This window comes from Nicotiana tabacum, chromosome 1 (assembly GCF_000715075.1).
Source record: "Nicotiana tabacum cultivar K326 chromosome 1, ASM71507v2, whole genome shotgun sequence".
Lineage (NCBI taxonomy): Eukaryota > Viridiplantae > Streptophyta > Magnoliopsida > Solanales > Solanaceae > Nicotiana > Nicotiana tabacum.
The window spans coordinates 205,148,180-205,220,268 of NC_134080.1; the positions used below are offsets into that span (position 1 = coordinate 205,148,180).

Below are 72,089 nucleotides of genomic sequence, written 5' to 3' on the forward strand. Positions count from 1 at the left end.
ACTACGAACCAGTTTCTAAAAGATAGACTGTTGTGGTCCTAGTTGAGTTGTAACCTTGTTATTGTACTTATTGTATCTCCTAAACTGCTTACCTAGAAGCGTTTTGATTAGGAATCCTCTTGAAAATCCGTAAACTCCTTGAGTTTATGTCGTGACTAGATTTAGTCATAAAGAAAAGTCTTTGTAATTGTAGAGTTACAAAGTGGCTTGTGGTGAGAGCATCACAAGTTAGAAAAGGCCTTTGTAACTAGGATAGTCACAAAGTGGCTTGTGGTAAGAGTACCACAAGTTAGTTGAGTAAATCCTTTGCAATAGGAAGTATTGTAAAGTGGCTTGTAATAGGTAGATTACAAGTTAGTGAAGTTAAAAGCCTACATGTGTAGGTCGTGGTTTTTGATCCCCTTGTGTGGGATTTTTCCACGTAAAAATCCTCTGCCTTATTTACATACTGTTTTATTAGCATTCTCAGCAGAATCTTGTAGAGGACCAGGTACTCTACGGTTTGGTGGACCCATAAAAACTAACAATTCGTATTAGAGCGGGTTCCTTCTATCAGGCTAACACCTAGGAAGGATCCTCATGGCGGCTCCACCAAATTCTGAAGAAGGTCAATCCATATACCGACCCCCAAATTTTATGGACAATGCTATTGGTGGTGGAAAGCTAGAATGCACGATTTCATCATGGCTAAGGATTGTGAGCTATGGGATATCATTTACGATGGTCCTTATGTTCCAATCAAGGTACTAGATGAATTTCCATATTCAATGGCAAAAACCAGCAAAGAATATACTGAAGTAGACAAGAAAGCTGTGGAGAAGAATTTTCGTGCCAAGAAAATTCTGGTATATGGAATGGGATCTAAAGAGTACGATAGAATCTCTACTTGTGACACTGCAAAGGAAATATGGGAAGCTTTGCAAACAACTCATGAAGGAACTACACAAGTAAAACAGTCTGAAGATAAATCTAATACTGGTGATAGTTCCATGATGGCAGTTGAAGGCGAGGAGATTGGATATGACTCAACTTGTGCTTTGATGGCTCAATCAGATGATAATAAAGACAATGGCAACAAAGAGGTAAATTTCAGGGATGTTTAGAGAAATTTGAAATCCTATTCTCCAAAAAAACTCATATGCTTAGTTGATGTTTTAATCACTGCCTTTTGTAGTCTTGCGGAGGATAGGGATTCTTTTATCTTAGAATTAGAAGAATCTTAACATACTAGAAAAGACTTAGTGGCTGTAGTTACTGACCATAAGAAAACAATTGAAATCCTTAGAAAAGAAAAGAGTGATCTATTGGCAAAAATTGCAGACCAAAAGGAAACAGTAGTTAAACCATAGACTAAGTCAAAACTTGAAAGTTCTGAAAGACGAAAGGAGATAGCAAGTGAGGAATACATTAGGCTTGAAAATGAGGTGAAAGCTATGAGAATTGGGATATGTGCTAAAACTGAGAAAAACAAGCTTTTTCAAACCAATCTAGAAAGAGTATTGAATGGTCTTGAAAAGTCTCTAAAGTGGACCTGGTCCTCAGAAGCTACCACTGCCTTGTTTACTAATGATTGTAAAAATGGGCAGGGAGCAGGGTTCAAAAGGGAGAAAACTCCTCACAACCCTCACAGTAAGTACGTCACTGTCTCTGATAACTGGCCTCGTACCCAATATGGGAACACTGGGCGCTTCAAGGAAGGTGTCCAAGCCAAGAATCAATCAGTTCAGAAAGACAAAGTGGCTGCTGAAATTGTGACCACAAAAGAGGGACCGGTTTCCACTCACAAAAAACACACATTACCTGCATGGACTAAGAGAGCTCTTATTCATCCTCTTGCTTACTACAAGGGACCCAAACTTGTTTGGGTTCCTAAAACTAACTCCTAATCTCTTGTGCAAGGAAAAGGGAAGGGAAGCGGTCAACAATGGTTCATGGATAATGGGTGTTCGAAACACATGACTGGTAACACCACAAACTTTCTTTCACTAAAGGCCCTGCAATGAAGGAGTGTATCCTAGGAAAAATGGGATACATTCTTGGAGTTGGAAAAGTTGGGAAGTCACTCACTCATTCTATTAAAGATGTGTACTATGTCAATGGGATTAAGTACAGTCTCATGAGTGTTTCTCAAATCTGTGATAAAGGAAACAAGGTGGAATTCTTGTCCAAAATATGTACAGTTACTGATCTTGTGATTGGTGAAATAGTACTGGTGGCCAAAAGATACAAGAACATCTATGTTGCTGATTTCAAATCTTTACAGAGTGGTGATATGAGTTTTTTGAAAGCTGTTGACGATGATGCTGAACTATGGCACAGAAGACTGGGCCATGCAAGCTTTTCTCTTCTGAACAAACTAATTCAGAAGGACCTGGTCCATAGTCTGCCTATGTCACAATTCAAGATACAAAAAGTCTGTGATGCCTGTGCTAGAGAAAATATGTGAATTCCTCTTTTAAGTCTAAAAGAGATGTGAGCACCTCAAAGCCGCTTCAGCTTCTGCATATGGATCTGTGTGGACCTATGAGGGTGCAAAGCAGAGGAGGAAAAAGATACATTTTCGTAATTGTGGAGGACTATTCCAGATTCACATGTACTTTGTTTCTCAGAACAAAAGATGAAACTGTTGAAGTATTTGTGGCATTTGTGAAGAAAATCAAGGTGAAGATGGAGTCTAGAGTTATATACATTAGATCAGATCATGGGACAGAATTTGACAATGTCAAATTTGATGAATTCTGTAATGAAAATGGAATCACTCACAACTTCTCAGCTCCTAGAACTCCCCAGCAAAATGGAGTAGTAGAAAGGAAGAACCGAACTCTGGAAGAAATGGCAAGAACAATGTTGATTGACAGTGGAATTGCAAAGAACTTCTGGGCTGAAGCTGTCAACACTGCCTGCTACTTAGTGAACAAGTGCATGATTAGATCACTTCTGAACAAGATCCTGTATGAATTGTTGAATGGAAGAAAACCCAAGCTGACTCACCTAAGAACATTTGGATGCAAATGCTATGTTCTCAACAATGGAAAGGATCAGCTTGGTAAGTTCGATGCCAAGAGTGACGAAGGAATATTTCTTAGTTACTCTTCTCAAAGCAAGGCCTACAAGATATATAACAATCGGACTCAATGTGTTGAGGAAAGTATCCATGTTATTTTTGATGAGCTCATCCATCATTTGAGAAGAGTGATGAGGAAGATCAAGATGGAGAACCTTTACTTGTTCCTGGTGAAGTCATTAACATGACAAATGGAAAGGCAGATATGACGAGTCAAGTAAATGAGCCAAATGAAGACAACGCTGCCTCATCATCAACAGAACCAAGCACTTCAATTACAACCACTGAAGCTGAAAAAAGAGTGGTTGATGCAGTTCAGGGAACTCCACTCGCACCTGAGAGAAGGATAGAGGAAAATCAGCCAAACATACCTTCCTCTTCTCAGAATGAACCTCAGGCGTCCAACTGGAGACATCAAAGCTCTCACCCTATAGACAACATAATCACTCCTCTCGATTTCAGAGTTCAAACCAGGTCAAGAGCCAGAAATTCACTTGCCTTCTCAGCCTTTCTCTCCCAGATAGAACCCAAAAACATCAAGGAAGCCTTAAAAGATGCAGATTAGATTACAACCATGCAAGCGGGCTGTATCAGTTTGAGAGAAACAGTGTGTGTCACCTGGTACCCAGACCCCCAAATCAAACCATTATAGGAACCAGATGAGTATTCAGAAACAATCTCGACGAACATGGAATTACCACAAGGAACAAGGTCAGGCTAGTGGTCCAAGGCTACAATCAGGAGGAAGGGATTGACTATGATGAAACGTTTGCTCCAGTGGTTCGCATGGAAGCTATAAGAATTCTAATCGCTTTTGCATCTCATATGGAATTCACCTTGTTCCAAATGGATGTCAAGAGTGCATTTTTGAATGGACTCCTTAAGGAAGAAGTCTATGTGAAGCAACCCCTAGGGTTTGAATGTCATGAGCACCCTGAATATGTGTTCAAACTGGACTAAGCTCTGTACGAGATAAAGCAGGCTCCTCGAGCTTGGTAGGAAAGACTATCAAAATTCCTCTTAGAAAATGGTTTTAAGAGAGAGAAAATTGACAATACTCTTTTCTTAAAGAAATGAGGAAGGAACCTGCTCATTATTCAGGTTTATGTTGATGATATCATTTTTGGAGCAATAACTGACTCTCTTTGTGAAGAATTTGCAAAACTTATGGGAAGCAAATTTGAAATGAGCATGATGGGGGAATTAAACTTCTTCTTGGGTTTTCAAGTAAAATAGTCCCCAAATGTACTTCCATTTGTCAACAAAATACATCAGGGAACTCTTGAAGAGGTTTGACATGGAAGCATCAAAGGTGATAGACACTCCCATTGCAACTGCCACTCGACTGGACATAGATGAAACTGGATCTCCTGTGAACCAAACAATGTATAGAGGCATTATTGGGTCTCTCATTTATCTCACTACAAGTCGACCTGATATTGTTTTTAGCGTGGGGCTGTGTGCAAGGTTTCAATCAAATCCCAAGGAATCTCACTTGAAGGCTACCAAAAGAATACTGAGATATTTCAAAGGAACATAGGACCTGGTGCTGTATTATCCATCAGGTGACATTTTTAATCTGATTGGGTATGCTGATGCAGACTATGCAGGTTATCTTGTGGACAGAAAAAACATCTCTGGAATGGCTCACTTCTTAGGTTCATGTCTTATTTCTTGGGGAACAAGGAAGTATAATTCAGTGGCTTTGTCAACAGCTGAAGCTGAATATGTAGCAGCAACATTCTGTTGTGCTCAACTTCTATAGATCAAGCAGTAACTGGAGGATTTTGGGGTACTCATTGAGAGTGTGCCCCTACTATGTGACAACACCAGTGCACTCAACATGGCCAAGAATCCAATTCAACATAAAAGGACAAAATATATTGATGTGAGGCATCATTTTCTGAGAGATAACGTGGAGAAAGGGTTGATATGTATGAAGTTCTACAGCACAGAAGATCAAATTGCAGACATTTTCACCAAGGCACTAAGTAGGGAACAGTTTGAAAGAAACAGAGTAAAACTAGGACTATTAAGGCCAAATTAAGAACCTGATTCCTCTTTGGCTGGCTCTTATCCTTAAAGAAATAACTGGCTCAAAGTGTTTTCTGGTAATGTCTAACTTACTTCAATAGCGTTGTAGGTAAACACACATGATGAGCATAGAGGAGATAGAGGCAGTGCGTGAATGATAAAAGATGATTTATTCTTTTAAAAAAATGTCAAGAACCAGGTTCTTGTACCAACAGGTTAGTAGTTCTATGCATTCTTTTAATACACGTCTTAAAAAGGGTACAAAATACAGTTTCCATGTCATAAACTTTTCAGATCCTACTGTCACGTCCCTTCAATTCAAAACGTTCCATCTTCCTCTAAAACATCGCACTTCTCCACGCCCAACTGCCATTTCAGAACTGGTACCTATTCCTTTCCCTTTATAATTATCCTCTCCTTTTAAAAACCCTCTCTTTTGCTCTTCTTAACCATAAGTCCCACTCTAGAATCACAAAAAAGGAGAGAAGGATCGTCACACCACTTCTTCCAATGGCTGAGAAAACTTTTAATCTCTCTACCTCAGTTGTAACTACCACATACCTATCTATGGAACCTCTCGCTTTCACTGAGCCTCCATCACCCTCTATCACTCCTACTGCCGCAGTCACACCTTCTCTAGTTTCCCAATCTTTTCCCAACTCAGAAACCCTTGAAACTGTTGTTCCATTTTCTCCATCCTCTATTATTCCCACCAGTCAAACCCTAAGTGGAGAACAAGGTCAAAATACTCAGTTCACAAAGGATTCTGCCCTCGTTGCCATCGAATCCATGGTTGTGGAAGCACCGGTTGAAGAAGTGAAAGATGTCATAACTGTGTTTGTAGTATCCGCTGATGAGGTATTGCATGAAATTACTTCCCAAAAAAATGAGACACACAGTGTGGAGGAAGAATGGGCCACTGTGGCTGTTGAATGGGATGCTGTAGCATACACTACTAGGGCACCACATGAGGAACCCGATCCCTCTCCGGAGGACCCAGGTCAGGGCTCTCATCCCCAGGACAGTGTTGTTCCTGTATTCGATGTTGTGCCCGTGGAAATTCAAGAAAACCTAGACAATGTGGCTCTTGATGCGTTCATTAGTAAGCGAAGGGTTGTGTCCACTCCTGAGTTTGAAATCAAACAACCTACTACCAGGCTTCAAGTCAAAGTGGCTTACGACTCTGCTCTCCAAAAGAGCAAGAAGAGTAGTAAGAAGAAAAGAAGAAAGTTGGTGAAGAATGGTATACCTGTAAGTGATGAGCCTATCCCTATAGTCGAGGTGGAAGAGGGAACTCCAAAGGAACCTGGTTCACTTGTTAGGTGGTCCTCGAAAAAGGCAGAGCCTGTTTCAATAGAGAAAGGGTCAACATCTAAGTCTAAGATGAATGAGGTAGTGAGTGAGTTTTCCATGTCTAATAAGGATGTACTAGTCAAATCCAAAAAGGCAAAGTCAGTGGAGAAAAGTTTAGGAAATGCAAGTATGAATCTGTTGAAGAACCTAGTCCTGTGAAAAAAATGAGAAGTGAAGTCAGCCTTGACTCTGAGCGCCTGAGGCATCAAAAAGTTCTGCTGGGTCATACGTTTGACCCAATAATCTCTGAGATTGCCGAAATGCGCCAAATTCTGGAAATGGTCGAGTTTCAACAATGGGTGCATCTATTTCACATTGATGTACCTAAGGTGTATGATGAGGAGGTACAAAGTTTCTTTGCTAGTCTCTTTCCAGTTGATACTAACCATGTTTGTGCTTTGGTCAATAGGGTGGACATCGTCTTTGATGTAAAATTGCTTGGAGAGATTTTAAAAGTTCCTATAGTTGGGGTGTCGAGTGTACGAGATGTTTGTCGGTATAAATTCAAAAATGCAGTGGTGAAAGACAATCCTAATCAGAAAGGGGACCAGATCCATAAGAAAACACTACTCCCGGTTTACCAACTGCTGTTTGAATTAGTTAACAAAGTCCTGTTGCCTCGAGCTGAAAGGAGGTCAGTGACTTCTAAGTCCGACCAATTCCTAATAGAGCAACTGGACGGTTTCAATCTTGTGAGTCTGCCTGCTATTATGATAGAACACATGCAAAAGGTTGCCACCTTCAAGGACGGTAATCGTGGCATTCCCTATGGATTCTTGCTTACCCCAGTGTTCAAATTCTTTAAAGTTCCACTAGGAATAGGTAAATGCAGACTCGAAAGTAGACCTTCTCACATACAACTTTGGAAGAGTGCGAGTGTGTGGATAAGTATAGGGGGTAGGAAGTACATCAACCGTGTCTCAACTTATCAATGCCCAGAACAATGCAGCTAAGGAAATTCGTCGGTTGAAGGCTAGGAATGTTATCCTGGAAGGTCAGCAAGCCCGAGGGGTTCCCATGTCGAATGATGAAGTGACTCATTTGACTTAGGAGAATGCTGATCTCTGGGCGCAAGTTGAGAACCTGAAGGCAGAACTGTTCAATGAGCAAAAGTCGGGAAACACCCGAATAGACCTCGTTCTCCAGACACTTGCTGCAGCTACCAAGTCGTTTACTCCTAGTGCCCCTTAAGAACCCCTTCAGTGACCAGTTTTCTGGATATGTTTCGTCTGTTTTTGTTTCTTTGTTGATGTTTGGTAGATGTTTTTTTGTTTCTTTTTTTTATGGTTGGGATGTACTACTACTGCTCCTGTGTTTTTATATTAAATCCTCTTTTTATTAAGTCCAGTACTCTCTCTCTGTGTTCTATTCTCTATCATGATTGTGTGCACATATGTGGCATGAGATAGCTTAACTGGACTTCTTTGTGCTGTTGTTCTTTTTAATGATGCCAAAAGGGGGAAAATAGGACTCAGGGGGAACACATTGGGGGACTGGTTCTTAAGTTCTTACTGCTCTAATCATGTAAACTTTTGTTACGATAAGGCATAGTCTCAGGGGGAACTCTCTATGTTCCCTGATACTTTGAACTGGTACTGCTCTAATTCCACATTATAAATGCTAAGTTTTTCATCATCAAAAAGAGGGAAATTGATAGATCTTAAATACTCTTGACTTATGTTTTGATGATCTAACAAACTTACTGTTAAGAACCAGATAGAGAACCTGACCTACTTGGACTGCTGCAAGCTTTAACGGATTCCAACTAAAGGTGAACTGCTACAGCTTCAGGAGCTAGAAACCAACACAAAGACCTGATGCTCTTGTGGTTTCCTCATAGCAGTACAAACTCAGTTGAACACAACTGGAAATGAAGTGACTGATGGCACTGGTTCTGCCGCACTGCACTGCACTGTCCGCCCACTCATTCTCTAACCAAACAAAGTACTCACATCATTTCAAGTGATGTGATCAAGATGTACCCACAATGAGCTTTATACAAAACATCACTAGAAGGTTTCTGTTTCTCATTCAAGCCTCTTGCAACAACAGAGAAATCAATCCTCACGAGCTTGAAGAACAAGATTGAACGCAACTACAGACCAGTTCCTAAAAGATAGACTGGTGTCCTTTTGAAAATCCGTAAACTCCTTGAGTTTATATTGTGACTAGATTTAGTCATAAGGAAAAGTCTTTGTAATTGTAGAGTTATAAAGTGGCTTGTGGTGAGAGCATCACAAGTTAGAAAAAGCCTTTGTAACTAGGATAGTCACAAAGTGGCTTGTGGTAAGAGCACCACAAGTTAGTTGAGTAAATCCTTTGCAGTAGGAAATATTGTAAAGTGGCTTGTAATATGTAGATTACAAGTTAGTGAAGTTAAAATCCTACATGTGTAGGTCGTGGTTTTTTGATCCCCTTATGTGGGATTTTTCCACGTAAAAATCCTCTGCCTTATTTACATACTGTTTTATTAGCATTCTCAGCAGAATCTTGTAGAGGAACAGGTACTCTATGGTTTGGTGGACTCATACAAACTAACAAAAACATATGCCTTTGCTCATAAAGCAAAGACAAAGATCGGACTGTTGAAATCGGGAGCAGTACTGATATATCCCATCCACGTCAAAACAAAAGAAACAAACACAACTACCAAGTCATTAGAACAAAATTAGAAAATCTAGAAACTGGTCACTAAAAGGGTTGCTTAGGGGGCACTAGGAGTAGAGGGCTTGGAAGCTGCAGCAAGGGTTTGGAGAACTAGTTCTATCCGGGCATTCACCGACTTTTGCTCGTTGAGCAGTCTGCTTTCGGGTTATCCACTTGTGCCTTGAGATCAACATTTTCTTTTGTCAAACGAACTACTTCCTCATTTGACTTTGTGGCCCCTTGGTCCTGCTGACCTTTCAGGATAGCGTTCCTTGCCTTCAACCTTCGAATCTCCTCAGTTGCACTATTTTAAGCATTGATGAGCTGAGAGATTGTTGATGTACTGCCCAACCTCCATTCTTCTCGATGCACTCACATTCTTCCAATGTTGTTTAAGAGAAGGTTTGCTTCTTGGTCCCTACTTTGTCTTGTCCTAGTGGCACTTTGAAGAACTTAAACACGTGCTTAAGAAGAAACCCATACGGAAGGCCATGATTGCCATCCTTGAAAGTTGTTACCTTCTACATATGTTCAATCATGATGGCAGCAAGCTCACAGGTGTAAATCCATCTAGTTGCTCCATTAGATACAAGTCAGACCTGGAAGTCATGGACCTCCTATCAGCACGGGGTAAAAGAACCTTGTTCACCAGCTCGAAGAACAACTTGTAAACAGGGAGCAAGGCATCTTGTGAACCTGGTCCCCCTTCTGGTTTGCATTATCCTTCACAACAGCATTTTAGAAGTTTGACCCACACATATCTTTCACCGTAGACACACCAACCGTAGGGACTTTCAGAATATCCCCTAGAAGACTCACATCAAACACAATATCTACCCCATTAACCAAGGCACAAATATGGTCAGTATCAACATGAAAGAGGCTGGCATAGAAGCTTTGAACCTCATCCTCATACACCTTGGGTGCATCCATTTGGAATAGATTCCCCGACCATTGAAACTCAACCATTGCAATGACTTGTCCCATACCAGCCATATCAGAAATTGCTGGGTCAAAGTGCGATCCAATAGGACCTTTTGGTGCCTTAATCGTTCTTAAGCATAACTAGTTTCACTTCTCAACCTTTTCGCAGAAACAAGTTCCTTTGTAGGTTCCAAATTTCTCTTGCCAGACTTTTCAACACTTGATTTTCCTTTCCACTAGACTTGATCAACACATCCTCATCAGAACCTGATGATTCACTCACAACATCCTTTAGCTTTCCACTATTCGCAACAACTTTCAATTTTGAACTTGGGGTTGTAACATTCTCAACTAAAGCAGATTGCTTCTTCTTCTGGGACCTTTGCACCAAGGAACTAGGTTACTCTGTTGTTTCCTCCTCAACTTCCACCATAGGGACATCCTTATCATACACTACTTCATTGTTTTTCACTAGTCTCTTCCTTTTCTTCTTACTACTCTTTTTGCTCTTTTGAAGGGCAGAGTCATAAGCTACCTTTGCTTGCAACCTAGTAGTAGGTCACTTAGTAGAACACTCAGGGGTGATTTCTACCTTTCGCTTGACTATGAATGCATCAAGAGCAATGTTGTCTTGATATTCCTCATCGCTAGACCTCATCTCAGAGGCTATAATGTCCAAGGGCTCAACAACAAAGTGTGGAGAAGGTGCAGGAGTAGAACTGGACTGGGAGTGGGAACCTTGACCTGTTTCCTCTGGAGAGGGGTCAGGTACCTCACAAGAGGGCCCAGTAGTTTCTACTGGTGCAGAGCCTTCAACAAGCACCATGGCTCCTTCTCCCACTAGTCCCTGTGTCTCATTCCTCTGAGACTTGGGTACACAAGAAATTACCTCATGCAATATTCCATATGCAGATAAAACAAAGATGGTTGCGATAGTTTCATCCTCAATAGGCTCCATGGCCACCATAGAATCGGAAGCACTAATGGCGGAAGGTTGATCAACCCTATACCTAGAAACCTCTACAACCTTAGGACTTTTACCTTGTTCTCCACTTTTTCCTTGGTCAATGAGAATCTCTGAAGATAGAGATGAAGGATCAATTACTTTTGGGGTTTCTGAGATAGTCGCCTTAGAATTGGAGGGTGAAGGGAAATTTGGGTTAGAGGTGGTTTTTGTGGTTAGGACAGGGATGATGATAGAGTATTTATCGGGGACGAAGGACTCAAGGGTTTTCTATGGGTTAGTGTCGACTGAGGAATGGATTTTGGAGAGATTATCAGCCATTGAAGAGATAGAGTTGAAAATCTTTGGAAAAGGTCTAATGAGGGAGTATGATCAGTGAAGAGAAGAGTGGGTTTTAAAAGAGAAAAGATAATTATGAGGAGAAAGATAGGAACCGGTTCTGAAATGGCGATAATGCTTGTGGAGATGCAACGTTTCAGAGGGAGATGGAAAGGATTTGAAACGAAAAGACGTGACAGCAGAGTCTGAAAAGGTGGATGACATGCCAGTTGATATTTATACCTTTTCAAGATGTATATTAAAGAATGCACATGACTACTATTCTTTGGTACAAGAACCAGGTTCTTGACCTGTCTTTGAAAATTTCAATCTTCTTTCATTACCCATGCAATGCATCTACAGCTTCTATAATCATTATGAGTGTTTACCTGCAATGGTATTAAAGTGAGTTAGACTTGGCCAGAAAATACTTTAGCTAATTTTACCTGAAGGTGATTTTCATAGCCAACTGATCGAAATCAGGTTCTTAATTAGGTTTCAATAGCCCCAGCTTCACCCTATTTCTTTCAAAATGTTCCCTACTCAATGCATTGGTGAATATATATGCAATTTGGTCTTCTGTACTGCAGAACTTCATGCAGATAAGCCTTTTCTCCATATTGTCCCTCAGAAAATGATGTCTCACATCAATGTGCTTGGTTCTTTTGTGTTGAACTGGATTCTTGGCCATGTTGAGTGCACTGGTGTTATCACATAGAAGAGGCACACAATCAGTAAATACCCCGAAATCCTCTAATTGCTGTTTGATCCATAGGAGCTGAGCACAGCAGGATGCTGCAGCTACATATTCTGCTTCAGTTTTTTGAAAGAGCCATTGAGTTTTTCTTCCTTGAGCCCCAAGAGATAAGACATGATCCTAGAAAGTGAGCCATTCCAGAAGTACTTTTCCTGTCCACAAGATAACCTGCATAGTCAGTATCAGCATACCCAATAAGATTAAAACTGTCACTTGAGGGGTAATACAGTACCAGGTCCTGTGTTCCCTTAAGATATCTCAAAATTCTTTTGGCAGCCTTCAGATGAGATTCCTTGGGATTTGATTGAAACCTTGCACATAGCCCCACACTGAAGACAATATTAGGTCTGCTAGCAATGAGATAGAGAAGAGACCCAATAATGCCTCTATACATAGTTTGATTCTCAAGAGATCCAGCCTTATCCATGTCCAGTCGAGTAGCCATTGCAATGGGAGTGTCTATCACTTTTGATGCTTCCATATCAAACCTCTTCAAGAGCTCCTTGATATATTTCTGCTGACAAATGAATGTACCCTTTATGGACTGCTTCACTTGAAGACCCAAGAAGAAATTCAACTCCCCCATCATGCTCATTTCAAACTCATTTCCCATGAGTTTTGCAAATTTTTCACACAGTGAATCAGCTGTTGCCCCAAAAATGATATCATCAACATATACCTTAACAATGAGCAAGTTCCTTCCCCGTTTCTTCAGGAACAAGGTGTTCTCAATTTTGCCTCTTGTAAAACTGTTTTCTAAGAGGAACTTTGACAGCCTTTCATACCAAGCACGAGGAGCCTGCTTCAACCCATACAATGCTTCGTCCGGTTTGAACACTTATTTAGGGTGTTCATGACATTCAAACCCTGGAGGTTTCTTTACATAGACTTCTTCCTTAAGAAATCCATTCAGAAATGCACTTTTGACATCCATTTGGAACAGAGTGAATTCCATGTGAGATGCAAAAGCGATTAGTATTATAATAGCTTCTATGTGAGCAATCGGAGCAAATGCCTCATCATAATCAATTCCTTCCTCCTGATTGTAACCTTGAACCACTAGCCTAGCCTTGTTCCTTGTAGTGTTTCTATGTTCATCAAGCTTATTCCTAAATACCCACCTGGTTCTTATAATGGTTCGATCTGAGGGTCTAGGTACCAGGTGCCATACATTGTTCCTTTCGAACTAATGCAACTCATCTTGCATGGCTATAATCTAGTCTGTATCCTTCAAGGCTTCCTTGATATTTTGGGTTCTATTTGGGAAAGAAAGGCTAAGAAGGCAAGTGAATTTCTGGCTTTTGATCTGGTTTGCACTCCAGAATCTAGGGTAATTATGTTGTCAAGAGGATGAGAGCTTTTGTGTTTCCAGTTGGGTATATGAGGCTCATTTGTGGAAGAGCTGGGTATATCTAACTGGTTCCCTTGTGTTCTTCTCTCAGGTACTTGTAGAGTACGTTGCACCGTATCAACCACTCTTTCTTCAGCTTCAGTGGTTGTAATTGAGGTACCTGGTTCCCTTGAGGAAGATGCAGCGTTGTCTCCACTTGGCTCCTTCACTTGGCTCATCATTTGTCATATCGATGACTTCACCTGGAACTAGTAAGGGCTCCCCATCTTGATCATCCTTATTGCTTTTCTCACAGGAGGGATAGGACTTATCAAAGATTACATGAACACTTTCCTCAATACATTGAGTCCACTTGTTGTATATCTTGTAAGCTTTACTTTGAGAAGAATACCCCAAAAACATTTCTTCATCACTCTCGGCATCAAATTTACCAAGCTGATCCTTTCCATTATTGAAAACATAGCATTTGCGCCCAAATGTTCTTAGGTGAGTCAGCTTGGGTTTCCTTCCGTTCAACAACTCATATGGAGTTTTGTTCAGGAGAGATCTGATCATGCACATGTTCACCAAGTAGCAGGCAGTGTTGACAGCTTCAGCCCAGAAGTTCTTTGCAATTCCACTGTCGATCAACATTGTTATTGCTATTTCCTCAAGAGTTGTATTCTTCTTTTCCACAACTCCATTTTGCTAGGGAGTTCTTGGGGATGAGAAGTTGTGGGTAATGCCATTTTCATTATAGAACTCATTAAATTTGGCATTGTCAAATTCTGTTCCATGATCTGATCTAATACATGTAACTCTAGACTCCATCTTCACCTGGATTTTCTTCACAAAGGCCACAAATACCTCAAAGATTTCATCTTTTGTTATGAGAAACAGAGTCCATGTGAATCTGGGGTAGTCATCCACTATCACAAAGATGTATCTTTTTCCTCCCCTGCTTTGCACTCTCATAGGGCCACACAAATCCATATGAAGAAGATCGAGTGGCTTTGAGGTGCTGACATCCTTTTTAGACTTAAATAAGGACTTCACATGCTTTCCTCTAGCACATGCTTCACATACTTTCTATACTTTGAACTTTGACATGGGCAAACAACGGACCAGGTCCTTCCGAATTAGTTTATTCAGAAGAGAGAAGCTTGCATGCCCTAGTCTTCTATGCTATAGTTCAGCATCATCATCAACAACTTTCAGACAACTCAGATCACCACTTTGTATAGACTCGAAATCAACAACATAGATGTTCTTGTATCTCTTGGCCATAAGTACCACTTTACCAGTTACCAGATTAGTAACTGTACATATCTTGGACAAGAACTCCACCTTGTTTCCTTTATCACAGATCTGAGAAACACTCAAGAGACTGTACTTAAGACCATTGACATAGTACATATTCTCAATAGAGTGATTGAGTGATTTCCTGTCTTTTCCAACTCCGAGAATGTACCCCTTTTTACCATTGTCAAAGGATACACTCCCTAATTGCAGGGTTTTTAGTGAAAGAAAGTCCATGGTATTTCCAGTCATGTGCTTTGAACATCCACTATCTAGGAACCATTACTGTCTGCTTCCTTTCAGTGTTCCCTGCACAAGAAAATCAAGAGTTAGTTTTAGAAAACCAAACAAGTTTGGGTCCCTTGTAGTAGGCAAGAGGATGAATAAGAGCTCTCATAGTCCATGCAGGTAACATGCGTTTTTTATGGGTGACACCTGGTCCCTTTTTAGTAGTTACATTTTCAGCAAACACTTTGTTTTTCTGAATAGACTAGACCCTGGCTTGGCAATTTTCCTTAAAATGCCCATTGTTCCCATAGTGGGTACACAACCAGTTATCCGGTACAGTAACATACTTGCTATGAGGGTTGTAAGGGGTTTTCTTCCTTTGAAACCCTATTCCCTGCCTGTTTCCACTATTATTAACATACATGGCAGTGATAGCTTCCGAGGACTAGGTCCACTTGAGGGACTTTTAAAGATTATTTTTTACTCTTTCCAGTTCAGTTTGGAGATGCTTGTTTTTCTCAATTTCAAAACACAGGCTAGTTTTCACAACCTTCAACTCGTTTTCAAGCCTAATGTGCGCCTTACTGGCTACCTCTTTTCCTTTTCCAGAATTTCCAGGTCTAGACTAAGTTCCTAGTCCCTCTATAGTTTCCCTCAGGTCTGCAATCACTATCAAGAGATCATCTCTCTCCTCCTCAATTTCAGTCACTCTCTTCACTAAGGCCTTTTTTTCTTTACTAAAATTCTCAATGGTTTCCTTATAGTCAACAACTACAACCACTAATTCATCCCTTTCATGTTCTATGCTAGCACTATTTTCAGTTAAAACAATTTTTTCTTTCTCCAAATCACTTATGGTTTCCTTCAAATCAACTACACACACTACTAGTCATCTCTAGTTTGTTCAGCTTCTCCTAGATCTAAGGTCAAAGCATCTTTATCCTCCACAAGACTATGATAGGAATCAATCAATACACTAGCTAAAGACATGAGTTTCTTAGGGGAGTAGGATTTCAGATTTCTCTGAACATCCCTGAAGTTTACCTCACTGTTGTCATCATCCTCATTATCATCTGATTGGGCAATCAAAGCAAATATTGAATCATATTCATTTTCTTTACTTTCAATTGCCATCATGGAAGTGTCACATACATCAGTTTCTTTTCAGACTCACTAGAGGAGTCTCCCCATGCTGCAAGAGCCTGTTTCACAACATTGTCAGCCGATCTCTTCCTTTTGAAGTGCTTGTCAGGAACCAGGTTCCTCTTTGTTGCTTTATCAGGATTGTATTTGGAGTGTTCTTTCTTCATGAGAGGACAATCTTTGATGAAGTGCCTTAGCTTTCCACACTTGTGGCAGAGGTCATAGTTCTTTGGTTTACTGGAATTGCCCCCTTTCAGTATTCCTCCATTTCTTCTAACCATCTTCTAAAACCTTTTGGTTAAGTAAGCCATGTCACTATCCTCCTCACTTGAGTCATCGCTTTCAGTTTTGAGTACCGAGTTCTTTTCCTTCTTTGGTTCTCTTATTTCACTGTCTATCATCCTCTTCATCTCGTAAATTTTTAGATTTCCAACCAGCTCATCTATGGCCAGCTCCTGTAGGTCCTTTGCTTTAGTAATGACATTCACCTTACTCTCATGAACTTGGCAAAATACTAAGGATTTACCTCATGAGCTTGTTCCTGGAAATGATTTCACCAAATGAGTATAGTTCATTTTGATGGAAGTGAATCTTATGTGCATGTCTTGAATAGATTCATCGTCTTTCATCCTAAAGAGTTCATATTCGGTGGTGAGCATATTAATCTTAGATTGCTTTACTTGAGTAGTTTCCTCATGTGCTATCTATAAAGCTTCCCATATCTCCTTGACAGTTTCACAAGCTGAGATCCTATTGTATTCATTAGGTCCTATTCCACGCACCAAAATTTTCTTGGCACGAAAATTTTTCTCCACAGCTTTCCTGTTTGCGTCAGTGTATTCTTTTCTGGTCTTTGGCATCGTCAATGGAAGATCTTCGATGTTCTTCGTTGGGATGTAAAGACCATCACATATGACATCCCACAACTCAGAATCTTCAGCCATGATAAAATCAAGCATTCTTGTCTTCCACCACCCATAGTATTGCCCATTGAACCTGGGTGGTCTATACGTAGATTGACATTCTTCAAAATTTGGTGGAGCAACCATAAGGATCCTTCCTAGGTGTTAGCCTGATAGGAGGAACCTGCTCTGATACCAATTGATAGTTTATATGAGTCCACCAAACTATAGAGTACCAGGTCCTCTATGAGTTTCATTGAGAATACTAGTAAGACAGTAAGTAAATAAGACAGGGAGTTTTACATGGAAAAATCCCTGCTCAAGAGGATAAAAAACCACGACCTACACTGGTAGGATTTCAATCTCACTATGAGCAACTTTTAGATTACAACATATGAAATCTAGGAATTAAACTCTTAATCCCTCACTAACTCGTAATACACCTATTACGAAGACTTCAACTCATGACTAACTCTAGTCACGACACAAACATAAAGGGTTTATGGTTTTACAAAGGGGTTCCTAAGCAATGCTTCTAGCTAAGCAATTTAGAAATTACAATGAAGAACAATTACAAAGTTACAACTCAACTAAGGACAACGAAATACTAGATTTTGGAACTGGTCCATAGTAGCGTTTAACTTTGTTCTTGAGGCTCTTGAGAATTAAATTCAATGTCTCAGAAGGCTTGAATGCTTGAAGTGAATTCTCAAGTGTTCAAGTGATATTTTGTTGTAATACTCTTGTTAATACACCTTTGATGACATCACTTGAATGATGTAAGCACTTGGTTGGTCAAAGGACAAGTGACTGAAGAACTGTGCTGCACTGTGTCCACTGTTTCTGAGGCAATCATTTTTCAACTGTACACAGTTGACCTTCGTACTGCTGTTAGGGATACACAAGGGATCAAGTCCCCGAGTTAGTTCTCTGTCTTCTACATTTGCAGCAGTTCACATTAGCTGGAGTCCTAGCTGGAGCCCGTTGATTAGCAATATATACCAAGTGTGTCAGGTTCCCTATCTGGTTCTTGACAGTAAGTTTGTTAGATTATCAAAACATAAGGGTAAGACATTGAAAACCCATCAACAATGATGTAAGACAAACAACTATGGGAATATTGGAGACTTTCTCGGATCTATTGTTAAAAGTATAAAATAAACAATGAATCGAATATATTTAGAAAGGTTGTCTTTGTTTTTTCAAGAGAGTCAACTTTTCAAGAGAGATCTTATCAAAATTAATAATACATGCCCCTTACTTTTTCTCTCTCTTCCTATTTATAAGACATGCTCCTAATCTGATCTAAAAGTACAAGTACAGAGAATATTCATTGGAATATTCTCTCTAATATCTTATTACAAAACTAGCCATTATTGTTGCTTTGAACACTTGACCTCGGCCATAATTGGTAGTAAGTTCCATTAATCTTCATTCGACCTCGGCCTAATCACCTCTAATAATCTCTCCTTGTGCTGGATTCCCTTAGTCGGATTTTGACCCATACAACAATATGGCTAGTACAAGAGTCAGCATGTGGACAAGCATTTCCTAGTCAGCTCCAAATCGCCTGGAGTCATATAGATCGAAGATTGAAGATCAGGAGCCAATACCAACATCGCCATATGCTTATCGAACAAGGTCGTTCCGGAGCAATCTGTCCGCACCTTCTCTAGACTAATAAATTTTGAGTTTTTTGTGATATTTCATTGACTACGTCCTACAGTTACGATTGAGCTAGCATAACAGACGGGATCCATCTTTATTGCTTGTAACATATAAGAGAAATCCTAGAGAACTATTAAAATTGGATTACCCTACAAATATTTTCCCTTTCCCAACATCGTAACACATTCTAATTACTACACGATACTATTATACTCAAATTATCGCTATAGCTTTTTTAATCGTCTCCACTGTTCATTCGCTATTGTCCATTAAAGATTAATCACTAAGATTTTCTTTCTCGTGTTCTTATTATTTTGATATAACACTTGGCTGAACAAAAAGTTTAAGACTCTTTAGCCAACTTCAATTATCAATAATAAAGAAGGTAAAACTTAGTCAAGAATAATTAACTTCAGATCTAAACATATACAATGGGAAATAATGAAAGATAGGAACATCTTAGATTTATTGATGCCATAATCTTATATCAAACATGAGAATTAGGCTTACATCTGAAGTAGAAAAGAATCACAAGTGAGAGAGCAAAGAAGAAAACCGGAGCCCCCCTTGTATTAGTGCTTACACCCATCTATATATAGTTCCTAGAACTTCTATTCAGTTGTCTTTGACCAACATGCTTTCCTACGGCTGTCCTTTTTATCATTACTCGAGTACAATATTGACTTGACATACGCTATCGATGATTTGACCCCGAGGTCGATCGTGGTGTTCTTTGCTATTTCGCCACCTGGGCGAGATCCCAGCTTGGCCGACCACTATGGTTAGATTTTGACCTATACAGTTAGTCCCTCCGTCCGTCGAGGTCATATCTTAGAGGGCTTGACAGGCGAATTCTGTCGATTCGAAAGTTAGAAGAAATCTAAATGTTTACGCCTTGAGCGAGATTTTTAGGTCGAGGCGATGGTGTAACGCTTCAATGATACCTTTGGATCGTCGCATCCATTCGAAGTTGAACCGTTATGCTAATTCAAAATGTCGTTTGTAATCACTATTATTATGACACACGTTCCCTATGGATTGAACCGTTTCTCATTCCCTATCAGTTTTGATTGGCGACTCTCGGGTTTACCGCTCAGGGCATGTATGTTCCTATAAATAGGGGGAAACACCATTCTATTGGCACACTTTTTTGATCTATCAAAGGAGTTTTGCGAGTCTTTACCTTCTCCGATACTTTAGATTTTTTAATTCACTCTCATGCTAGTCGGAAATTGACATCACCGTTTTCCCTCTTACTTCCCTTTGTTTATTAGCTCTATTCAATTGAGATAAATGGTTGGTACTTCTTCTCGCGCTGACAGTTTTGCCAAAGTTCCGGCACTGGAAAATAATGCGTTTGCTCCCGGAGGAGTGGAGGTGGTAGAGGATGAGTGGGTTCCAATAACGGCCGAAATATTGCCCCGTCCGGGGAAGCCATGGACCGATTTTAATAGCCATGCCAGAGAGGAATCTGAGCCTATTTCCTCTATTATGGATAAAGCGGCGATCACAGAGCTTAAGACCAAATGGGGGATTCCACACCATGTTGAGATGTTGCCGGCGGTAGAAGATGACATTATACATTTTGACAGCCCAAGATATTGTGCATTCTACGCATATCCTTTTATTGTCAGGTATACGCTTCCTCTTCCTTCCTTGGTGGTAGACTTCTGCCGTTTCTACGAGGTATGCCCGACTCAACTTTTGTCGTACTTAGACAAATTGTTCCTCATGCTGCTCAAATTTGCGGAGCTTGCCGGTCGGGAGATCACCCTGGGGCATATACTCAATATTTTTGCCTCTCAACTTATTCGAGGCACGATGATCCACATGCGCCATCGAGGAACGAAGAGTCCGGTGGTGAAGATGGATGATAGAGACAATCATCGTTTCTATGAAAACTCTTTTTATGTGCGGACCAAGCACCTTGTGGCGGATTCTGCAGGGTTCCCTGAGAGGTGGAACTTCTCACGTAAATTTTTATATTTTCTGTCGAACTGATGGTCAACCGCTTTTCTTTGGGTAGTATTAAATCATTTGTACTTTTGCAGCCGCGAGACTACCCCTTACGCCTGTTGACAATATCTGCGGATAGGTGAATGCCATTCTTCCTCATACGGTGGGAGTTTGCGAATGGGCGTCTTTCCACGAGATATACGGAGGTAAGCCCTTTAATGGTAAGTCAACTTGCTGCAGCTTTCCAGTTTTTCACCTTGCAATTTGACCTCGTTGCTTATACGACCATTGCCGTCATCAGGGAGAGTGCGAAGGGTGAGGGCTCCTCCACTTGCATTTCGTCAGCCGACTTCTTCTAATCGGCATGTACCAAGGTCTGCTGCCCAACCTACAACGGGGGCTACTCAAGTTGAACCTACTACCAGAGCCATGTACATGGAACTGTTCCCCAATTTGGGACTCCAACTCCTACTGCCCGATCAATGGGTGAGTCTTCCTATGCTGTGGAAGGGGAAGGTCCGTCGAAGAGATGGCGAGTGGAGTCCGAAATGGATCCCCCAGCCGCAATATGTTTAGAGGGAAATATTCTCTTGACGGTGTCTGAAATGGGTAGTGATGCTAATCCGACCACAGAGGTAAACCCGACAACCGTGACCAACCTGACGGCAAAGGCTTCGGCAGCTACTATTGATCAACAGGCTACTATGACAGGAGGTCGGGGTCCCGAGGCCGCTATTGCCACTTTGGGTGGGCCTTCATCTTCTAGATCGAGTTGTGCTTCTTTTTCAACTGCAGATAGGGGAAAATGTGTCGTGGTCAACGACTACGAGTCAGAATCCGATCTTATTCCTGATGATGTTAGAATGTTTGAGGATGTCCTTACTCACTCGGTGGTAAGAGCTGGAGGTCCATCTCATATACTTGAGATTCCGTCGGAGATTAACCTTCTGCAGGACATGGAGGACTTGGTATCACAGTTTGACCTTTTGTGCTCTGTTGTAGAGTGTGAGGCTCTTCGGGACGTCCGTGATGTTGATTTGATACATGAAATGGCCGCTATGGTTTTGAGGGTAAGTTCCTCCTCTTCTTTCATTCGTGTTCATTTTGTTTTTGGCAACCTTGGCCCTTATCGCCTCTTTTCTTCCTTTTTTGGGTTTTCAGTCGTACATGATGGAGATTGAAAGTGCTCGTAGGGCCGACACTCGGGCCAAAAATTTTCTGATGATGTTGGAGAAGTATCGGCGCTACCGCAACAAGTGTTGTGAGATGCACGAATGGCTCAAGGTGAACGCCGACAGTTAATCTATTGGGGAGGAACTGGAGAAGAGGTATCAGGAGCTGATGCAGTCTATTCGCAGGAATAGCGAGCTCGAGGATCCACTTCGTGTAAAGGATGAAGAGCTTGAGTTGGGAAAAAGGGTCGCTACAGAATGTGAGCATCTTCAGGCGAAGGTGCTGTCGCTGCAGTCTAAGTTGGATCAAAATGCCATCAGAGTTGAGGCTTTGAGTGCAGAGTGGATGGGGAAATTAGCCGAGCTGGAGAGGAAGGTCTCTGAGTTGGAGAGTGCCGAGAGTGCTTGGGTGTCGGCTTCAGCGAGGGCTACAGCGTTGGAGGACACTATCAGCGTCCTTTAGTCTGAGCAGGAGTCTAAGAGGGCGATGACTATGCTCATGGAGGCGAGGCTTGAAGAGCGTATTGGAAAAATTGACCGGGAAGCTTCAACCTTGGGAGATGGGGTCACCATTCTTGAGGCCGAAAAAGCAATTGTTGGCCCAAGTCGGATTTTCCTCCGCCGCTGTTCCTCGCCATTAGCACGAGCTCTGGGTCCATGCTGAAGCCCAACGGGACATATACAAGAGTTTGTAGAAAGCGGGCAATGTTTCTAAGGCCGCTTATGAAGGAGCTTGGGCAAAGGCACGAGAGGCTCGTGTTAATCGTGGCTATGATCCCGCGACACCAGAGGCCCGAGAGGATGTTGATGCTAAGGAGGAATTTCCTGGAAATGGTGATGGGGAAGACGTCGGCAATGACACTGAGTGAAAAGCTGTTACCTTAGTCTGTTCTTTTTTGCTTGTTGTTTTATTTTTTCATGTTTTCTGTACTGGACCAATTTTAGCCGCATATAATCTGCGGCCATTTGTGCAACTGTCTAAATAAAAAAGGGTTTTTGTCATTATACATCCTTTGTGTTTTTCTCCTTTCCCCTTACTTTACACATCTTTGGCGTAGACTCTCGGATTTTTGTATGGTGAATTCCTGAATTTTTAGGGAAGCCAATTTTAATCGTACCGAGTAGGATTTTGTCGTGAGAGTCTAAATGGAGTCTCATCAAATTCGCCTATTTGGGCAAGATCGACTTTTTAATTACCGCTTAAGCAGATTAATCCTTGACTCAAAGGAGGTTATATTCAGATTCGTTGTCTTAGATGAAGTCAGTCTCGACTTGAGTCATTCGAGTGGGATCAAACTGTTGTTGACTTGGGCGAAGTCGCTCTTTTCATATATATTCGAGCGAAGTCAAACTTGGAGTTTGTAGCGAAATTAGTTTTTTAGAAAGTAAAAAAAAATGTACGACAACGACCGATGACCGCAAAGGCGTTATTGAGGGTAAGATCGGGATGTTAGTCTGCATAATTTGAGCGGGGTCGAACTTTCCCTTTTGCGATGGCCTTTTGACATAGGGGTGTTGTTTTGGGCTAGATGTCGAAATATTAACCCGTCATGATTCGAACGAGGTCGAGCTCTTCTCTTTGGCGATGGCCCTTGGCCGTAGGGGTGTTATTTCGAGCTGATGTCGAAATATTAACCCATTATGACTCGAACGAGGTCGAACTCTTAAAATTGACGATGGCCCTTGGCCGTAGGGGTGTTATTTCGAGCGAATGTCGAAATGTTAACCTGTTATGATTCGAAGGAGGTCGAACTCTTCTCTTTGGCGATGGCCCTTGGCCATAGGGGTGTTATTTCGAGCTAATGTCAAAATGTTAACCCGTTATGATTCGAAAGAGGTCAAACTCTTCTCTTTTGTTTCTTGTTTTTTTTGGAGAATTGAGCTGATGTCGAAATGTTAAACCGTTATGATTCGAACAAGGTCAAACTTTTCTCTTTGGCGATGGCCCTTGGCCGTAGGGGTGTTATTTCGAGCTGATGTCGAAATGTTAACCCGTTATGATTCAAACGAAGTTGAACTTTTCTCTTTGGTGATGGCCCTTGACCGTATGGGTGTTACTTCGAGCTGATGTCGAAATGTTAAACCGTTATGATTCGAACAAGGTCAAACTTTTCTCTTTGGCGATGGCCCTTGGCCGTAGGGGTGTTATTTCGAGCTGATGTCGAAATGTTAACCCGTTATGATTCAAACGAAGTTGAACTTTTCTCTTTGGTGATGACCCTTGGCCGTAGGGGTGTTATTTCGAGCTGATGTTGAAATGTTAACCTGTTATGATTCAAATGAGGTCAAATTTTCTCTTTGGTGATGGCCCTTGGCTGTAGGGGTATTATTTCGAGCTGATGTCAAAATGTTTGTCACACCTCCTTTTTCCGCGCCCGCGAGGGTACAGGGGAGTTTTCTCCAATTAAAGGACAGTCGAAACGGGATTTGTTTGTTTGTTTCAGAGTCGCCACTTGGGAATTTTAAGGCGTCCCAAGTCACCAATTTTTATCCCTGAATCGAGGAAAATATGACTCTGTCTATTTAACAGTCTGCGCACCAGAAATCCGGATAAGGAATTCTGTTAACCCGGGAGAAGGTGTTAGACATTCCCGAGTTCCGTGGTTCTAGCACGGTCGCTCAACTGTTATATTCGGCTTGATTATTTTGATTTGTTAAATACATTTTTATTGCATGATTTTATTGTTACCGCTTCTATTTAGATTTAAAGACCCTTCTTTGAATCGAATCACGCGTACGTATATTCGTGTTATAAATTATATTTTAACGTGAAAAATCGTGTTACGCGTACGTATACACAATGATATTGATAATATAATAATTATTATAATTATTTTCGAAATTATGCTTTAATAAAATCAAGAACATTCGCCCCTTTTGTATAATTAAGTAGTGAACCTCACATCTCGGGTTTTTATGAAATTAATAATGATATTCTCCGAGGAATCCCTTTTATTAAATATTCGATCGAAGTTGCGCGAACGCATAATCCGAATTGCTTTTAGAAATATAATCAGGTTACGCGAACGTATCCCTAATCACAAAAATATTCTTGATAAGGTTCTCTACAAATTGTTATTATGTGTTGACCGCGAGTCTTGTTTTACACATATGAATCATATACCTCAAATTTTAAAGAATTAATGACGTGAAAAAGAAAACAGACAATACGTATTTAAAACTAACATTTTTCGTGGATACAACATTTGGATGTCCATAAATCGAATCGTGTGTAAAATTGGGAAAGAACTTAAAATGGTAAACAAATTAATAGTTTCCGCAGAATCTTCATTGTTTCATTTAAGGCGAACTCTTCTTCTATATATCTTTTACATAAAATGCCACGATTCGTTTATAAATCCTATGTCCTTCTCATGTATTTGTTTTAGTCCAAAGTTGCAATGGTTTGGTTAATGTTTGCAATGGAAGACAAGAGTCAAGTTGATAAGAAAGAGAACTATTATACAAATTGATTCAATAAAATTTCATCACATGCAATATAGTTGTACGTTTGAACCATTCCTAATATTGTATCAACTCACCTTCCACATATGATTATATATATACTCATCATCATGCCATATATGAACATACAACTTATATCAATCTAAACCAAAATCAGATTTTTTACAAGATATACTAATAATGTAATTTCTTGATACTTCCATTCTACTTTACATTTAGCTAACAATATTACGGGATGTAATTAATGGCCCATTTTATGCCATGTTCCCTACCTTGATATTTCAATCATGACTTCACTTAATGAAAATTCCGAAATAGATGATATTATTACAACACTTAAACGAATTTTAAGAGGTAACAATTATCTTATATTCATTACGCCAAACGTACTATTATATTAATCAACTGAAACAAAAACCAAATTTTTTAACTAATGAACTTGAACGAATGGAAAACAGAATTATAATTCCCGAACTTCATTAATTTGTCATGTTGAAGCTTTTCGTGACATGAATTTACAGATATGTACCTGATATTGGAAGCAAAAGAAAATGAAGATGAGAATCAGCAGCAGTAATAACAGTACAACAGCAACAACTGCCCAGCAACAGTAACAACCCAGTAACAGACCGGTGGAGTAGTAATCCCAAAAACAAAAGCCTTAAGCTTTAAATGAAACAACAACCATCAATACTAATTTCAAACAAAGAAAGAAAGCAGTAGATTTTTTTTAGTTTTTATTTTTATTTTGAAAGCTTAAATGTTTTTCAGAATTTTTCTCTCTTCTATTCTCTATCCGTTTTTTCTCTCTATCTGTGTGTGTATTTTTTTCTCGTTTATCTCTTTTTTTTATTATGTCTTGTGTTCAAGACTTCTTCTTATAACCCATCCCATAAACCTTTCAATTAATTAAAATCCATACTTTTCCTCTACCCAACCCATTATCTTTCCACTCATCCCCATTACATTAAATAAACATATCACACCACCCCATTATATTTTGTCCCCCATGCTTCATTTAAAATAATGCAAGATTCCCCCTTTAAATTAAATCTTGTCCCCCCTTTATATTAAACAACTATATCACAACCCACCCCATTTCATTTTGTCCCCCATGCTTCAAATAAATAATTTCAAAATGTACAATTCCTAAACTATCCCTCACGACCTTACTGAAATTACCAAACTACCCCTAAACGTACTACAAATTTACCAAACTACCCATCAGCTATAACACATCAATTAATCAAACTTAACCAAAATATAGACAATATGATCAATTTCTAACAATGTTCAAACAACAATATGAACACGGATGAACATCATAACAACAATATCACATGAACACGATTTTAACAACATTTCAACAACAAATCACATGAACACAAATTGAACAACAAAGAACAACTAAAATTTCATTGAACAATATTTTAGCAACAAACAATTCTATTTTCGGATTCAACAACTACAACAAACAAGTATATTTAGATTTCTAACTTCAATCATACTGAACTTAAAATCAATTCTAACAACATTACAACCAACAATTCCTATATTAAACTTTATGAGACAAATTCAAGAAATAATCACAAATGGTAAACAAGAAATCAAGCTATACAAATTTCGGATTCAAGAACAATCAAACAAAGTATGAACATGAATTAAATCTATTTTAAACAACAAACATGATGGATTTAAACGATTAAACCAACATATTTCTCTAACACAACTAAATTCTTTAAACAAATAACAAGATCGACGAAGAAACAATTATGAACTTAAACTTGAACTTAACAATATTAACAATTTCTAACAATACATAAACACATGAAACAAATTGAAAAAATAGTTAATTAAATTTCAATTTGAATCTAACAAACATCAAACTAACAAATACTTACTTAAACAATAATACAAACATGAAATAAACATGAAAACAACTAATTAAACTTCTATTTTGAAATCTGAAAATTAATTTAACAAACAACATGAACACACTAGAAAATTATTTCAACGACGAACAAATCAAACAAGAATTAAATTACTTCTTTATTTTGGATCCGAAAAATACCAAACAAAATATGGACAAAATTTGAAACATAAACCAACTAACCGATTCAAAAACAACGACGAAGACGAAGATGATGGAGAGGCATGAAGCAGTAGGGAGCTGCTGCGACGAGCAGCAACAACATCGCGGGAGCAGCTATGGCGGATGGCAGCAGCTGGTCGAGGAGATGGAAGATGCAGCAGCGGAGTAGAAGAAGAAGCCGCCACAGCAGCGGCGTGGGCAGCGATGGGGTTTGTTTGCTCAATGATGGGGTGTTTGGCGATAATAGAAGCTTGACGAAGCATCACTAGCAACGTCCATGGTGGGTTGTGAAACTTCACGAGATGGAGAGCTGATGGACATCAAGCAGCAGCGTGAGGTGAAGGAAGAAGAAAAGAAAAACAGCAACGTTTGGAGCTTTGACGAGGAAGAAGAAGGCGCAACGTTGTAACCATGGGAGCTCGACGTGACCGGAGGAGCTTGGGCGTTCATGGCTTGGGTAGGCGGACTGGAGGGTGGTCGATGTTGGGCAGCCATGGTTGGAAAGTTTGGAGCTTTGGGGAAGAAGAAGATAGGGAGGGGGGGCGGATGGGTTAGTATAATTTTAGGGTTTTCTTCTTCTTTTTTTTTGTTTTTGTTTTGTTTTTTTGTTTTGTAAAAAATGAAAGACAAAGGGGTTTTGGGTCTTTTGGGTTATGGACTGGGTCGACCCAGTTCGAAATGGACTGGGTCGTAGGGAAGATTGGGCCATTTTTTGGGCTTGTGGCTTAAATTTGAAGAAGAGGCCCAATTCCGACTTTCTTTATATTTTCGCTCTCTTTTCTTCTTTTATTTTTCTAAAACTAAATTATAAAAATACTTAAACTATTATTAAGAACTAAATTAAGTTATAAAAGCGCAAATTAACTCCCAATAACAATTAACGCACAATTAAGTATTAATTAAGCATAAAATTGTATATTTGGACATTAAATGCTAAAAATGCAAACGATGCCTATTTTTGTAATTTTCATTTTTTTATAAACAAATTTAATTACTAACAATTGTAGAATTAAATCCTACATGCAAAATGCGACGTATTTTTGTATTTTTTATTAATTTAACAAATAAGCAAACACAGACAAATACAAATAATTATCCAAAAATATCACAAAAACACTCAAAATTGCACATCAAGAAAAATCATTTTATTTTGCATTTTTTTGGGAGTATTTCTCATATAGGGCAAAAATCACGTGCTTAATGTTAACTCGTTATTATTCGAACGAGGTCGAACTCTTCTCTTTGGCAATGACCCTTGGCCGTAGGGGTGTTATTTCGAGCTGATGTCGAAATGTTAACCCGTTATGATTCGAACGAGTTCAAACTTTTCTCTTTGGTGATGGCCCTTAGCAGTAGGGGTGTTATTTCGAGCTGATGTTGAAATATTAACCCATTATGCTTCGAACGAGGTCAAACTCTTCTCTTTGGCGATGGCCCTTGGCCATAAGGGTGTTATTTCGAGCTGATGTCGAAATGTTAACCCGTTATGATTCAAACGAGGTCGAACTTTTCTCTTTGGCAATGGCCCTTGGTCGTAGAGGTGTTATTTCGAGCTGATGTCGAACTGTTAACCTGTTATGATTTGAACGAGGTCGAACTTTTCTCTTTGGCGATGGCCCTTGGCCGTAGAGGTGTTATTTCGAGCTGATGTTGAAATGTAACTCGTTATGATTCGAACGAGGTCGAACTTTTCTCTTTGGTGATAGCCCTTGGCCATAGGGGTATTATTTCGAGCTGATATCGAATTGTTAACCCGTTATGATTCGAATGAGGTCGAACTTTTCTCTTTGACGATAGCCTTTGGTTGTAGGGGTGTTATTTCGAGCTGATGTCGAAATGTTAACCCGTTATGTCATTGTCAGATTTTGGCAAATCATAGACTACCATACTGTCTGTAGACATCAGAGCGGATCTTGGCGTACACGATTTTGCTTTTTTTTTTTGGAGAGTTTCGAGTGTCCCCTGGGGGAGTCCCAGTTTCACTTAACCTCTGCATTTCCTGGGTGAGTCCCAGTTCCCTTAATTTTTGCGTTTCCTGGGTGAGTCCCAGCTTGCTTAATTTTGTTTGCATTGGAGAATTTGATGTCGGAGAGTGTAAAACGTTGTTGTTTTGCTGACTGGGGGTACCATATGCGTTCGTTTCGTGCATATATTGTAATTTCCCTGTATCTAGTCCCTTTATTGTTTGTCCTGGAGAGCTCGTCGGTAGGCGGGGCGATGAATTATCCCTTGAACTTGGAGATATCCCCCTCATCGCCTCATTAAAAACCTCCCCGAGAAAATCGTATTGGGACAAAACCTGAGCGAGGGAAAAGGAGTACGACTTAAAGGGCGTCAGTTTCCAGAAGTGTTTGAGCTGGGCGATATTCCAGTTATTTTGTAGTAGATTTCCTTCCATTGTCTCTAGTTGGAATGTTCCTTTGCTCGCTTGCCCGTATGGCGCTTGTGTTCCTGTTTAAGTAAACAACAGAGGGTAAACCAAAATGAGATTTTCCTTACCTCGATCCAATGGGTCGGTGAACGAGGGTAGCCTTATAGCGTTGCTTGCTCTGCCTAGCGTTTAAGTGGTTGATGGAATAGTGGTTTTAGATTCGGCGGCCGTATTCAACTCTCCTTTCTTTTATAAAGGTGCCCTAACTCCGCGTGGGTTGGGTTCGCCTTAACTGCTACGGTGTATAAATCGAGTCCGAGTTCGATCTCGTCTGATTCGTATCCATAACAAGGGAGACATGTCGTGCCTTGTTCATGGATCATCCGATGTGTGGGGGGATGTGAGAGTAGGGCAGGATGTGCCCATTCTTTTATAGGATTGCGCAGCAGGTGTCATCCTCTCGTGTGGATTTTGCGTGGATATTGGTTGTAACTTCTGCTTTTATGTAGCACCCTGATCTGGATTAGCATGTGAGGTTTACTTACCACTTTTTCGGGTGGGTGATTATATTTCACCGGTTTTGGATCTGAAGGAAACTAGAAATTTAGCTAAGAAATCCCCACAAACGGCGCCAAATTGTTTGAATGAAAAGTTTAAGACTCTTTTGCCAACTTCAATTATCAATAATAAAGGAGGTAAAACTTAGCCAAACATAATTAACTTCAGATCTAAACATATACAACGGGAAATAACGAAAGATAGGAACATCTCAGATTTATTGATGTCATAATCTTATATCAAACATGAGAATTAGGCTTACATCTGAAGCAGAAAAGAATCACAAGTGAGAGAGCAAAGAAGAAAACCGGAGCCCCCCTTGTATTAGTGCTTACACCCATCTATATATAGTTCCTAGAACTTCTATTCAATGGCCTTTGACCAACATGCTTTCCTGCGACTGTCCTTTTCATCATTACCCGAGTACAATATTGGCTTGACATACGCTATCAATGCTTTGACCCCGAGGTCGGTCGTGGTGTTCTTCGCTATTTCGCTACCTGGGCGAGATTCCAGCTTAGCCGACTACTGTGGTCAGATTTTGACCCATACAACACTATCTTTCATTAACACTGATTCAGTTGCATTAGTTTAAGCTAGTTATTTGTGGCCTAATTTTGTAAATCTAGTAATCGAATTTTAAGTTAAATAATAGGAGTAATTTGTTATCATACATACTCCGTCAATAATACGATAACAAACCAATAATAACATGATGACATCGACATAATTTTGAAGAGATGAGCGTAATTTTCAATATTGTCCAGCTATTCCAATAAACCATTAAAATATCATGTTGAATTTGACCATCCCAACCTAATTTATTCCCATTGTACAACCTTTGATCACATAAATAATAGAATTGAGCGCCTCGCGCTTCAAATATGTATTTGATCTCGTTGCTGCCGTCTTTCTTTTATTTTTCATTTCTACTTTTTTAATTAAAATTTTGACCATTGAAAACAACTCGAAATCAAATAAAATGATACTAGCTAGTAGTTACCAAATACCAACTCGAACACAGGATGTGAATTTCTATACTTTTCCTAAAAACCATTGAGGTCAAAGTAGTATAATGAAGACACATACCACAAGAATGATAAGGACAGTTCGGTGCACAAAGTATTCCGTATTAACGTAGGGCCCGAAAGGGCCGCACCCCAAGAGTGTGATGTAGACAGTCTACCCTAATGCAAGCATTAGTGGCTGCTTTCACAGCTCGAACCCACCACCTATAAGTCACATAGAAACAACTTTACTGTTGCACCAACGCTCCCTTCCACAACTCAAACATATGAAACAAACATATTTGCCCGACTAAAGTGACCAAATTCTATATATACCACACTTCACCAGCCATATTGCTCCTCTCAAGGCCCGCTCTCAGAGCCCCTCTAGCAGCTTCGCGCTTCATCTCTACAGCTTTACGACTTCCACAGAAATACATACATACTTAGTGCATAAGGAGATCACGAGAAAACCGAGATGTTAGGTATCCGAACCCACTGGCTCGATGAATCCGGATTCACGTCGGGTATGGCAAGAATAAACTGTAAGTAGAGATCAAATATATAAGAGAGAGATCATACCTATAACCAAGATGCTCAGCACAGATTCAAGACAAAACAGCCCAAAACCGATGAAATAGAAAATCTAAATGAGGAAAATAGCATATTCATGTTAACAGACTGACTCCTATAATTTGTATGCTATACTTCATGCTATACATCATCGCCCATGAGATCTGTTGTAGGTAGAATGCCTCTGTTCCAACAAATTGTAAAAGGTCAGGTCATGAAACCAGATAATAATTGCAACAACTTAGATCAAAATCCAGAGAAATCTAAAAGCAATTAGCTAAAAGAAGGACTAATGCTCGTTCCAACAAGTCGTACGAAAGGAACTTACGTAAGTGATTTTCCATCAAAAACTAGTCGAGGCAGAGGCAGATCCAGGATTTGAGCACGACGGGGCACCATTGTATGCTAATTACTATCGATAAAATTTGGCGTACAACTCTTTGAGTACTTAATGATTATGATGCCTTATTATCCAAGTATAAAAATAAAGTTCTAAAGAAAGAGAAAGCACCGAACATAGAGAGATATTTCTTCTCAAAATGGGTGCTACGAAAAGGGAAGGTGTTTGGTTTAAGCATGTTTCAAACTTTAAAGTTTCTAATTTTTTTTCAAATAAAAAAGGACCAGTAATCAAAGGGGTATTCAAACTTCAAAAATAATCAAAAACTTAATAAAGAAATCAAGATTAAGGGTGTGTTATAATCAAAGAACTGAAGAAGAATCTTTAACTCTAGTTGTCATTACCGAGTCGAAGTTAACAAATATATATATGCTACTTTATCTAAGTGATTGTTGAAGAAGGTTGTGGCAATAAGTTGCAACCTTAGGCTTTTAAAAGGGAGGGATTTAAAAAAGAATAAAATTAATTAAGTTCACTATTATAGGAGGGAGTTAAAAAAGAATAAAATTAAATTCAAAGAAGGATAAAAGTAAAAAATAAAAATTTGGAGAAAAGTTGGTGAAGGGTCTCGAACCCTAGTAATCCAATTAAAGGGTTAATTTTAAGAGATTCATACAACCAGTCCTCCCGTGTACATTTTATGTCTTGGATGCACAAATAAAATATTTAAGATGTCCCAGCTATGTACAGCTATGTACAGTGATATACAAGCTATATATACCGGGTTTTTGCCGAGGTTAACGGGTCCCGTGACCCATCAAACCATAATGTAGGCCCGCCTATGACTCGAGGTGAAACAGCAGCAAAGACGCAGAATATAATATGAAGCTGTACACAAAAGCAAAATATAATAAGACATCTTTGCATTCACCAATTTAGATAAAAAAAAAAAAAATCTAGGGGACTTAATTGCCTTGTAAAACAAGAAAAATCCCGCAAACTGCATGGTACCCTCAGTTCTGTGACAAAATATTTGTGTTAGCCCCAGACAAGATCAAAATAATGAATGAGTTTTCTGCCATATATCAACCTTGTAAGCTATAATATTTCAGCTACATGACCAAAACTCAAGTGACAATTTGCGTTATTGCCTGTGTTATCACAAGGTGAAAAGCGCAAAAAAGCTCAAAGGGTTGTTGAGGCTTTAAGCGCAGCGCGCAAATTAAAGCGCGGGCTTTAATGAAGAAAGACACAAGTGGGGAAAAACTACAAATATGTATGTATAGTTCAAGACTAATATCTATAAGAATGAATACCAAATATGAATAAAGAAATTGAAGAAAATTTACGATAAAATCATGAAATATCAATTATTTAGTATCGTCTTCTCATGCCTTAGAGCCTTGATGACAATATTAAAGTGCCCGCTAAGCGACACGAAGCGCTCAACATATTTTGAGCCTCGCTTCAGGAATTAAGCGCGCCTTTGATAACATACAGGAACATTATTTACCTAAATCACGATAAAGAGGACGACACCACAATACATAGGCTCCTGGAACACTCGATATGAAGTAGATAACAGAAAGGAACCAGATCTTGACATCTAAAGCCAAAAAAACTAAAAGTTAGGATGCTTCATGACATGCAGAAATGAGGAACACACTGAATTAAACAAACCTCCTTCTCTAATCCATGCTATAGTGAGAGCTATGATATTCCATAAAAGGCGCGCAAAAAGTCCTGTTAACATCATAAGTTATGCCAAAATGACATTTGTAAAATACGAAAATCAAAATGAAGAACCAAACATATAGTTAGGTAAAGATAACATACCCAAAAATGCAGTAAATGCAGCATATTGCAGCTTTTGCAAATGAACAGGTATTTCATTTGCAATGTCGTGATGGATAATTGGGAAGAATGGAGGCCAATTTTTCGCCTCAACAACAATGGCTGCTGTAAAATCAGAGAGAATAGAGGGACTTGAAAATACTGCATAAAAATCATCTGAACCATGTAACCTTTAAACTTGTAAAATACTTATTAGAAAAGTCATAAGATTCGCATTACTTATGGCTACACCACTGTAATTAAATTTGGACGGACACAATGGATATAATAGAACGAAAACCAAAAAGGAAAAGTCAATAAGCTCTATTTCTTCATATGTAATTAATTGGAAATTTATGGTTCTATCCCATTTTAAGCTAAGTTGCTCGGACACGGGTACGGGTGTCCAGCACGGGTGCGGATCTAGAGGTCGGATCCTTCGAGATATAAATTTTAAGATTTGGGGATACGGATCCTAGTACGGATACGGGTGCAGGGATCCGACTAAAAATAAGTCAAAAAAATAAAAATATCTCTAAATTATGAGAAATTTTGTGGAATATTTACGTGTAGCTTATAAAGTGTGGATTTCCTTTTTATTCTCAAGTTATAGATGAGTAAAAGATTGATTTTCTAGATAAGGTATACTATTTTCTTCAAATTTATCCTAGTTTCGGTTATGATTTTGGGAATCAACTTGTATCTCGTCTCGAACTTTTCTATCTGTCGTGATCAAAATATCCAAAATTGTTTGACCAAATCCAGTACGGATCCCATACTCACACCCATACTAGTATCGTGTCGACATGAGTGCGACACCTAAACTGCAGTATCGGAGCAACTTAGATTTTAAGTTCCTAGTTTCAATGTCTACAAAGTTACTAACTGAAATAGCCCTGATATTGAATGAAGAAGCATAAAAGGGTACAAGAGATCATTCGACTAACGCAAGGAGAAAAAGGAAACACCTCTTGCAGCAGCCTCTTCTTTTTGTCTCAATTCCTGCGCATGCAAGAAACCAAATCAACTGATACTAACATTGATACCTCAAGCAAACAGGAGCAGCCGAATGTTATATCGCTATTGTCACACCTCCTTTTTGCGCGCCTACCCCGAAGGATAAATGCGTGAGGGAGTTTTTCCAATTTAAGTGACAATATTCGAAAATGGGATTATTTATTTAATTTAAAGTCGCCACTTGAGAAAGGTTTGGCTTTTGGTGTCCCAAGTCACCGGTTTATCTTGAATCCCAAATCGAGGAAATTTCCGACTTTCCAAATGAAGTATGCGAACCAGAAATTCTAAGTAAGGAATTCTGTTGACCCGAGGGAAGGTGTTAGGCACCCACGGATCCCGTGGTTCTAGCACGGTCGCTTAAATTGTTATAATGGCTAAATATCTGATTTTAATACATGTTATAACCTGTGTGCTTTTATTAAGTTTAAAACCGCTTTTATTATTATTTTTATAGAATTGCAACGTCGTGGAAATGGATCTTCGAACCACGTCGCAATCAATGCACCCGTGGTTGTTGATACATTCCGACACCGTTGAGATTTGGATTTGGGTCACATAAATGCGCACCCGAATTTAAGAATGTAAATTAATTAAAATCGCGCCTAAAAGTCTAACACGTTATTATCTTTGAGGAAGGCCGTAAAAATTCGCTAAACGGCCCATCCCAAATTCTAAGTATTTTATTATGACCAATTATTGAAGGCCCCGCAATTTGCATTTTTGTTTGGCAAGGCATGCCTCATTTTTGTTTTAAAAGGATCAACCTATAGTGACTATGTTTTTCTATTTCGTTTGTCTCTATAATGAAAAAAAAAGAATTCTAATTTATTTACATGCTCACGAGTTATTATAGTTGAGTTTCGAAAGTGAGTCATTTAAAGAGTTTACATGGGCAGCGCATAGAATGTTCTAAATACAGACAGTAAAAGAAAGAAAAGACTACATTAAACTACAGCTTCAAATCTTTCCCATTTTTTTGCATTCATGCTTCGAGTAGCTTACAAGATGTACCAGTGTATCAGTTTGTGTACCTGGTATTTGGAAAGCAAGGAAAGAAGATGAAGATCAGTAGAAGCAGCAGTAGTGTAAATACACAACAACAACAGGTTCAGCAACACAGCAAAACCAGTAACGACCAGTAGAATAACCCAGTAACAGATTGAAAAACCAGCAGTACCAGATGCAATTGCAGTCAAAGCAGAAGAGACGGATACAAGATGCAGTAGTTTACTGATTTTGAATAACACTCAAGGAAAGGCAAACAGAAATTATTCAAGTAAAAGTTCAACTTGTTTTTCTCTTTTGCTCTCAAATTCTGATTTCTCAAAATTCAGTCAACTCTCTCAACTTTCTTTTTTTCTTCTTCAAAGTCTCCTAAAAGTCTCCTTTTATCCTCCAACTCTCCTTTCCTAATGTGTCAAATGACTCTATTTATAACCGGACTCTTGTCTTGAACCACTAACCCGAAATATTCCCATAATTGCATGTTTTGTTCCCCACTACCTTAAACAAATGAATTATTCCCCACTATTTTCTGTCTTGTCCCCTACTATATTAAACTAAAGAGTTATTCCCCCACTATCTTGTATCTTGTCCCCCATTATATTAAACAAATGCATTATTCTCACTCCATTATGTCTTGTCCCCCACTATATTAAATAAATGCATTATTCCCACTCCATTATGTCTTGTCCCCCACCATGTACTATTGTAATATTATTAATGCCTAGTGGACGGAGCACTCAGATTAAATAATTGTTCACATTTTCAATTCCAAAAATACCCATCCGAACTTACTGAAATTACCATTTTACCCCTGAACGTACTGCAATTTACCATTCTACCCTATCAGCTATATCCAATCCGCCTAATCAATTCTAACCAAAATACAACAACTATAACCAATTCCTAAACAAATTCAAACAACAAATTCAAACTAAATGATGAACAACAAAGAAACAAACTGGAATTACTTTGACTGAACAATATTTTTATTTTCTTTTTTTTTCTTTTAACAACAAACCTACTTTAAGATTCAACAACAATAACAAACAAGAACACAAAACTCAACAAAATTAATTGACCTTCAAATTAAATCTAACAACATTATAACCAACACACTTCCATATTAAAACTAAACAAGAACAAATGCATAAAAACGAACTGAAGAAATAATCAAGAAATGAATCGAACATATACTGATTTCAAATTTGAAAATATTAAACAAGATACGGACAGAAATGAAACTTAAACCAACTAACCGGATCGGAACAACGACGAACTCGAACGGAAACAAATCTGCCCGGAAACAATTATCGCACCAAAATAACTCGAATCTGCCCGGAAACTTAAACATAGACGAAGCTCGATGGAGGGGTGTTTGGCGATGACAAGCTGTGGTCGTTCATGGCTGGTTTGACAGTGAGGAAAGCAGCAGAAGCGACGAGGTTCGTTTGGACGTGAGCTGAGTGGTCGTTTGGGCTGTTCGTTGGTTCAAAGGAGATGGTGGTGGAGGGCAGTCCATGGACGAGCTTGAGCTCGCCATGGAGAAGACAAAGCAGCAAGGGGCATCCATGAGAGCTGGACCTCGAGGGTAGTCGTTCATGGCATGAGGTCGCTCATGGTGAAGCTCGCGAAGACGATGTGTTGAAGGGGTAGCCATGGTCGAGCTTGAGCTCGACATGGAGAAGACGAAGAAGATGAAGGAGGGCAGCAGGTGGTCGTTGCCGGACTGTTGGTCGACGGTGGAGGAGGGCAGCCATGGTTGCTGCTTGTGTGTAAGGGCAGCCATGGGAGGTTGGGGTGTTTGGTTTGGAGAAGAAGAAGAGAGGGGGCGGGTAGGTGTTTTAGGGTTTGGGGATCTTTTGTTTTGGGAAAAAATGAAAAATGAAAATGAAGAGGGGGAGTTGGATCTTTGGGGTTATGGGGCGGACCGGGTCGGGTTGGCCCGGTATGGGTTTGTTTCTTTTGGGCTTGTGGTTTAAATTTGAAGAAAAGGCCCAATCCGATTTTCTTCTATTTTTGTTCTTTTCTATTTATTCAATTTCCTAATTAATAAAGCTAAAAATGCTAAGATTAAATTATAAAACCCAAAATTATCTCAAAATACTAATTAACTCCTAATAACAATTAACACACAATTAAATAGCAATTAACGATAAAATCACACAATTTGGACGTTAAATGCTAAAAATACAAAATACATATTTTTATGATTTTTTTTCATTTTGTAAAACAAACTTAATTACTCCTAACTGTAGAATTAAATATTAAATACAAATGCGACATATTTTATATTTTTTATTAATATAACAAATAAACACGCACAAATAAAAATACAAATAATTATCAAAAAATGCCACGAAAATTCAAAAATTGCACACAAAGGAAAATTATTTTATTTTGAATTTTTTGGGAGTAATTCTCATATAGGACAAAAATCACGTGCTTACAGCTATAAGACTTTTGAAAATTGTGATCTTTAAGATACTATAATATTTGAATAATTATAAAAGCTTGTCATTAAGAACAAAACGGGAAGGCTGAGTTAAATTATTTTCAAATTTAGAAAGGTGTCATTCTTTAAGGAACAAATTAATAAAGAATGTCACATAAACTGGAATGTAGGTGCACATTTACTTATTAGTCCTTTCCAATAATAATGATATATTTTTATATTTAAAAATAATTAATTTTGCACTATCCATTTTATCCTTAATGAGTCACACAATAGTATGGCATATTTAAGGGCACAAACTTAAAATGTTTTATAGCCACACAAGTATTATGGCATATTTAAGATCATAAGTTTCAAAAGTCTTCATTGTTTTTTCTTAAGTAGTATGCTGAATTAAACTCTCTCTCTCTCTCTCTCTCTCTCTCTCTCTCTCTATATATATATATATATATCACACAAATTGGAACGGAAAAAGTATTTAACAAATTATTTTGCGAAACAAGTTTGCGATTTGGCCACGTTCCTCCGCTGTGCAAGCATCACAAGCTCTAAAATAAGAGCAAAAGACCAGAAGAAGCCTAATAAGGGGCGGAGCCAGCCCTTCGACTATGGGTTAGGTGAACCCACTAGCTTTGGTTCAAATCTTATATTTGTCTTAAGAAATTCATTGAATATATATAGAACCCAGTAAATTAAAAAAAATTAGGATCCTAAACCCATAAGCTTCAAATCTTAACTCCACCTCTGAGCCTAACGTAGAGGTGCATAAACGATCCCAAGGATTTTGCAAGGGTAAATTAAACCAATGGAACCAAAAACTTTGTAATATTGCTGAAGACTTGGTAGAATGGTTAATTAAGAAACAGGGATACCGATAAAACGACACAACAATGTTAGGCCTCATTTTTGTAGTTAATGGAGCTCTGAATCTTAATCATTCAGATTTCAGACATTAAGTGCGCTTGTTTTTAAAGTCTGAATCTTAATTATTCAGATCTTAATCATTAAGTGTGTTTGTTTTTTTACTTCAGAACCACTTGATGGGTTTGAATAAGTCTGTATGATTAAGATCCATAACAGAAACTTAATTTTATTAAGATGCTATCATCCATATTCATTATTAATTGTCGCCACCACCAATCATTATCAATTACCATCATGCCACCACCACCACCACCATAATCGACTACCATCACCCACTATCCCCACCACCATCATTCTCAACCACAAACAACACTCATCCACCTCAACTACCACAACTAACCACCCCATCACCGTCAACAACCATAATCGGCACTGTCTATCATTATAAACTACCACCACCCACCACCAGCTTCCTCAATCACAACTATCACCACTCACCACCACCATCCTCAATCATAATTGCCACCACTAGCTACTACCTTGAACCACCACCATCAACCAAACTTACCACCAATCACTGCCTCTAGTCGGCATTCACAAGCACCACTGTTAGCCATCACCACCAACAACTACTATATTTTAAAAAAAATATATTTTTTATTGATAGAATATTAGATTAATCAATATTTCATTTGAATTTTATGTTTATTAATTTTCAAATAAAGATAAATTTTATACATTCAGATGTTAAAAATCAAACAGTCTTAATCATTTAGTATTCAGATCTTAATACACATCTTAATATTCAGACATATATATTCAGATTCAGATATCTTAATCTTAATACACATCTTGATATTCAGATGTGTATTCAGATTTAGACGTCTTAATCTTAAAAAAAAACAAAATGAGGCCTTAGCCTGTTACACAATTTAGATGTTACTTCATAAAAGAGGCTAATTGTTTTTTTAACATTAACTGTCTATATATGATTTGAACTCATTTAATATTAGTGTGGATCAAGACAATGGGGTAAAATATTTTTTCCACGCAAGGACTCCAAGGTCACACTAAATGACGTATCATTGCAAAGCACAATGCTTTGTTGCAAAAATTTACTCGCACTTAATATTTAAATTGTAATGAAACAATAAAGAAGAATATTACAAAGAAAGAAAGAGAAGTCTTATTGATTTAGGATGAATTATAATGGAATAGAACCCTTTATTTATAGAAAAAAGTGACTTAGCCACAAAGTAACAAACCCTATAATCTTTCTAAAATATAGACATTCACCTTAAATAAAACTCTATTTATAACACTCCCCCTTGAACGTATATTCAACAAATAATGTTCTTCATTAAAATCTTAACTAAAATAAAACCCTTGTTCCTAGATGGGTATAAAACCGTGTTAGAATTCTTGGACCGGAACAAAATAAAATTGGGTCGAATGAATAAATGGATAGGGCTGCGGCTTCAATTAAATTATAGAGAAAGAAAAAGCAACGTACGTAGGGGTTAAGAAAGCTCCCTCTCTTATAGGAGAGGCGCTATTGAATGAAAAAGAAGTCAGACATTTCTAGAACACCTCTAACAGAGGGGCAAATAGTCAATTTTGAAAGAACTTATTGTCAACTTTTACTACTCTTTCTCTCTCCATCCCCGTTATCCATTGAGCCCGCTCTGAATAATCCCCCTTTTGAGCAGAGAGAGATTGTGAATGAAATGAGTAAGGGAAACTTTATTTGTGACCTTTTCTCGTATGCGGGACTCTCTATCTTCTTTGGTAGAAAATCGATCGGCCGTATGGAACATGGATTAACATTATGCCATTCCTACAAGTGATGACCCCCCAGGATTGCTATGTAAGGACTTAGAGATCAAATATAATATGTTTCTTTCCATTCCTCGTGATCCACTTATTTCTCCCAAACAATAGTGAGAAAAATTCTAGTGAAGGAAAAAAAGCACACATATCTAACAATATGCCTTTCGGTTGCCTCGTTAAAAATCTTGCAAGAAAAACCTAGTGGGACAAAATCTTATAAGGGAAAAAGAGTACAACGCGTATTAACTCCCCCTGATGAGAGCATCAATTCACATTATTGAGCCCTCGCACACCAATCTTCTACACTAGTTTCTTAAAAGTTGATGTCAGTAGAGATTTGGTGAACAAATTAGCCATATCATCACTTGAACGAATCTGTTGCATATTGATATTACCATTCTTTTGAAGATCATGTGAGAAAATAACTTTGGTGAAATGTATTTTGTCCTATCTCCTTTTATGAATCCTCCCTTCAATTGGGTTATGCATGCTGCATTCTCTTCATACAAAATCATGGGTAGTTTATCACACTTCAAACGACATTTGCCTCGAATAAGATGTATTATATACCTCAACCATACACATTCTCGACTTGCTTCATGAATAGAAATTATCTCAGCATGATTAGATGAAGTAGCTACAATTGATTGCTTAGTCGATCGCCAAGATATGCAGTGCCTTCACATGTAAACACATAGCCTGTTTGAGATCGAGCCTTGTGTAGATCGAATAAATACCCTGCATCGACATAACCAACAAGATCAGGACTGCAATCGTTGCTATAAAATAAACCCATATCGGTAGTCCCTTTTAGATACTGTAATATGTGTTTGATTCCATTCCAACGCCTCCTTGTATGAGTAGAGTTATATCTTGCTAGGACATTAACCGAAAAATGTATGTCAAGCCTTGTAGTATTAGCAAGATACATTAGTGCACCAATTGCACTAAGATATGGTACTTCAGGACCAAGAAACTCTTCATTCTTTTCTTGAGGTCGGAACGGATCCTTATTCACATCAAGTGATCGAACAACCATCGGAGTACTTAATGGATGTGCTCCATCCATGTAAAACTGTTTCAATACATTTTCTGTGTAGGCAGATTGATGAACAAAAATTTCATTTGCCAAATGTTCAATTCGCAAACCGAGACATAATTTTATCTTTTTGAGATTTTTCATCTTGAATTCCTTCTTTAAATAATCAATTGCCTTTTGGAGTTGTATAAGAGTTCCAATAAGGTTTATTTCATCGACATATACGGCAAGTACAACAAACTCCGATATGTTTTCTTTATAAAAACACATGGACAAATGACATCATTTATATAACCTTCCTTAGACCATACAAAGCTCTTTGCAATTTGATTGAAAATATTTTTTGGGACTTTGAATTATGTGCATCGAGCATTTTAAATCCTTCAAAAATTTTCATGTGTATCTCATTATCAAGTCAGCCATAAAGGTAGACTGTAACCACATCCATTAAATGCATGTCAAGATTTTCATGTACAACAAAACTAATGAGATAACGAAATGTTATTGCATCCATAACAGGTGAATATATCTCTTAATAATCGATACTAGGTCTTTGTGAAAATCCTTGTGCAACAAGGCGTGTATATCTTTGTACCTCATTTTTCTCATTTCTCTTACTTACAAAGACCCATTTATAGCCAACAGGCCTAACACTATGATGACCCAAAAGATCATCACTTGATTTACAAGTTAATTCTATATTTTGAGACCTTAAAAGCCTCCTTTTATTTCACTTCGATTTGCATGCGTGGTCCGGGCGTATATTCTGAACGCTTTTATGTGAAAATTTGATGAAAATGCTAATTTGGCCTTTAAAATTGAATTTAAGTTGACTTCGGTCAATATTTTAGGTAAACAGACCCGGACCCGTAATTTGACGGTCCCGGAGGGTCCGTAGAAAAATATGGGACTTGGGCGTATGCTCGGAATTGAATTCCGAGGTCCCAAGCCCGAGAAATGAATTTTTGAAGAAAATTGTTTCACTGAAATTATAAAATTTGAAAGTTTAAATGTGTTTGAATCTGATGGTATCGGGCCCGTATTTTGGTTCCGGAGCTCGGTACAGGTCTTATATGGTATTTAAGTTGAGCCTATAAAATTTGGTAAGAAACGGACTTGATATGACGTGAATCGGACCCTCGATTGTTAAAATTTGAGCTTAAGAGTTCTTGAGTATTTTCTTTGATTTTGATGCTAAATTCGTTGTTAAAGATGTTAATTTAGCGATTTGATCACACGAGTAAGTCCATATGATGTTTTTGAGTTAGTATGCATGTTTGGTTTGGAGCCCCCAGGGCTCGGGTGAGTTTGAGATAGGTTTCGGGATGTTTTTACACTTAGAAAGGTTGCAAGTTTTGCTGTTTCAGGTGCACAGTGATTTTGTTCTTCGCTTGGCTTCACTCACGAACGCGTAAGGCAAATTTCCTCAGGTGTCGGTTTGTTCTTCACGAATGCGGAGCTCAGGACGCAAACGCGAAGCTTTGGGGGGGAGGGGGGGTTACCCTTCGCAAACGCGTTCATGCTCACACGAACGCTTAGGGTTAGTGAGCCTGGGTGAGGGAGTTCAATTTGCTCTACGCGAATGCAACCCTTTGACCGCGAACGTGAAGGCCTAAGGAGCTAAAGATCCGTGAACGCGAGCCACCCAACATGAATGCAAAGGCCATTTGGGCCTGACCCATCGCGAACGCGGCAGGCCCATCGCGAATGCGATGAAGGCCTGCCCAGTCTTATTAAAACATATTTCAAAACGGGCAGAACCTATTTTCTTCATATTTTTGAACTCCCAAGACCTAGAGGCGATTTTATTCACACAAATTCATCCCCAAAGTGTTGATAATCAATTCTAAACTCTATTCTTTCAATTACCCAACGTTTTTCATCACTTTTAATCAAAAAATCAAGAATTTTCATGGTAGAAATTGGGAATTTGGGTAGAGTTAGTTTTTTTTGAATAATTAGAATTTAGACCTTATTTTGGGGTCGGATTTCGAAATTAATTGCATATTCGGGCTCGTGGGTGAATGGGTGATCAAGTTTTGGTCCGAACCTCGAGTTTTGACCAAGCAGGTCTGGGGTCGATTTTTGACTTTTTGGGGAAAATGATAGAAAATCTAGGGTATGAATTCTTTAGAATTTATTGATGTTGTTAAATTAATTTGGGCTAGATACAAGTAACTTGTAGGCAAATTCTAAAGGAAAAGCGGTGTTTGAGGCTTGAGTTGGCCGTGGAAGTTCGAGGTAAGTGTTTGGTCTAACCTTAGCTTGAGGGAATATGTGTTGAGCATTGGCTCCAGTTGAGGTTTCATTTGTGAAGTTAATAGTTGATAAGAGTTTGGTTATAGCTGATTCCCTTGCCGTGACGTATTTAATTCTTACTGTTGGTTCCCTTGCCGGGATATGTTTATTCTTGTTGCTGATTCCCTTGCCGGGATATTGTTGTTTCCTTATTGTTCCCTTGCCGGAACTCTTTGGTGATTGGTGTTGATTTGTGTATTAGGATCGGGTTGCACGTCGCAATAATATTATATGGGATCAGGTTGCACGTCATAACAAGGAGTAATAAGGGAGGACATGAGGGGTCGGGTTGCACGCCCGCAACGGTGATATATGATTTGGATCAGGTTGCACTCCGCAACAGTGTTATGTGGTTTGGATCTGGTTGCGCGCCGCAATAATAAAGAATAAAAGTAGATATTGATTCGTTACTATTTCCTTATTCTTACAGATGCAAATTTTAAGATGTTCTTTATGTTTTTTTCCTGAGATAATGTTGGTACTTGATATTCCCCGCAACATGTTCTCCCTTCCCATCTTTAACTGCTAGTTCCCGTTATTATTACTTGTCGTATATGCTTTAACTGCACAAGTTTATTTCGTAGTCTTGTCCCAGCCTTGTCACTACTTCACCAAGGTTAGGCTCGACACTTACCAACACATGGGGTCGGTTGTACTGATACTACACTCTGTATTGTGTGCAGATCTTGGTACTAGAGCTTTTGGATGATAGCGAGGTTGTTGTCTTCAGTCCAGCGGAGACCCGAGGTAGTACTGCAGACGTCTGCAGGCCTTGACGTCCCCTTCTATCTTTTATATTCTATTTTCATTTACTTCAGAGACAGACTTGTATCTTTCTTTTCAGACCACTATTTGTAGTATTCGTACATGGTCCGTGATATTGTGACACCAATTCTGGGTAGAGTTGTATCTTGGATTTTCGCACTAGCCTTTAGTTAAAGAGCAAGGCAGTAACTTATTTCCTTTATTATTATTATTATTATTATTATTATTATTATTATTATTATTATTATTATTATTATTATTATTATTATTATTATTATTATTATTATTATTATTATTATTATTATTATTATTATTATTATTATTATTATTATTCCGCTGTTGATCACATGTTAATTTGAAATTGATAAGAAGTTAAGGAAAAAGGGTAATAAGATCTATAATGCTCTGCTTGCCTAGTTTCACGAGTAGGCGCCATCACGAATCCCGAGGGTGGGATGTCCGGGTCGTGACAAGTTGGTATCAGAGCTCTAGGTTGCTTAGGTCTCACAATTCACGTACAAGCTTGGTAGAGTCTGAGGGATCGGTACGGAGACGTCTGTGCTTATCCCCTAGAGGCTACAGAGTTAGGAATAGTTTCACTTCTATTCATCTTTGTCGTGCAGTTTGGTTTCTCAATGCTAATTGAATTTCTACTCTGTTCTTTTGTAGATGGCGAGAACACGTGCTTCTTCATCCGCTGACCAGCAACCCGAGCCCCTAGCAGCAGTTCCTACGATGTGTAGAGGATGAGGACGAGGTCGTGATAAGGGCCGAGGCAAGGGCAGAGCTCAGCCCAGAGCAACAACACCAGCGTCGGAGCCTCAAATAGAGTTTGATGATGAGGTTCCGGCCCAGACAGTTCCAGTGGGCCCAGCTCAGGTCTCAAAGGGATCATTGCTACCCTAGTACTCCAGGATGCTCTGGTCCGTCTAGTGGGCCTTATGAAGAGTATCACCCGGGCAGACTTACTTCCTGTAGCACCAGCCGTCTCTCAGGCCGGGGGAGGAGCACAAACTCCCGCTACTCGCACTTCGGAGCAGATGGCTCCCCAGTTTCTGACTCCAGCAGCTCAGCTAGTTGGAGCAGTTCAGCCGGGTGTAGTAGCTCGGACTGGTGATGGAGCAGCTATGTCTGCCGATGCTTTGTAGAGATTGGACAGGTTCACCAAGCTGTTCACTACTACTTATGGTGGTACCTCTTCAGAGGATCCCCAAGATTACTTAGACAACTGTCATGAGGTTCTTCGGAACATGGGGATAATGGAGACCAATAGGGTCGACTTTGCTGCTTTTCGTCTGTCAGGTTCTGCCAAGACTTGGTGGAGGGATTATTGTTTGGCCAGGCTAGCTGGGTCGCCTGTCTTGACTTGGGATCAGTTCTCTCAGCTATTTCTTAAGAAGTTTCGTTCTATCACTCAGAGGGAGGACTATCAGAGGTAGTTTGAGCGTCTCTAGTAGGGTTCTATGATCGTCACTCAGTACGAGACCAGATTCATTGCTTTGGCCCATCATGCTCTTATTATACTTCCCACCGAGAGAGAGAGAGAGGGTGAGGAGGTTCATTGAGGGACTCACTTAGCTGATTCGATTGCAGATGGCTAAGGAGACTGGAAGCGAGATTTCTTTTCAGGATGCGGCCAATGTGGCTAGGAGAGTTGAGATGGTTCTATCGCAGGGGAGTGGTCAGGGGTTTGACAAGAGGCCCCGTCATTCAGGCAGGTTCAGCGGTGCCTCATCTGGAGGCAGGGATTCTTTTAGTATGGGCCATTCTACCACGTCATTTCATTCAGCACTTTAGACTTCTCATAGTTCTCCAGGTGGCCGTGGTTCTCATGTGCAGTATTCTGATCAGCAGTCCTACCATGCACCATCAGCTCCTATCAGAGCACCTCCTCTTCAGAGCTATTCTCATGGTCAGCTAGACCGCTAGGGTCAGTCTCGGTTTCCTCAGCCGTATCACTCAGGTGGATGCTTTGAGTGCAGTGAGTATGGTCATACCCGAAGGGCTTGTCCGAGATTAGTGGGTATTCAATCACAACAGCAGGGTTCCCATGCCATGGTTTAGAAACTAGGTGTTCCATCGCCAGCTCAGCCAGCTAGGGTGGGGGTAGAGGTGCTAGAGGTGGAGGTAGAGGTATTAGAGGCGGAGGTCAGGCCGCTAGAGGTGGAGGCCAGCTGACAGGAGGACGTCCTAGGGACGTAACTCAGAGTGGTATTGCCCATCCCCGATGTTATGCTCTTCTAGCCAGGCCTGAGGCTGAGGCCTCCGATGTAGTTATCATAGGTACTGTTCTGGTCTGTAGTAGAGATGCTTCAGTTCTATTTGATCCAGGGTCTACATACTTCTATGTGTCATCTTATTTTTCCATGTATCTGGTCATGCCTAGTGATTATTTGAGTGCTCCTATATATGTGTCTATACCGGTGGGGGACTTTATTATAGTGGATCGTGTCCATCGTTCATGTATAGTGTTGATTGGGGGTTTTGAGATCCGAGTAGATCTATTACTTTTGGATATAGTGGATTTTAATGTCATATTGGGGATGGACTGGTTATCACCTTACCACGCTATCTTGGACTGTCATGCCAATACTGTGACCTTAGCTTTGCTGGGTTTACCTCGTTTAGAGTAGAGGGGGACTCTTGGTTATTCCACCCATAGGGTTATCTCATATATGAAGGCTCTGCATATGGTTGAGAAGGGATGTTTGGCCTATTTGGCGTATGTTCGTGATTCTAGTGCCGAGGTTCTTTCTATGGATTCTGTGCCTATTGTTCGTGAGTTTCCATAGGTTTTTCCTGCAGACTTGCCGGGTATGCCGCCCGACATGGATATTGACTTTTGCATTGATTTGGCTCTGGGCACTCAACCCATTTCTATTTCGCCGTATAGTATGGCCTTGCCAGAGTTGAAAGAATTGAAAGAACAGTTGCAAAACTTGCTTGATAAGGGATTCATTAGACCTAGTGTCTCGCCTTGGGTGCGCCGGGTGTTGTTTGTTAAGAAGAAGGATGGATCGATGAGGATGTGTATAGATTATTGATAGTTGAACAAGGTCACAATCAAGAATAAGTATCCATTGCCGAAGATTGATGATTTGTTTGATTAGCTTCAGGGTTTCAAGGTGTTTTCGAAGATTGATTTGAGATCTGGCCACCATCAATTGAATATTAGGGCGTCTGATGTCCCTAACATAGCTTTTCGCACTCGGTACGGGCATTATGAGTTCTTAGTGATGTCATTTGGGTTGACAAATGCCCCAGCAACTTTCATGGACTTGATGAACCAAGTGTTCAAGCCTTATTTGGATTCCTTCGTGATTGTCTTCATTGATGATATTTTGATCTATTCCTGCAGCCAGGAGGAGCACGAGCAACATCTTCGATTCGTTCTGCAGACTCTGAGGGATAGTCAGTTGTATACCAAGTTTTCAAAGTGTGAGTTTTGGTTGAGTTCGGTGCATTCTTGGGTCATGTTATATTAGCAGAGGGTATTCAGGTGGATCCTAAGAAGATTGCGGCAGTCAAGGATTGGCCTAGACCCATATCAACTACAGAGATCCAAAGTTTTTTGGGCTTGGCGGGTTATTACCGTCGGTTTGTGGAGGGGTTTTCATCTATTGCAGCCCCGATGACCAGGTTGACCCAGAAGGGTGCCCAACTGTTGGTACCCAATTTTTTTCTATATTTTTTATATGCATAAATACCTTCAAAATAGCATATATATATGCATATATAAGCATGCACAAGGTTTTTATAATTTTCCCATAATTTTAAGGATTTAAATTGATTTATTTCCTTCCCTTTTATTCATAAAATCCCCAATAATTATCCCTCAAATTAGTGTTGTGGTGATTTAGTCATTTAATTTCTATATTTATGCCAAAATATGGTTAAAATAATTTTATGCATTTTTATAATTGTGTTTTTGTATTTTTAAAGCTAAATTGCATATAATTGTAATAATAGCCCCATTAATGTATAATTACATTTATATGCGTGAAATTGATCTCCTAAATTTTTAAAATATTAAATATCTATTTTAAATCATTTTAGTACACAAAATTATTTTCCAAAAATTATTTATCATTTATTAATAATTATATAGGGAAAATTGGCTATTTAAAATATAGCCAGATTGCATTTCAATTGTAGCCCAATTTAAACCCAACCCCGGCCCAATTTTAGATTAAAAACACCCGACCCAAAGCCTTATTAAATCCTGGTTGTTGATCTTCTAGATCAACGACCCTCGTCCGTTCTTACCATTTTTAATTCCAACGACCCCTAACCCTAGCTCATTGTTTAGATACCGCCGCCTCTGTATTCTCTCATCTCCTCTCCTCTCTCAACCACTCAACCTAACCCTATCACCTTCAACCACCGACCTTCTTCTCCGGTCTTCTCCGATGATCTCCCTTCAACTCCTAAGCCTCCAATGGCTCCTCTATTGCCATGCTCGCCTTCCCTAAGGTCTTCAAGGGCCCTGGGCCATGCCTACTTGCATCTAGGGTTTTCCATTTGGTCTATTCTTGGATACTTCAATATGATTTCGAGCAAAATCATGCTGTACTTATTACGATCCTTAGATTTTAGACAGGTTCTTTCATCTCTACTTGGGTTTATTCTAAAACCCTAATTTTTGCTTTCATCTCCTAGATCTGTACGATTTTTAAACAATTTGAGTCTGTTTCTTTGATGTTTTACACTATCCTTGTAAATCTTTACAAGAATCATCGATTTCAAAATGTTTTCACCTTCTTCTAAAATTAGGGTTTTCGGAACTTCTTCTAAAACCTTATTTAAACTTATTCTTTATGTTTAAACTTCTATCTCTTGCATATTTCGATTGATTCTATGATTTTACTACCTCTTCAACTTGCCTATGTTGAAAGCCCTAATTTTTCTAGGTTTCTTCGTTTGATTTTGTGACTAGCCTGTTCTTGTTTGAGTTTTTGTGACTATTTCACTTCGAATGTGTTTTCTACTGAGTTTCTTATGCCTAACTTATATCATCTCTGTATGTTTATGTTTATCTTGATTGTTCAGACTTACCTCTTTCTATCGATACTGTTTAACCTGCATGTTTGCTATGACTGATTATTCTTATTTTACTCTATTTATATGCTGAATACTGAATCATGACTTCCCTTTTGATTGATTCTGGATTTTCTATTTTATGGTTTGACTGAAATACCTTCCTTTAAAACCTCAATTTCTACCTCTTCTATTCAAATTAACTGATTCGCCTACCTTGTCTGCTGTGGTACTTTATTCTTACCGACTATTTCCTTAATTAAGAGTATTCTGAATTTGGCCCTAATTGTTTACCCTATACTTACTGAATTTGATTCTTTACTTATTAGTCATACACTGATATCTTTCCTTATATGCTACTTGTTCCTACCGTTTGAATTGATTCCCTTAACTTAAGAGAGTACTTGTCCTGATTTTGCTCTAATTGGTTCTGAGTTCCATAATTGTTATGCTACTATGATTCTTACCTTATTTTACCTAATTTTCGAACTACTATATATACACACTCTCTCATTAACAAAACACACGAATACTTTGGTTCAAAAGCTCTCTCTCACACACATAAAATTTCTGCTCTCTCTTTCTTTTGTGCTACTTGCTACTATTCTGAGTTAGCCGGCTGCAAGGCAAGGCTAACTATTGTGCTCTCCTACTCTTTCACTCTTGCTTACTGTCTTCTTTACTGCTATGTTCTAATTTCAGTTCAAGCTCCAAAAACAATATGGTTCTTTTATTGCTTAAATTCATCTTGTTTCTAGTTTGCTTTTACTTATGGTTTTGCTGTGAAACCTGCAGTTAATATGATTACCTAATTAGCATGTCATGTACTCCCCTTCCTTAGGATCAGTGTAAACATGTTACCCCCTCTATGTCTGATCAATTGTTTCTGAGCATGTCTGTACCAATTACCTCTGCCTGTTATGTGTTTACCATCATGTGTTCCATGTATCCCCAATCCCCATCACCCATGTATGTTGGTTTGTTCCTTATGTTTGGTTCTGTGCTCTTTAAGAATCGCTGATGTGGTTTTGGACTTCATGTTTGATTTACTATTATCTAATCATGAAACTCTCTTTTCAAATTGCTTTACTGCATGACTCCTTCTTTTACTCCGCAAACTATTTCAAACAAACCTTCTCTTTTAATACAATTTTCCCACTAAAACCTTTCAACTTGTGTCAAGCACTTTCACTCTACTCCTAAGTCAATAATTTCTGCCCCCTCCAGTATGTGTACTACCTTGGGATCCTCTTAAGAACCCTCTGAACTCTGGCATACTGAGGCTAGCCCTTGCATACTGCACTTATTCAATTTTGGTTACCAAGTCTAGGTGTAAGCACTGCCCGGGATCCTTGAGATCCTTAGGGAACTTTGATGCACCTAGACTACGACATTGTCTATGGAATTTAGGCGTTTGAGGCTATTGGAGGCTTTGGAAACTTGGGCCTATCTGTAGGCTCCCTATAGAATAACTTCTTATTTTCTTATTTACTTATGTAATTCATTCATATGGTCTGTAATAACTTGTAAACGAATATTGAGGTAATTAGTGAAAAGGGTGGGTAGCTACATGTTTGTGGAGTAATACGGGTAGAAAACATGTCTATAGGACTTTTACATCCTGTCATGTTTATCTCACCATGTTAGACATCATGCCTATAGGTTTCAAGTGATTCCATAATAGAAATCATGTTTATAAGTCTTAAAATCAGCTTCACAAGTAGATGCCATGCCTATAGGATATAATCCAACTTCTGTTATAACAAGTGTTTATGTGTGTTTTCATTTGTCATCATGCCTGTAAGTCTTTAAAATCAGTATTAAAATTAGATATCATGCCTATAGGGAACAACACCAGAATACTGCCTATAGATCTAAACTAGTTTGGTTTTAAATAAATTAATCCGGTTAACGATTAACTCACTTCTAAACTGATTTAATTAAGTGGTTTATATTTCCCTGAAACGAGTTCTTTTAAAAACTGCCTTAATCTATTATTAGACAGCATGCCTATAGGGATTAAAGACTCCATTTTAAACCTGCCTTGTTTCACTCTATAAAATGTAGTCATCAGTATTCCGTGTACAGGCAAGCCTATAGGACATTTTCAAATCTTGCAACTCTGAAACTGTTTCTGTGACTTAGGTCATTCTGGTTTAACAGGTTTTTTAAAAAATTAATAGGCAATTGCTAGGGTCATTGTTTGTGAGTTTATAAAATAAACTGCTTGTCTTCTGTATATTCACTTAGACATTATGTCTTAGGATACTGTTTAACAAAAGACCCTCATTTGTGCTTGAGTCTTGCTATTTATGTGCCTTGTTTGAGGAGGAAACTTTGAGCCTCTAATTGCTCCCTTTTATCTTATGTGCTAAAGTCGTAATTGTTCTTGCCTGTCACCTTAGTATTTTCACCTTTAAAACCTTAGGGGGTCTGTCTAGAACCACATATAGGTAGAGGTCATAAATCCCTCCAGGACCATTAAGAAGGGACGGGTAACAACACACAATAGAGATTGCTGACCAAACACTCGCTTTAAATGACCACCACGGGGATGGGAAGGGTAGATGTGGGATATGATGACTATGCGCTAATGTCACGTATATCCCCTCATTGAGGAGTGTTTACCGGACATTGAATGAGGTGATTCTATAGGTTAACAAACCTAGGACTCCCCCCTTTTCCCGAGATTCTTTTTGTTTAAGGCTTTGTTTTATACTTGTTCAAAAATCTTTATCTTATTATTTGAGTTATCCAACGTGTTTTACTTGCAATCTATTTGATTCAACTGCTTATTGTAATGGGCTAATTTGTGAATATAAGTTCGGCCGGGACCCACAGTTGTAGACCAAGAGGGGTGCCTAACACCTTCCCCTCGAGGTCATTTCGAGCCCTTACCCTAATCTCTGGTAATGCAAACCAATCCAAGAGTTAATCACTCTAGGTGCCCTAACGCACCATAATCCGTTAGGTGGCAACTATTCAAATACCCAATTCTCAAAAGGAAATGAGTTATTACCCCCATGAATGTCGAAACCCGGATCTCTCTCCGCGAAGGGAAAAAGGGGCGCGACACTAGTTCAGGTGGTCAGATGAGTGTGAGGCGAGCTTTTAGAAGCTTAAGACAGCTTTGACTACGACGCCAGTGTTGGTTTTGCCCACAGGTTCAGATCCATATACAGTATATTGTGATGCATCGCGTATTGGACTTGGTGCGGTGTTGATGCAGAATGACAATGTTATTGCATATGCTTCGCGATAGTTGAAGATCCATGAGAAGAATTATCCAGTTCATGATTTGGAGTTAGCAGCCATTGTTCACGCGCTAAATATTTGAAGGCATTATTTATATGGCGTGTCGTGTGAGGTGTTCACGGATTACAAGAGTTTGCAATACTTTTTCAAGCAGAAGGAGCTAAATTTGAGGCAGAGGAGGTGGTTGGAGCTGTTGAAAGACTATGATATCACCATCTTGTATCATCCGGGAAAGGCCAATGTAGTGGCCGATGCATTGAGTAGGAAGTCAGCCAGTATGGGCAGCCTTGCGTATATTCTAGTCAGTGAGAGACCGCTTGCTTTGGATGTTCATGCTTTGGCCAATCAGTTTATGAGGTTGGATGTTTCTGAGCCCAGCCATATGCTAGCTTGCGCAGTCGCTCGTTCTTCATTATTTGAGCGTATTCAAGATCGGCAGCATGATGATCCTCATTTGATTGTCCTTAGAGACACGGTGCGGCACGGAGGTGCCAAGAAGGTTACAGTTAGAGATGATGGAGTTTTGAGGATGTAGGGTTGTATTTGTGTGCCTAATGTAGATGGGCTTCGTGAGTTGATTCTAGAGGAGGCCCATAGTTCCCGGTATTCTATTCATCCGTGTGCTGCTAAGAAGTATCAGTACTTGCGGAAGCATTATTGGTGGAGGACAATGAAGAATGGCATTGTTGCCTATGTAGCTCGGTGTTTGAATTATCAGCAAGTGAAGTATGAACATCAGAGACCTGGTGGTTTGTTCCATTGAGATTCCTAAGTGGAAGTGAGAGTGTAACACTATGGACTTCGTTGTTGGACTCCCATAGACTCAGAAGAAGTTCGTTGCAGTATGGGTTATTGTTAATAGGCTGACCAAGTCAGCGCATTTCATTCCTGTGGTAGTTTCCTATTCCTCGGAGCGGTTGGCTGAGATCTATATCCGGGAGATTGTTCATCTTCATGGTGTGCCCGTGTCTATCATTTTTGACCGAGGTATGCAGTTTACCTCACATTTCTGAAGGGCAGTTCAACGTGAGTTAGGCACACGAGTCGAGTTGAGCACAACATTTCATCCCCAGACGGACGGACAGTCCTAACGTATAATTCAGATTTTGGAGGATATGCTCCGAGCTTGTGTTATGGATTTTGGAGGTTCATGAGATCAGTTTTTGCCTTTAGCAGAGTTTGCCTACAACACAGATACCAGTCGAGCATTTAGATAGCCCCCTATGAGGAATTATATGGTAGGCAGTGTCAGTCTCCAGTTGGATGGTTTGAGCTGGGAGAGGCTCGGTTGTTGGGTACATATTTAGTTCAGGATACCTTGGACAAGGTTAAGATCATTTAGGATAGGTTTCGTACAGCTCAGTCCAGGCAGAAGAGTTATGCCGACCGCAAAGTTTGTGATGTGGCATTTATGGTCGGGGAGCGGGTGTTTCTCCGGGTGTCGTCCATGAAGGGCATGATGAGATTTGGGAAGAAGGGCAAGCTAAGCCCTAGGTTAATTAGTCCTTTTGAGATTCTTGATCGAGTGGGAGATGTGGCTTACAGACTTGTGTTGCCGCCGAGTTTAACAACTGTGCACCTAGTGTTTCATATGTCCATGCTTCGAAAGTATCACGACGATCCATCCCACGTGTTAGACTTCAGCACCGTCCAGTTGGACAAGGATCTGACTTGTGAGGAGGAGCCGATGGCCATTCTGGACTGGCAGGTTCGTCAGTTAAGATCGAAGAGTTACCCTTCTATTCGTGTTTAGTGAAGAGGTCAGCCTACCGAGGCAGCTACCTAGGAGACCGAGTCCGATATGCAGAGCCGATATCCTCATCTTTTCCGCGACTCAGGTACTTCTTTTCTATGTCCGTTCGAGGATGAACGATTGTTTTAGAGGTGGAGGATATGATGACTCATCACTTGATTTACAAGTTAATTTTGTGTTCCAAGGCCTTAAAAGCCTCTTTTTATCTTACCTCGATTTGTATGTGTGGTCTAGGCATATATCCGGAACGCTTTTATGTGAAAATTTGATGAAAATGCTAATTTGGCCTTTAAAATTGAATTTAAGTTGACTTCGGTCAACATTTTGGATAAACAAACCCGGAATCGTAATTTGACGATCCCGGAGGGTCCGTGACGTATGCCCGGAATTGAATTCCGAGGTCCCAAGCCTGAGAAATGAATTTTTGAAGAAAATTATTTAACTAAAATTATAAGATTTTTTGGAAGTTTAAATGTGTTTGAATTTGATGGTATCGGGACCGTATTTTGGTTCCGAAGACCGGTACAGGTCTTATATGATATTTAAGTTGAGCCTGTAAAATTTGGTAAGAAACGGACTTGATATGACGTGAATCGGACCCTTAGTTGTTAAAATTTGAACTTAGAGTTTTTGAGATTTTTCTTTGATTTTGATGCTAAATTCGTTGTTAAAGATGTTAATTTGGCAATTTGATCGCACGAAAGTCTATATGATGTTTTTAAGTTAGTATGCATGTTTGGTTTGGAGCCCCGAGGGCTCGGGTGAGTTTCGGGATGTTTTTACACTTAGAAAAGTTGCAGGTTTTGCTGTTTCAAGTGCACAGTGATTTTGTTCTCTGCGTTCGCGTGGCTTCACTCGCGAACGCGTAAGGCAAATTTCCTCAGGTGTCAGTTTGTTCTTTGGCAATGCGGAGCTCAAGATGCGAATGCGAAGCTTTGGATGGGGGGGGGGGAGGGGGTTACCCTTTGCGAACGCGTTCAGGCTCACACGAACGCGTAGAGTTAGTGGGCTTGGGTGAGGGAGTTCAATTTGCTCTATCCGAACGCGGCCCTTTGACCACGAACGCGAAGGCCATTTGGGCCTGACCCATCGCGAATGCGGCAGGCCCATCGCGAACGCGATGAAGGCCTGCCCAGTCTTATTAAAACAAATTTCAAAACGGGCAGAACCCATTTTCTTCATATTTTCAAACTCCCAAGACCTAGAGGCGATTTTCTTCACACAAATTCATCCCCAAAGTGTTGGTAATCAATTCTAAACTCTATTCTTTCAATTACCCAATATTTTTCATCACTTTTTAATCAAAAAATCAAGAATTTTCATGGTAAAAATTGGGAATTTGGGTAGAGTTAGGGCTTTTTGAATAATTGAAATTTAGCCTCGTTTTGGGGTCGTATTTCGAAATTAATTGCATATTCGGGCTCGTGGGTAAATGGGTGATGGGGTTTTGGTTCGTACCTCGAGTTTTGACCAAGCGGGTCCGGGGTTGATTTTTGACTTTTTGGGAAAAATGATAGAAAACCTATAATTAAGCATTAGGTATGAATTCTTTAGCATTTATTGATGTTGTTAAATTAATTTGGGCTAGATACAAGTAACTTGGAGGCGAATTCTAAAGGAAAAGCGGTGTTTGAGGCTTGGTTGGCCGTGAAAGTTTGAGGTAAGTGTTTGGCCTAACCTTAGCTTGAGGGAATAGGTGTTGTGTCTTATTTGCTATGTGTTGGTGTCGAGTACGATGTATAGGTGAGGTGACGAGTATCTATACGTTGGTGTCAAGCATGCCCGCGAGTCTTATATTTGGATTTGTTGTGATTTTACTATATATTGATCATGCTTAACTTGATCGTTAGCAACCGTGGTATAAGAATTATGATTATCTTCATGGTATTTGTTTATTGTTGAGCATTGGCTCCAGTTGAGGTTTCATTTGTGAAGTTAATTGTTGGTATAAGTTTGGTTATAGATGATTCCCATGCTGGGACGTATTTAATTCTTACTGTTGGTTCCCTTGCCGGGATGTATTATTCTTGTTGCTGATTTCCTTGCCGGGATATTGTTGTTTCCTTATTGTTCCCTTGCCGGGACTCTTTGTTGGTTGGTGTTCATTTGTATATTGGGATCGGGTTGCACGCCGCAAAAATATTATATGAGATCGGGTTACACGCCGCAACAAGGAGTAATAAGGGAGGACATGAGAGGTCGGGTTGCACGTTGCAACAGTGATATATGATTTGGATCGGGTTGCAAGCTGTAACAGTATTCTATTATTTGGATCGGGTTGCACGCCGTAACTGTGTTATATGGTTTGGATCGGGTTGCGCGCCGCAACAATAAAGAATAAAAGTGGACATTGATTCATTGCTGTTTCCTTATTCTTACTGATGCGAATTTGAAGATGTTCTTTATGCTTTTCTCCTGAGATACTGTTGGTACTTGATATTCCCCGCAGCATGTTTCCCCTTCCCATCTTTAACTGCTAGTTCCTGTTATTATTACTTGCTGTATATGCTTTAACTGCACAAGTTTATTTGGTAGTCTTGTCCTAGCCTCGTCACTACTTCCCTGAGGTTAGGCTCAACACTTACCAGCACATGTGGTCGGTTGTGCTGATACTATACTCTGTACTGTGTGCAGATCTTGGTACCATAACTTTTGACCTTAGAGAGGTTGCTGCCTTCAGTCCAGCGGAGACCCGAGGTAGACCTGCATACGTCCGCAGGCCTTGGCATTCCCTTCTATTTTTTATATTCTGTTTTCATTTACTTCAGAGACAGACTTGTATCTTACTTTTCAGACCAATATTTGTAGTATTCGTAGATGATCCGTGATATTGTGATACCAGTTCTGAATAGAGTTGTATTTTGGATTTTCGCACTAGCCTTTGGTTAAATTATCAGACTTCGTCTTCTGCATTTCCTTTATTATTATTCCGCTGTTGATCGCATGTTGATTTAAAATTGTTAAAAGGTTAAGAAAAAGGATAATAAAATCTATAACGCTCGGCTTGCCTAGCTTTTCGAGTAGGCGCCATCACGACTCCCGAGGATGGGAAGTCCGGGTCGTGACAAACACCATTAGGCGTTTGGACTACATGCCCAAAAACTTCACGTTTCGCAAGTGAATCCAACTCAGATTGGATTGCTTCTTGCCATTTTGGCCAATCACGTATTTGTCGACATTCTCCAACAGATTGAGGTTCAAGATCCTCACTATCTTGCATAATGCTAGATGCAACATTATATGCAAAGACATAATCCAACACTATATTCAATTGATTCAAATCTGGCTCAATATCGATTGGATTTATTGATAGTTCCTTATTTTCTTGAGTCTCAGGCTCAGTGATTTTCTCATGAATCTCAGGATTGGTTAAATCGTGGATTTCTTCATGAGATTCTTTCGTAGTGTCATCTTGATCATTTATTTTTTTCTAGGATTTCGATCCTTAGAATCCAATAGTCTGCCATATTTTAGGCGTGCTTTTGACTCACTAGTTATGACACTAGAAGATTGTCCAATAAGGACATCAATACGAATTGGAATACTCTCGAGGAATATGTGATTTTGTTATCCTTTTCAGATCCAAATGCATCTGACATTTGATTTGCTATTTTTAGTAAATGGATATTCTTTTGCACATTTTTTTTCACAAATAGAGGCACATGGATGAAGCTGAGACAATGATGGATTTTTTCACAAAACTTCCCATTTGCTTTCACCAATTTCTCCCCCTAATTTTGGGAAAATCGCATCATTAAATCGACAATCTGCAAATCGAGCAGTGAACAAATCTCCCGTTAATGTTTCAAGGTAGCAAGCGAATAATGGAGGTCGATTCAAACACAACATATATTCCTAACCTTCTTTTGAGACCCATCTTGGTGCGATATGGTTGTGCTACAGACATATATACTACGCACCCAAAAATTCTTAAATGGGATATATTAGATTCATGACCTAAAACTAATTGCAACGGGAAATATTTATGATAATTTATCGGTCTAAGACGAACTAGCATTGCTGCATGCAAAATGGAATGACCCCAAACAAAAGTAGGTAATCTCGTTTTCATGAGTAATTGCATTGCTATCAATTGTAGACTTTTAATCAAAGACTCTGCAACGCCATTTTGAGTGTGAACATAAGCTAAAGATGTTTCACTTTTATCCCAATTGATAAGCAATAATCATTAAATACTTGGGATGAAAACTCAGCAGCATTATCAAGTCGAATAGACTTAATTGGATTATGGGGTAGTTATGCATCTATTAAACCACTCACTAGATGGGTGAATAGTTTCACAAATATCCCCTTGTATACGTTCTAAAAACGCAGGGGACTCAATCCCAACCTTTGTTGGTAATGATCTAATAATTAACTTGCCTTGATAATAAGAAGTGAAAGAAAATTCATTATTTAAAAGAATCTTTAAATTCTTTAATGGATGCCTATATTGATCCAGGATGTTCCAATCGATCATGCCAAACTATAAAAGTATTGGAATCAATAACCTTTTGGTTTACGGCAGAATGTGCCTCAATTGCACTAATTCTTGTCCAATACATGCTACAAGATAAAGATGGGAACTTCTCAATAACCCTTTTCTGGCCAGAGACATTCTTAGTAACGATGAGATATTCAAGATTATTCTCATATATTATGTCAATATGATATCCATTTCAGCAGATATCTTTAAAACTCAACAAGTTCCTCTTGGACTTGGAGGAGAACATTACATTATCTATGATAAATAGTATTCCCCTAGGCAAAGTTATAGTAGTTGTTCCAAAGCCTTCAATTAGATTACTACTACCAGAAATTGTAGTAACATCTACCTTACACATACTTAAATGAGAGAAATATTTCTTCTCTTTGAATATTGTATGTGTCGTACATGAATCAATCAAACAAATATTTTTACAATTAAACTTTGATCCAAGTTTGCTTTGTGAGATATCCATATTTGCTTAGTCTTCTTAAAGAGCTTCTTGAGAAGTTAGAGTCTCGTGCTGATAACGTGTAATGAAAAAATAAAGAAGAATATTGCAAAGAAAGAGAGAGAGAGAATTCTTATTGATTTGGGATGAATTACAATGGAATAGAATTCTCTGTTTATAAGAAAAAAATGACTTAGCCACAAAGTAACAAACCCTAGAATCTCTCTAAAATATAGACATTCACCTTAAATAAAACTCTATTTATAACACAAACCAAATTAATGAATGCAAATATGTCCATTTATTCACTTAATTATAATTAAGTGATACATATTCTCACCTTAATTTGTATTTAATTGAGTTAAATTGTTTAATTTTGTATCATATTCGGGTGAGCAAAATATTTACTAGTGGTTAGTTACTCCACCTAGTGTTTATTTCAAATCATATCAATTTATTATTGTTAAGTAATTTAATTAACAAGGTGAGAATATATATTATTTTTTCATGATTAAGCCATAATAATCTATTGGTGAAACAAATGTCATGCATCTATTAATGTGACTTAAACACTGAACCAATACAACTACTTACCCTCTTTTCTCCCTTGCCCCTCACCCTCCCTCACCAAAAAGAAAAAGAAACAGAGGGAGGAGAGGTTGATCGACTACTTCTAAGACCCCCCCCCCCCCAAACTAAACCTCAAGCAGAAAAATTTATATTATATTAAAAGTTTGAAGTCCTTTGGCGAAATGTTGTTTATCTTTTTTATACTTTAAGAATAAATTTTTTATTGGACAAAATCGTATTTTAATTATTTTTCTAATATTTAGAATAAAATTAACTAAAATATTATTTATCTTTCTTTAATAAAAATATACAGAAATCCTAACAGATAGGACTTTCACATCATATAGATGTTTTCTTAATTGAAATTTATAGGAATCATAATATTAGGATTTAAACGAATAAAAATTCTAATAATCAGGACTTTCACATCAACTAAAATTATATCTTATATAAATCTTATCTTATTTGAAATTTATTGGAATCATAATATTAGGATTTAAACAAACAAAAATTCCTAATGGTAAGTCATATTGATCAAATATGTGACTTATTTTAATAGTTTATTTCATTATTTGGGAGGACATACATAGGTAAATTGTAAGATAGATGATCATTGACAAATTGTGATCCCAAATTATTACCCAATACCAGCACTTTCAAAGACAGAATATTCCTAGATTATTATGCACCCAAATAATTTAATTAATGAATCGATTGATCACTCTGATAACTGATCATCGTTATAAACTTATTCAAGTAATCTTTTGTTTAATATTATCTATTTAAAATTTATTATTTATTAGCTGTGTCATTTATCCTTGATTGTGAATGCAATTTTATTTGTAATTTTCTCCTTCAAATTTTTTTTATATTTTATTTTATATAACTTGAGAACTTAACTTATAATTAGCAAAAGAAGGCAAATCAGGTTTTTCATCTTACATTTTTGTTTCACAACAAATTTTAATATAATATTTATGTCATCTTTAAAAAAAATTATTTCATGAGACGGGACACACATGCAACGCGCGTAACCTAACAAACTGCTTTTGGACATGGCTTTGGTGTCATAATTAAGTTTCATGCAAAAGAGATATGTGCTATGAGAAGAGAAAGGAGCTTACGGCTATGGGGTTAACTGCTTCTTCTTCAGCGAAAGCGTCGCAATTGTAACGGCTACCCATTTCAGCAAATTAAAGGCTTGTTAATGTCTCAATTCAGAGCTGAGATATTAATAGCCAAATAGTTGAAAAAACACTTAGCACGAGAGATTTGAATTATTCATTCATAATCTCATTAACCGTGCATGTATAATATGCAAATCCCTGAACAAGAACTATGTGCAAATTGTCCTCCGTTAATCGTTTAGTATGATGACTCCACAGTATAACGAGACAAAATTAAAACTGTAAAAAAATAGAAGCCGGCATCCTGGAACTTTACTTTTTCCAAACAATAATTATGTAAATTTCAATAATTAATGTAATTATTTAAAGGATTCCAATAAACCCTTAAAATATTATGTCGCTTTGTGCAACCTCGGATCGCAAAAATGTAGAATTGACCGTTTGGTCCATTTCATGCTTGGAATATGAAATGATTTCTAGTCGTAATATTTGATACAACAAAACAAACGCTGCAATATTACTATATTAGAGATATATGCAGGTAAAATAACACTGTATAACTGCTCTTAAAATAAAGAAAATATATATTTTATATATAAATATACATATACACTCTATATCTTATATACATTTTTTTGTGTACCAAATATAAATAATTTCTGCCACAAACTAAAAGTAAAAAAAACTCATTATTTTTCTCATGCAACCAACCAATTTACACAGCCAACCAAACATTGTATGTCTAATGCAAAATTCCATGCTGAAATTACTCATTCAAGAAAATCAACCAACGGCCCCTAAAATCATATCACATTGTGCACAAAGAAACTGTAGTAGCTACGAATATATACTCCCCATACAGTTCGAACTAGCTGACATGTCACTATGTCACAAGGTGGGATCGGACCCACAAAATGGGCCCACATCCAATTTTTCTCCAATAAAAAATGATATTAAAAAAAAGGCTGGAGAACTTATCACAACCATGAAACAATGAACTAATAATGGGATTCAATAGGCCTATACAAAATAATAATTTACAAGTCTCAACTTGACGGGTGCGGTCAAGTGACATGACGATAATGATATTTGGCTCAAGCTTAACCTCGTATTATTGTCTTTGATCAAGCAGTATTAGCGTCTTTGCTTACCGTTAAACATCGTCTTTTAGCTTAATCTTTAATTTTCGTATTTGTTTAAGCCGTTGTCTACGTTTCCGTCTGCTAGCTTCAAATGGATCCACCCAGTTTTTGTCTTCCTCAACAGCTCGCTCCCACCGATCCTTAAATATTTGTAGCTCATGCGTTGACTGTCTTCGAATCTGCATTGAAATTATGAATTGAATGCTAAAACACTCGGCATTCTCTTTAAGAAGAAAACTGTATAACTTAAACTCTAAGTCATTTTTGGTTGAAATGTGGGGTAGTGTAGCAGGATATTAAAAGCAGTGTCTCACCTCGGATCGCACGTCAACGTCGTGTCTCTGCAGGCCAAGAGAAAAGCAAAAACAAAGAAAGACAGACAAGAATCAGAAAAAGTTTAACGTTGTAGATTCTCAAACTGCCTAAACAAAGGAGAAGTAGAATGTTATATACCTTCACAGACTCTTCAAGATTTGAACGCTGTACAAACATGAACCAATATCAGTGGAGGCAAATGAACGGTGCATACAACATTGTAATATCGGTAAGAGTTAAAGTTATATACACTGCTATGTAAATACTTTTACCATAATCAATATAATTTAACCTACTATAGTAGATCAGTTACCGTTTTTATTAGATTGCCACTTAATGCTTATCATAGAAAAATACTACTCCCTCCATTCAATTTATGTGAACCCGTTTAACTGGGCACGAAATTTAAGAAAAAATAAGACTTTTTGAATTTGTAGTCCTAAACAAGTAAGAAAGGGGTCCACAATATTTTTGAGGTTATAAAAACTTCTCATTAAGGGTAAATTGGAAGTTTAAGCTAAATTGTCTCCAAATTTCGAAAGGGGTCATTCTTTTTGGAACGGACCAAAAATGAAATAGGTTCACATAAACTGGAACGGAGGAATTAGTAATTAACTTATAAGTAATATGATTGTGTAAATATAATGCACAAACTCAATAGTGAATAGGAGCCAAACTTTATCAATACTTATCCTACACTAAATTTTGAATAAGAACCTGAGTGCAATTATATACGACACTTTTTTGGGGGAACCTTGGAGCAACAGGAAAATTGTGGTGCACAACATTACCTTCTTCAAAGATAAAATGGATGTGGTGCAGAACATTACCTTCTTCAAAGATGGCCCTCCCAAAGTTTGAATGCCCTGGTGGACTATATATTCACTATCAACTACTCCCACTTTCTTGGTTCGGTCGCCCTACAACAATGTCAAGTTTCACGCAAGTTAGAATCATGGATGCCTACTTCCAAATAATAATGACAGCATTCTAAACAGAGTTTGTTCCATCCTGTAACATAGCTTAAATTAATCCCAAGTAACTAGAGAAGAAGCAGAAAGAATTCAAATATCATGCAACTCTGTGCTGTCGTAAAGTGCAGAGGGGGGGGAGTCGATATCTACATACCAAGAATTAATCTTAAAGTTGAAACAGGTAATCAAAAGGTAAAATAAACATATACATTCTTTTGGAGAAAGGAGGCCTGGATCCTGAAGAAGGAAAAATGGGCATGAAAGCTCTTACCACTGAGGCATCAATTCTAGGGAAGGAGAACGGACATGAAAGCTCTTACCATTCTATTAGAGTAAACTGAGTAACAAAGCATCTAAAGGAATTTTTACAGATCATAATAAAACAAGTAAAATTAAAGTGAACCGAAACCTTGCAGCCATAAAGAAGTAATCTAACCTGTGCACAATAACCAAGTTTCATATCCATTCCCCATCCGTGAACAAGATCATTCTGATAGGAAGAAGCAGTAATTAGAATTTTATTCCGATAGTTTGAATCAGCACGGCAAGAAAAAAGAAAGCAGGTAAGAAAATGGACAAGCAAAGAATGTTGATTCACGGGCGAGGTCTCTGGTTCAAGTCCAGGATGGGCCAGTCAAATCAGATAAAGATTAGGACATAGATTTATTTTTGTCTTGACAAGAACTATGGCGAATTTATTAGTGCAATAACAAAAGTCTGAAAACTGAAAATTGGGATGTCAGCTATATGATAGAAACCACAAGTTTACCTGTATAAGATGCCAAGCACACAGCCAAGCAGATCTTGAAAAGACTGGAGCCATTCCTTCCACAAATCTGCAGATAAGAGTGTGGATAAAACTCATTATAGTAGATTACGAAGCAACTCAAAAGATTTCATCAAATTTGAGAGACGCTTGAAGCAAAATTTTCTCCAAATTCTTTAAAAAATTCCCATTTATAGAACATAAAAGCTTGGTATATCCATTAACTCAATCAAAGAGAAAGCAAGATATAGCCTAAGAATAATAGTAATCATCCTAATTGCATAAAACTTACCCGCTGCATGGCGGACCTTCGCTTTCATCTGAACATTTTGTGCTACCTCTACTATCATACACTCTTCTGCTTAAATAAAAGGTGCATTAATATTCGCCCAAAATATTCCAAAACATTAAGTTTGAAGAGTTGGATTTTATCACAGCTCACCTGTGGAACCTTTTTTTCTTGCTTCTTATTGTGATTCTATGATGTATATCAGTTGAGTTCCGATCCAAGGCTGGCTGAGAAATTTCCAATCCTTCTGATTTCACAATTTTGAGGTACCTGAATGAAAAGAGAAGATCCAATAGGGAAAATAAATTACCAAAGGGACTTGTAAGACCACCGTAAATATGATAAACAACTATGGATCTTTTAATCAAAACACTTGCCTCTTACAGTTAAAATGATTCATAGTTGCGATAACAATATTAGACCAGCTTATTTGTGGCAAAAAGTTGATTGTATTTCGTCATCAATATTCCACCAGGAGTTGAGGTAAAAATTTGTATCAAATTTCTACATGCTGATTACACAAAATTTAAACAAACAAACAAAACAAAACAAAACATATTTTATGTAATTGTTTTACCTTCCAGGGTGGAAATTCTTCACGCCTAAATCTTCATCCCAAAGGAAAATGTAATCGTAGATAGAAACAACAGCAGGATGTAAGAACCGCTTCGCAAACCACCTACCTCAAAATTAAATCAAAGCACTGATAAGCTCTTCTACCTCATAAACATACAAGCTGGTCATAGAAATTCATATTACGGAAATTTTGCATTAAATGAAGGCCTATCATAGACCTTCCAATCATTGAGTTACAAGGCAAATATAAGTTAAAGAAAAGCTACTTATATAATTGGATTTCAATTCATTTTTCAATGTCAAAAGCAATAGAGGTTATCATCTGTTAAGCAACAGGTTGCAGACTGTCCACGATAAGATACGAGGAAAGACAAAATCCAGCAATTGGAAACCAAACGACTACTCTTCTCTGCTTTCGTTGACACCAGAGCTATACAAATTCCAAAGAAGTACATACACCCCGTCATCGTGAGGTTCTAATTCAAGTGCTTTCTCTGCAGACATTTCAGCTAATTCCAAATCATTGACAATGGTTCGTACCATTTTGTTTGGTTGTTTGCAACAATATGAACGGCTTCTTTACTCCATTGGAGGTCCCACCAGCCATCAACATGTCCATCATAGTGGAACAAGACGATCGTAAAATTCTCTGAAAGAAACTGAATAAAGTAAATCAGGCATCAGATATGATAGAAAGCCGGACAGATAGTCAATTACAAGTTTTTTCCAGAAGAAAGACAAGTAAGATGTTATACCTTTTGGACAAGAGCATCGACATTGCTCTTTTGTTTAACACCAACTGCAATTGCCAACAGGTTGCGAGAGCTAGAAATGCTAGCCTGAAAATGGAAACATACCGAGTGAAAGATCGTGAGTGGAAGAGAAAGGCTAGTTTTAATCCCATATAACAACGATAATTAGAAATACTAAAGGAGGCTGCTCTATTTATTCCGCAATTAAGGAGAAGAGATAGACCTTGGATCTCGAACCACTTGTAGACCAAAGAGGCATTAACTCCAGATCTGAGCTTGGTTGACTAATACCACGAGGCAAACTGTTCAAACGTGTGATATCCACATCGGAATCCTGCATGAAAGAACAGAAAAACTTAAGAGTACCATTGATATGAAATGTTTTTGCTGAATACTTTAGCTCATGCAAGAACCGGAAGCTAATATGGTGTCATTTTCGTACAGACAATTACAAATGCCAGTAATAAATTTATAGAGATTCTTGCAATTTCTGTTTGCCAACACCATTGCCATACATTTGCTGTTAAAGGTAATAAGAAATATAGATAATAGAATAGGAATGCAGCTACCTTTGAAGAGTAAAAGGGGTCTAACTTCGACTCTATCTGAAAAGGTAAACAGGAAAATATGGTTGTCAGCAAAGTGTCGGCATAGTTCTCAGGCAGAGCATTAAAAGGTCGAATGAGCAATTCTTTTCTCTCACATAGCAATCAGCTTATCTCTTATATTAGACATTCAATTGTTATCCAAAATATAAGCGACAAAATATTAAGAAATCAATAATAGAACCGTCATACCTCTGTCTGTTGATACTGATAATTAGTGGTCCTATACACAATAAACAACATAACTGTACACATGATCCCCATAAACGGCAGCTGTTTCACCTTTATTCCCCATGTTACCTGCAATTCCATTCTCAAATGTTCAGCAAACAATAAACATGAATGTTCTCTAAAGAGAGAATAAATTGTGATATTTAGCTACTATGCATTTGCATACCCCATCAACAAAGACACTCTTTTTCTTAGATGTCGCCACCGCCATGATAGATACCCCCATAGGCGACTATGATATCAAAAAGATGCTCATTACAAGCTGCAGCAATTACAATTTGATATATACATTAGTGATAACCATTAAATAGTGTGGGCAAATAGCAAAAACATAGTTCGAAAAGTTTTCTTTCTCCAACTCATGAGAAGATAACATTACTTGTAGAACTCACTATCAACACGTATGGAAGGGGATTCAGAAAAGAGGATTTACAAATTACAATATGCTTCCCTAGTGTTTGACCACTATTTATCATTATTCCCGCCTAATTACCAACAACAACAACAAACCCAGTGTAATCCCACAAGTGGGGTCTGGCAAGGGTAGTGTGTAGCAGCCTTACCCCTACCTTGCGAAGGTAGAGAGGTTGTTTCTGATAGACCCTCTCTCCGCTCAAGCAAAGCACAATCCCACCTAATTACCATATGGGAATAATTCAGATATTGCTCCTAACAGCCTTACTTACTTGGTCTAGTTAATTGGTTACAAGTGCAGAGCAAAGCAGTACTCCTGAGCATGCCATGTGGTGTATGCTATATAATGTAAGGTGAGATAAGACTAAAAGGCTTCATAATCAGTGCTCTAAACACATGAAGTGAGTTACCCAAGCACGAACGCAGTGAGGACATTCCACCGACCATTATATGACAAGTCATCTTTTGTGTCGTCGTGGCACTGCTGCTTTCTTGCCATTCTGCTTAAAGAGTACTAAAATTGCTAAATCAACTGCTCCTACGGAATGGCTGGTAATACCACTTAAGGGCATATAAACTGTCTACCCGCTACCCACTTCTACTAAGTACTAAGTTTGGGTCTAATAGGAACAAAAGACTTTGACGCAACAAACAGGCACAGACGCACCTATCAGAATCAGAACTCTAATGTCCTTAGAAGACCTACTCAATAAGTTGTTACGGCCAGGGATGGGTCCAACCTTTAAGGATTCCAACGCTTTTAACACTGAACTAATAGTACAATTTAAATTATGTGTTTAGATCTAATATTAATTGAAATTATAGTGGGTTTAGAAGACCTACTCAAGAAGTTGTTACGGCCAGGGATGGGTCCAACCTTTAAGGATTCCAACGCTTTTAACACTGAACTAATAGTACAATTTAAATTATGTGTTTAGATCTAATATTAATTGAAATTATAGTGGGTTTTCACACACACACACATATATATGCTCCGTGCCAAAAATAGTAGTTAGGATGAGCCCGATACCTAGGCCTAGTTGCGGAGGCAGGATTTCCACTACGGGAGTTCAAAAAAGCAAAAGTTTAATAATTAAAAGAGATTGTGGCTAGTGGTTCAGCGACCTCACAAACGTTTTGAACCCCTCTGACCATTGAGCTATGCTTTTGGGCTGTGTCAAGGGGATTCAAAATATAATACATAGCCACAAAACGGATTTTGCCTTATATGCACAGTGTCATTTTCTGGTGAAGGGGTTCGCCCCTTCCATCGCCCTAAATCCGCCCCTGCCTAGACCTACAGGACAACTCATACAAACACATACAAACAGGGGAACAAACAGAAAAATCATATAAAGAGACACCCCAAAGAGGTACAATTCCAGAAAGGTTCTTGTAATCAAGATTGAAAATTTTGGAAAATTTTGCATGTAGGCGATAAACAATGTTGGCTAATTCTACTTGCCACCTTATTTTGTTAGCATGCAAGTCCAGATTTGCAAAAGTAGAAATATAGCCCACAAGAACAGAGATACTCAAATCAAAATTTCAATCCATAGAATGATTTTTCATACTAAAAGTTTTACAAAAATCAACAAGAACTCAGAATTAAGAAAAAATATTAATAACACATACTCTCACCGGAATTGCAGAAAGAAACTTCAGCTGTGCACAGAAATAACAATTAGAAGCTTTTTCTACCCAAACAAAAGGAGTGAAATTCATAATTTTAATTCCAATATAAAGTACTCATAAAAACGTATTAAATAAATTAGTACTAATAAAGGAACTGATGTTTTAACAGGATTCAAGAACTTTAGAAATTCAAAATAAGGGGAAGAATTAAATGAACAGAGAACGTTACTCGTGACTTTTCAAGATAAAAAATATAGACCCCATAATTACACACTTTAATAACAATTAATAGCATTAGCATCAACAGCACTCAAAATTAATATTACTAATCAAGAATTAGTAAAACTGATCAGCTCATGCAAATAACAAAACTAAAAAACATGAAACGGAGGAAAACAGAGAATATGAAGAAATACCTTAGAATTCACATAAACCCCAGAAGAGTTAGCTTTTGATTCTTATGCAAGTGTAAGGTGTAATTACAATAACTTAAAGAATAAAGAAGTTTGTACGTCACCGAATAATATGGGAAAAAGATCTTATATTTATTGTGTATTTATATGTTGAGTTTATGGATATAGTCTATGGAGAGAACTGAAGGTGAGGGTAGGGTGGTATTAGTGGGTAGGTGGGTAATTGAGGGTAGGTGGGTTAGTAGGGGGTGGGGAAAGAAAAGGTCTTTGAGTTTGGACAGACAAAACTGTCGAAAGCGCCACGTTTAAGAGGAGCTTCAACACATGTTGTCACCAGGAAACACACCAAAAGCCGCCACCATTGGCTTGCTTTTTTCAATTTTTTTTTTGTTGGTAGAATTAAATATACAGAATATGTGTATTTAGTACTTTTTTTGGTAATTAAGAATATGTGTATTTAATACTTACTTATACACATAGGAATAAAAGATTAATTATACTATACACAAGACATTGTATTTTAGTATAATGTATATTCTTTGTCTCCATACTTATAAATATCTCTTTCTCTTGATGTGATAGTAATTGACAGTACAATTAAAAAATAAAAACCTTTGACATAAGAATTAAACTTAATATGAAAAAAATCAAAATTATCTTATTATTAACAATTAAATCAAATGTGGTTTACAAGTTTTACATATCACTTTTAATTTGTATCTTCTGATAAAATTTTGTTTTCGTATCGAATGTAGTACCACCAAAATCATGTCATTAAAAATAAAATAAAAATTGTAAACTATATTTTTAAAAAAGATTAAAAATATGTCACATAAAATAGAAATTTGAAAGTGATAATATGAATACTAGTGTGTGTGGTGTGATACGTACGAATGAAGGTGTTTGACATGAGTGGTTGTATGTGTATCCTAGGAATATAAACAAGTTATGTACGTAGTACACATGTTTAAGGCCATCATGTTATCTTTTGTTTCTTTTTAAACTGTTTAGTACACTTTCTCTTACTTTACGCTTTTTCTTTTTTACGACTTGTTGAAAGCTCACAGGAAGCTGGACCATATATCTTTTACAATTAAAAAAAGCTAATCTAATATTTACATGATGATATCAAGCTCGCAACGAAGAACTGATCTTGCTCAAGAAAATAATGATATTACATTCGCAAAACTAGCAAATGAAGCCTATAAATTTTAGTCCTATCCATTTATCATTCGACCCAATATTTTGTTTTGTTCCAAAAATTCTAACATAGTTTTATATTATATATAGGAATGACTAATTCTAAAACTTATAATATCGGGAAAAAAATTTAGTTTTCGGTAAAGAATGAGGACAAGGCATGTTACTGGTTTTCAATGCATCTATATATTTTGTGACATTTTTTTTCTACTTTTTGAAGAGGTGGGAGGTGGGGGGTGGGGGTTAGGTTACATACAATTTTTTTTTGAGCAGGAAAAAAAGGTACTTATATTAACACATAGGTAGGGCTAATGCCCGTTAACATTGTCATTAGTACATATGCCATCATAAGCTACTATTTTGCCTTGTAAGGCACTATTATTTCCTAAAGCAGCCATACGACCACATTGGTCTTTAGAACAGTTTCTAGCATATATATGTCTAACCTGATCTTTGTCATATACATCTACAACAAATTCAGGTGGCAAAACAAAAGTACATAATTTATTGTAGCTACGTTGCATTAGTGCTGCTTTTGCCAAAAGATGAGCCACCATATTTCCTTCGCGAAAGTTATGCTTCAATGTGATTGTTCCCTGCCTGGATGCCTCTTCCATTAACCATCTGCATTCATAAATTATGTTATTGTAAGTTGGGTAATCTTCATGAAGGAAACGTATAACCTTTGTGGCATCAGTTTCTACTTTAACTGTGTGTTCCCTAATAATTAGTTGAAGTGCATGCCGAAAAGCTTGGAGTTCCGTTTGTATTGGTGATGTTGCTTGAATTTTCTTGTAGAATCATGTCTGCCATTTCCCTTTGCAGTCACAA

General features: G+C 38.3%; 1 protein-coding gene and 1 pseudogene across 1 annotated transcript; both read right to left on the reverse strand.

Annotated features, from left to right (window-relative positions):
* Positions 1-31,577: 31,577 nt before the first annotated feature.
* Positions 31,578-41,961, reverse strand: LOC142164693 (secretory carrier-associated membrane protein 2-like; annotated as a pseudogene).
* A 20,959-nt stretch (positions 41,962-62,920) lies between these two features.
* LOC107795846 (uncharacterized) lies at positions 62,921-70,201 on the reverse strand. The gene is made up of 16 exons (XM_016618549.2): positions 70,062-70,201; positions 67,763-67,858; positions 67,558-67,665; positions 67,330-67,365; positions 66,984-67,094; positions 66,764-66,847; positions 66,549-66,667; positions 66,010-66,111; positions 65,586-65,702; positions 65,436-65,501; positions 65,147-65,213; positions 64,814-64,867; positions 64,234-64,323; positions 63,542-63,568; positions 63,403-63,429; positions 62,921-63,267 (listed from the first exon to the last, which is right to left on the reverse strand). The coding sequence occupies exons 2-16, from the start codon at positions 67,820-67,822 to the stop codon at positions 63,100-63,102; spliced, it is 1,236 nt and encodes a 411-aa protein (XP_016474035.1). The 5' UTR covers positions 67,823-67,858; positions 70,062-70,201; the 3' UTR covers positions 62,921-63,099.
* Between the last annotated feature and the right edge of the window lie 1,888 nt (positions 70,202-72,089).

Bases quoted from the DNA above. Each gene is read 5' to 3' on its own strand.
- LOC107795846 (XM_016618549.2), bottom strand. From the start codon at position 67,822: ATGGGGGTATCTATCATGGCGGTGGCGACATCTAAGAAAAAGAGTGTC. The intron at 65,703-66,009 runs GTAAAACAATTA...CTTTTCATTCAG, and splicing joins AAGAATTTCCACCCTGGAAG to GTACCTCAAAATTGTGAAAT. The intron at 65,502-65,585 runs GTGAGCTGTGAT...TTATTTAAGCAG, and splicing joins AAGAAAAAAAGGTTCCACAG to AAGAGTGTATGATAGTAGAG.